This window comes from Siphateles boraxobius, unplaced genomic scaffold (genome assembly GCF_051911475.1).
Source record: "Siphateles boraxobius isolate OS27281-9 unplaced genomic scaffold, OSU_SipBor_1 19, whole genome shotgun sequence".
NCBI lineage: Eukaryota > Metazoa > Chordata > Actinopteri > Cypriniformes > Leuciscidae > Siphateles > Siphateles boraxobius.
The window spans coordinates 9,908,001-9,968,948 of record NW_027508799.1 but is presented as its reverse complement, the minus strand read 5'-3'; the positions used below and the strand labels follow the sequence as shown (position 1 = coordinate 9,968,948).

The window sequence follows — 60,948 nt, the reverse complement described above, 5'->3', positions numbered from 1 at the left end:
AATCATAAAATCTTTCGGGGATTCATCTTCTAACGGTGGACTAATTTTATTCCCCATTATCAACACACAAAAATGTATCCGTAATGCAACTTAAACAAATTACAGTATGGCCAAATAGAAAACAAAGAAAAACATGTAGTTTAAAATTAATTGTGTTAGTAAATTGGCCAATAAAGAGAGAAATAAGAGAGAAATAAGAGAGAAGAGAAAGACTAAAAAAAATAAAAAATAATGTTTTATTTATCCATAACCAAGACCAAAAGGTAAATCGAAATAGAGTTTGCAAGAGAAAAACCGAATGTCTCTGTGTCAAATCTATTTCCAAACGGAGGAAAGTGATCAATTTTCCTTCCGTTCTTCCCGCGTTCGATCACAAACACGAGGATATAACGTCCGTATTTTTTATACGACGGACAGACGTCACGCATATACGACGGACAGACGTCCCGCACATACGACGGACAAACGTCCCGCATATACGACGGACAAACAAACAAATTTCACCAAATATGGTAAAAATCACAGCACTATAGGTACAATTTTTCTCAGCAGACAGGAAGAATCAACCTTTTCTTTTGTAAAAAATTTTTTAATTCTTACCTGTCTGGAGAAATCCCGGATGAGCAACCCAAATTGTTAGAAATGGAAATGAAATGGTCCAAACGAAAAGTGACCCAAATCTTTTATTATGAATAGATAATACAATATACCGGCGCCGGCTGGAGTAGATGCTCGACCCAATATCCTTTGTCTGGGGTTTATGTAGTGAAAGTCTTAAAGAAAAGAATAAAAGTCTAACCAATAAAATCAAACATTACATCATAGATATCATATAGACGTTATATAACAGCTTCTTTATATGGGCAGTATCCTGTTAGATTTCCAACATATCCCGGGGACCCTAGAAGCTTTTCAAACACACAATGTGTAGAAAGAACGAACATCCAAAGGAGGGGGCTATTCCATCCTCCATATCTGAATACCAGATGTTTTAGCTTACACAATGGAAAATGTGCAGAGGTGGCAGTTGTGCTGGCTAGAATAAAGAAATGTACATAGACTGTTATATTGTATGCTGAAGGAGAAAGATATCCTAATACTGTCAATCTGAGAACAAGAACTGATTTTTACTGTCTTATCCTGTTGAAGTGTCCTACAGGTAATCGTGCTCATGAAGAGCAGGCACACAGTTGCCTGGTGCAGACACCGCTGCAGCTAGATTGTCCCGCACGTGCTCTCCTGGGCTGGCTTCTGTGTTGCGGGGTTCCAGTGGGTCATCGTCGCCATCCGCCGCCATCTATTGCACCTGCTACAACATTGAAAGCTGGAGACCCTGCCAGCTGGGCAAACCCTGCTCCCACTACCTCCAGGTCACCTGCGCTGGGGAAAGCAATAAGCTGCCTTAAAATCCCGATGACTGCCTTGCTCATTCTGTGCACAATGTCATGCACAGTAGATTTCGGGATGTCAAAGGCGAGTAACACTACCCGGTACGATGCTGCATGGGCCAGCCAGTAATGGAACACCAGCACCTCGACATCCTTTTCCCACCCATGGTCGCAATCTGCTTTCACTGCAACAATCAGGGACTGGATGGACTGCCGTGAAAGTCGGAGGTTGGGGCGGAGGTCAGCTCCATCTTCAAAGTACAGCCGGAGAATTGGCACAGCAGCATTCAGGTGGCAGTAGGTTGTAGGGCTCACAATCTGTAAATGTTTATATAGTTTTAATGTAGAATACAATTTGAATCAACTAGACACTTGTTTCCTGTGTTGGCTTATTTATAAATACAATATGTATGTATTTATATGTATATGATCCATTTCTTATGCATGATGTATTTGAATATATGTCTGTGTATGTCTATGTATATATATATATATATACATACATATACAGAGACAAATATTCAAATATCAATCATCCATATTTATTTCATATCAATCATAAATATACAAGCTTGATAATTTAAATTCTAGAACAAAATTTAAGATGGCACTTAAATGTATATATATATATATATATTTGACTTCAGATGTAAAAGTTTACATAAATTATAGTTTTTATCAAGCTTGTATATTTGTGTTCGGTTATTTCACTGTAATGGCAATGAAAATAACCTATTACCATAAAAGCTAACAACAACAACAAAAAAATATATATACATAGATACACACACACACAAGCAAACAGGCACACTACTTGTGCTATTACCATCAATGAATCAATAGAGGTAGTCTGGCTACACACAGACACACATGCATATAACTTAGGCTATATATGCATTTATAGATTAATTAATGTTTATTCATTGATGTAATTATATCACAAGCAAATAAATTGCCCTTTCCTTGCCAAAAATCAATATCTGTCATTTTTCTTAGGTTTGTGTGTGTGTTTTTATTAGGTAAATTTATTAGGTAAATAAATGCTTCTTACGTTATTTGAGAAACTCCGCAAAAGCTCTCAATGAAGGCGTGATCTGCGAACAGCTGACCGACGCCTCCTCTGGATTGTGAGCTCAAACGACGTAAAAACGCAGATGAAAGCAGAAAGCAGAACTAAAAACATAGCGTTAAGTTGGTGCAGTCAGTATAATGGGCTCTTTAAATTTTCGCGCTGTTATGACAGTGTATGTCACGTGACAATTACAACATGGCGCATGTAGTACGTCCGGACTCCATTCATACTACCCGTATTCATACTATATAGAACGTACTTTTTTAATGGTCGCGAAGTACATTCTTTTTTAAATGTAGTACCTACTTACATAGTACGCGATTTCGGACGCAGCTAAAGTGTCAGCTAGTGATGGAAAGTCCGGTTCTTTTCCGCGAACCGGTTCTTTCGGACAGTTCGTTTCAATGAACCGGTTCAAAAAACCGGTTCACCAGTTCTTTTACGTCATCACGTAATGACGTCAGTTCTATCATCCCGGCGGTTAAAATCAATCAAATAAAGGCATTTGTAATCATAACTTCAGTTAAATAATAGTACTCATCGTCATAATCATCTTGTATAAGTTTCTTACTTTAACGTTCTGCAAACGAACCCTGTAGCCTACAGGCGATGTGCAAATGCAGATGTTTTACATGTCTTAAAAATATTAAGTGCATAAATGGTCTTCATCATTTTATTCGTTATTAAATAAACTTACATTTCACCGAATTCGGCCCATCATTTAAGTCCTCGGTTTACTCGTGCTGGGTGCTCATGTATCAGCACATCATCAGTTGGCTGAAAGAAAGTTCTGTTTAGAGACGGTGTTATCACGCATGCAGTATCTCCAGCTCATCGGTTCTCCGTATCGAACGTGTCCAAAAAAACCGGAGCCTGTAGCGTTGAAATTTGACGTCTTGGGTAAGCTCACCGTAATGGTCTGCTGCGAATGGGTCGAGAGTCGAGACTGCAATAAATAAAAAGAAATAGGCTACAATAAATTATCTATGCCAGGGCTAGTATAATGGTGGTTCCCAGATCATCTTTATCTGGCCCTCCAACTGTTTTTTTGTGTTTAAAAACCCTCACAATCTGATATCAAAGTGCCCTCTCCGCAAAGGTTTAGCACGTTCATAGGCAACCGCATTCATCGGTGAGTTTAACAACGCTCAATATGGTGTACAACCCCATTCAGCGGTGAGTTTAACAACGCTCAACTGCAGGTAAAGCGGCATTCAGAGGTGAGTTTAACCAAAACAACGCTAAACTGCATGTAGAACGGCATTCAACGGTGAGTTTAACATCGCGCCACGGCGTGTGCAAGTAAGCAGTTTACGCGTTTTCTTGTCAAAGGTAACGTTACTGGCATACATGATGTACACTGCTTTAACTAGAGCATGCTGGATAACATATTTTTATCGGAGTTTTGTTTATGTTAATAAATATATATCATGTTTATATAATATATATAATATATAATGTTTTTTATTTAAATGTTTTAATTTTTTTAATCCTCTAAATTAGTAACGCTGACGTCACTGTATGGGGCGATCCCAAGGTCAATTGCGATTTTCCACTCGGTAAGTAGAAGAGTTAATTAATAGAGATGGATACTATTCTTAAATGTACACATCAAAAACTCTTGAATCAGGACAAGAAGTTGTGTTTAGAACCTTTAGATGTGTAAGGTGGCAATTTCTGACAGTAAATGATAGAAGACAATATAAAAATATAGCTTGCTGCACCAAATGTGCAGGCTAGCAAGGTTAGCTAATTGAATTCAAGTTTTTGTCAAATTTTGTCGCATATAACGTTAATCATGTAAGATAATAGGGGAGATTTTAAGGTTTTCAGTATTACATTAGCACAAAACTATTATCCAACATTATAAATGTTCAGATGAAGAACGGTGTTGCCAGATTGGTTTGTTTTACAGCATAATTGTTTAAAATCCACGCAAAATTATATAATAAACACCCAAATAAATCTATAATAAATAATACAAATACATTTTTGTGCCCTTTTTTATCACACATAGTGCGACCCAAAACCAACCAAATGGCTGGAAAACTATCCAATCTGGCAACATGAAGGTGTAAAATATGGTGTAAAATATAAGGTGTTCAATTCTGATTTGCTTTTTTCTCTCTCATCAGGTCCTTCAATTTTGCCTGTTCTTTATTCTAATCCCCCACGACACATACACACACAGAAACACACACAATAAAGGCACTTTTAAGAGCCACGTCTGTCTTGTTTATACCTGTCTGTGCTGTAGTGTAATAGTCAGTCTTTGTCTGTCTCTTTTTCTTTTTCTTTCTCCTCTCTCTCTCTCTCTCTCTCTCTCTCTCTCTCTCTCTCTCTCTCTCTCTCTCTCTCTCTCTCTCTCTCTCTGTGTGTCTCTCTGTGTTGTTTGTTTTTGTGTATATTTGTTGTCTAGTAATGACAAGGCCCAAATTCAGGCACTGCCCTTCTTGCCAGACTCCCAATCAGGCAAGCAGGAAAACTTGTAATGCTTGTTTTGCAAGCCTGTCCACCAAAAAGAAAATGAAAGAAAAAGTGGTGTCACTGGATAGCCAGTGGGGGGAATCTGTCCTTAAAAGCAGAAATGCTGGGCGTATAATTAATTCTGCCCGTATTGCAGTAAGTAAAAGTGTTAATATTTCATAAGTTAGTGTAACCTGAAGTGAAGCTGAAAGCCTGTGTTTTTCACATACTGAATATCAGACATATACCAATGTGACCTGGCCTTTACTAACATAGTCTTATTTCATACATGGAATAATCCATCTTTACCTATAAATTGTGCTAAAGAGTAACTATAAGTTGTGTTCTCTGTGAAGTATTAAGTAAGTCATGATTGCAATGGCAGAAACTGCAGAGTACATCTGGCCTTATCTGAAACTGGCCATTGATTGTATACAGTTCAAGAGTAATGTTTCTTGCATTGTACTCCAACTCCATTAAATGTCTCCATTAAAATAAAATTGCTTTATATAGTACTGAAGTTTCTAATAATTCAGTGGGTTTAACTAATGTGTGATAACTGCTTTTGTTCATTTCAGGTGAGTAAACTTGAAGCTGTGGGCTACAAGCCAATTTTATTTATTGGCAAGCCAGACAAAAGGGCTTCGAATAAATGGGTTGCAGATATAATTACCCATCTGCACCCCACTCCTGTCACTAAAACTCTTTTGGATAAGATGCGGAGGGCCTATGAATTTATCTTGACAAAATGTAAGTAATGTTTTGGTTTAGAAATTATGAATATTTAAGATACATGTATATTTCTTTGTTAATATGTACAGATTTTAAATTAAACTTGTATTATAGCAAACTCCACAGCACAGCAACCGGGTCAAGCGGCGGAGGAGGGTCAAGCAGCGGCGGAGGGTCAAGCGGCGGAGGAGGGTCAAGCGGCGGCAGAGGGTCAAGCGGCGGCCGAGAGTCAAGCGGCGGCGGAGAGTCAAGCGGCGGAGAGTCAAGCGGCGGCGGAGAGTCAAGCGGCAGCGGAGGGTCAAGCGGCGGCGGAGAGTCAAGCGGCGGCGGAGGGTCAAGCGGCGGCGGAGGGTCAAGCGGCGGCGGAGGGTCAAGCGGCAGCGGAGGGTCAAGCGGCGGAGAGTCAAGCGGCGGAGAGTCAAACGGCAGCGGAGGGTCAAGCGGCGGAGAGTCAAGCGGCGGCGGAGAGTCAAGCGGCGGCGGAGGGTCAAGCGGCGGCGGAGAGTCAAGCGGCGGCGGAGGGTCAAGCGGCGGCGGAGGGTCAAGCGGCGGCGGAGGGTCAAGCGGCAGCGGAGGGTCAAGCGGCGGAGAGTCAAGCGGCGGAGAGTCAAGCGGCGGCGGAGAGTCAAACGGCAGCGGAGGGTCAAGCGGCGGCGGAGGGTCAAGCGGCGGCGGAGGGTCAAGCGGCCTCGGAGATTCAAACCAAGGAGTCTGAGACTGTATTTGTTATTAACCTTGTTCCTCTGTCTTCCCCACTCTCTCCAACCTCTCTCTCTCCTACTTCCTCTTCTACTTGTACAACTATTCTTCCTTCACTTTCTTCCCCACTTTCACTGCCATGCTCTACGTCTTTGCGACAAATTAAACGGACAAACACCTCTACCTCTTCACACTATTCTCCCTCTGTCTCTCCTCCATCTCCGTCTGCCTCTTCCATCACCACGTCTTTGAGTCAGGAAGGGCCAGGTGTGAAGAACAGAAGAAAAGGTAACTTTTTGCATGGTACATCTTACTCCACACTGTAAATAATTTTGCTCCAGTCAGAGTTGACTTCATGTAAATTGGATTAATTCGGCTAACCGAGTTATTGGTAGCCAGTTTGCAGTATTTAGTTATTTAGCTGTGGCCTGACTTAAGGTCCCTTGCACACTGATTCCGTAATTTTGGTATGCGTTTTTATGTATTCGTCATTCTGTGGCTCTGAATTGTCAAAACACCATTCAAAATTCTTGCTACTGATCCAAAAACTCATTTTTTTAATAACCGATGAAAGTTTCGTAGGCAGTGTGTAAACGTGATTGACTAAACATTTATTTGTCGTATTTATTTTGTAATGTGCGAAAATTCCGGTCGTGAATTTCGGAGTTGGTGTACAAGAACCTTTAAGAGGACTTTGAGAAAACCAATCCTGGACATTTTGCTTGGTTGAAAAAAACAGGGACAAATTTACTTGGACCTGAATGGGAAGGACTGCATATCACCTCGCATGTGAAATTATAAATTTGGACTGATTCAGCTACAAATCATGGCATCATGGCTTAATAAACTTTCCTTGTCTTTTCATCATTTCAGGTTGCCGAAAATGTAGTAGGCAGAAGGTTTTCCAGTTGGATCGAATAACTGGGGAACGGATAAATGAGGTAAAATGTGTTCTGTTAGGCTGCTTACTTTTCTAAATTACTGATTCGGACCTTTCAAAGATAATAAAACAATATGTTATGCCCTATTCAGTGATTGCTTAAACAGTTAAAATAATTATTATTCGTGTTTGTGTGTAGGGGAAAGCTGAATTGAAAGTCCACTGGTTGCCATGCACTGTGTGGTAAGTCATGTTTCATTAATTATTCAATTCCATGTTGCAATGCAAATTAGTCTATTCCATGATTAATATGATGTAGGCAAAGTTCAACTGGTGTCTTGCAAGCAGCGTGGAAGTTCATGTCAGTGTTTTCTGTGGCAAGAGAAACCTCCCTGGTCCTGTAGTTGTTCCCGTCAGTAAATCATCCTCTGAGGTAGCCTTTAGAAAAACTGGAGTGAGGTCGATTATCAGTACTCAGAAGCAAATATCGATGAGGTGGAGGCATTTAGAAGTGCTAGATCCGGCAGGTAGTAACCTTTAGGACATGCATTCAGATGATGAAAAATTATGGAATAGTCTTCCGAGCATTCCAAATTCAGACACACTCTCTCGGTCCAGACAAATATCTGCATTGTCTTTAGTCTGGACTGAGAGACTGTGTCTGAATTTGGAATGCTCGGAAGACTATTCCATAATTTTAAAGACAAATGGGAGAATAATCTACCTCCTTGTTTTTATTTAGAATATTCTATTTTTTAGATCCTGGAATTGTGTGATTAACATAATGGATTGTAGGTAATGAGGAGCTGAACCATTCAGTACTTTCTGAGTAATTAATATAGTTCTAAAATTAGCTGACAGACAGCCAATGTATGGACAATAAAATGGTCCTGATGTGATCATGTAAGTGCTATATACATGTAACAAATTATTATTATCATGTTTTCTGTTTCTAGCAAGTACTCTAGTGGCTAGCTCTAGCTCTGAACTAGCTTATTTATTGAGCCTGCAGGACACACACTCGGTAATGCATTACAAAAGTAGCATCATAGAAACATAAATTAATCTTTCAGCATCTGAAACACTTATGTGTCATAATTTAGTATTTCTAAGATGGATAATCCTGATGTACATGTGCTGGAAATGTGATTTTCCTCATCCCACTAATGACAACTTAATCCCTCAGTTTATCGGAAACATATTGAAATCAGTACATTTTGAGATACATGGCTTTCAATATACAGAAACTGTATATGGAACATTGTGTAACAATTAAGTCCAAGTACCTAAAATTTGTTATTAAGTAAATTTAGTAAATGTATTGTTACATTCCACCACTGGGCTTAACCACGGTTAATGCTACTTTAACAAACATAAATAAATTTTGATGAACTATCTAAATTGAACCCAACAGTGATTTAGATTTGTTTTCTCTGTGTTCTAATGAATTTTTTTGCACTTATGATATTTTACAGTGGTAAAACTTGGGATGATACATGGGAGCCTGCCAGGGAATTCCCACATGTTATGCCTAATTCCCCACAGCCCAACCAGCTTTCAGCATGATAGCCTAGTCACCTGGACTCAAGCAGTTTTTTTCTTCTTTTCAGTCTTTTTATTTTCTTGCTTTTGTTCATTAAAGTTTTTTGCTCAATACCCAGTCTCTTTTTGTGTTTATTTTCTTAATTGTGTTTAAAAAAACAACCTTTTTCATGAACTGCACAGATAATAAAGGAGAAAATTAGTGCTGTTTGACATAATGGCATTCCCAAAGGCATTATTTTTTTTTTTTAATTTGTTTTAGTATAGGTAAGTCTACTTGAACTATTTGTTTGGTATGCCATGCCATGAATAAAAAAAAAGAATACTCCTTAATATATTGAAATGTCACTTAAATGTTGTAGTCCTGTTTGAAATGTTCAATTACAATATTAGATATTAATTCCTTTAACATTTATAATCATAATTGTTATAATTGTAATTACCTATTTATATTTGCCTTGCATTTATTCACAGCAAAATAATGTAAAATTAAACATGTAAATATATATATATATATATATATATATATATATATATATATTGTTTTTATTTTGGAGGCAATGTGTTCTTCAAAGGGAAGGGGGGGGTTAAAGAAAAGTCTTCATATATGTTGGCACATCACATGGAAAACTAAGGTGAACTACACGGTAGTGGGCATTCAAGGTGAACATGATGGCATCAATTTACTGATTAGATTATAGTTTCCATTGTAGGGGTTTTTGTTAGTCCCTTTTGAATTTGATTAAGAGATCTGTTCAAAACAAATACTGCAATGCTAGAATAACTATCAAGAGTTTGTATTTTTGTAAGATCCCACATATATATTATTATTACATTATACAATAATACATTATACATAGATGATCATGGAAATTAAGCGTTGTATTTCTTTCAATGAAAAATAAATAAATATCCTGGATTTGCGTACATCAAAAGTCGGTAGAGCCTGTAAATACCATATATGGACAAGTGTGACGTAGCTTTGACGTTTCCATGTCGCCAGCAGGACAAGCTGTGGATGGACTAACGTTTAGGTCAGAATAAAAAGCGCTCCATATCGCAAACTATGTTTTGCTGTCGTTATGACGTCAGTAATACTATCAGTTAACAATGAGGTACTGCTATATTGAAAGATATTACACGTTTAGCGAGATCCTAACCCTAACCCTGTAGTGTAACTACACACTTCAATAAACTACAATTTACAGCGCCCGTCCCATCGACACAATGATAGAGGCTTATGGGTAATGTAGTTTAAAAACGGTTTGTAATGGAATTAAATAAATACAATCTTTAATGTACAAAGGGACATCTAAATATGTTCATTATACAAATCTCTTTGACATATTTGAGAATCAGACTGAAATTTGGTATTTTACCGTGAGCACTTTTTAAAATGCTTTTATAACACCTTTCCATGTATGCCAGACATCTCTGTTCAACATTATGTATTAAACATAACAAAAAAAATTGTCCTACCAATTTTCACTTCAATACGCTTATCAGACTTTGCATTTGCAGACTTTGCAGAACGTGCATTTTTTTTGCTCTTCCAGGGGTGCTACCCCTGAGGGAGGAAGGGCAGTAAAACCTACACAGATGTAGTCTCTTCATCATGGACAACAAACTGTAATGAGTCACATTTATATCTGCACATTCTTTTTCTTTCCCACCTTTTCTATATTTACAACATGCTTGTGTTTGGTTTTGATCATATTGCAAGACTCTGAACTCGGAATACAAAAATACAGTCATATTTTACAAATGTTTTAAAATAGACTTTTCAGAATTGCTAAAACACTAACCCCCCCAAATTCTCAATAGCCTAATCTAATTTGTAGAATAAATCATTCTTTTGTTTTCGATTTTCCTTTTGCCTGAGATGCATTGTCTGTGATTTGGACAAGGTCCTCCGGCCGGACCAACATGAAGACAGGATGCTGAAGCAGAATCACTCTCTCACTGACCTTGATTTTGCAGTTGAACAACTCTTCTGAGTGTACAGTAACATGCTTTTGATTTAGGCTTTTTTTACTGTAACCTTTTTGTCTTTTGCAGTTGTTTCACTGTATTTTCACAGTATGCAAGTGCTGAAGACATTCAATACTATACAATATCCGGTAACAATATGCATTTACAGTCCTGTTACCCATGTACACACTATATACTAATTATAGTAAATACAATCACTGGGTAATAACTAGGTACTAACCCTGAACCTACCCCTAGCCTATGTACTTACCTTATATTAGCCAGTACTTTCTAGGTAAGTACACTGTAAGTACACGTAAGTACTGAACTGTAAAATATAGCGTTACCCTATATTCAGTACAATACTATACTTGCAGTGCTTACAGTATACAATTTATTCACCTTGCCATTACTATATGTAATTGCAATTTTTTTTTACTTAGTTGCGATACATTTCTTTTTGGTAACTGTTTTGGATTCTGTTCTTAATTTTTTTATGTAGTGTCTAACGAATGATCTGTAGTGATCATGATAATGATTATTCCTCCTCATTATGGTTTTCTTCCTCATAATCTGCTTCTTCCATGTCTCTAAACAGGTTTCAATTGTTATACAGCACCCTACAGTTCAACTAATGAAAGTTACTGTACCACACAGTACTTCAATTAATGCAATTACTTTCCACCACTGACTGGTTGTAGAGGCATGCATGTACACATTTCTATGTATGTGAAAGAAGAGGTTACACTTTGGTTTTATTTATATGGTGATAAAAAGCAGATTTTATTACATGCTTTATATTCATAGTTAAAGTAATTCCAGAAGTATGAAAGGTGTTAGTAGATTACAGTCCATCATCAGAAATTGTCACGGCACGAAAGAACAGTCGTGGATTCAATCGCGAGTGAATACAGGTGTTTATTAAACACAAGGTAGTGGCAAACAATGCAGTGGATGACAGACAGGCGACAGAACACAGGCTCGGTAACACAGGACTCCGTGGGCAGACGGCAAGGCAGGAAACAGAAGAATCCTCTCAGAAAAGGGGCAGATACCACAGATCAGGAACAGTCTCTGGAAGCGGCTGCTGCTTCCCAGAACGAGGCGGAAAACACCGGATCAGGAACAGACTGGAAACGGGTCCAAAATACAGGAGAACAGACACTGGGCAAGGAGAAAGGACGGTGAGTAATCCGTGAACCTCAACAACCATCTGACAGAGACCAGACAACATGACAAACAATATATAGGACATTCTCATTCAAAACAGCTGGCCCTGATCAGCTCATCAGCGGAGATAACGAGCCGTGCTGATGAGCCGCGCCCATTCACACAACACGCACACACCTAGCGAGGGCGAGTCAATGAATCCATGAACCGTGACAATTCCCCCCCTCCTAGGAATGCCGCCTGGCATTCCCAGACACCCTTACCTGTCGATTGTAATCATCGATAAGGGAGTGGTCCAGGATGTCCCTGGCAGGAACCCAACTTCTCTCCTCCGGACCGTAACCCTCCCAGTCCACCAAATACTGGAATCCACGTCCCCTCCGTCTCGAATCCAGTATACGATTAACCGAATACGTTGGTTCCCCATCTACGAGTCGCGGCGGGGGGGGAACCGGGGCAGGCGGATTAATGTGTGAATGAAACACAGGTTTAATTTTAGATACATGGAAAACGGGATGAATCCTTCTGTACGCTGGAGGAAGGTTGAGGCGGACTGCCACCGGACTAATGATCTTGGTGACAGTAAATGGGCCAATAAATTTGGGAGCAAGTTTATTAGAAACGGAGCGGAGCGGAATGTTCCTGGTTGAAAGCCACACTTTTTGACCAACGACGTATACGGGAGGTTTAGACCGGTGGCGATCGGCCTTAGCCTTGGTGCGTGCACCCACCTGGAGCAGAGTCTCACGGGCTCTGATCCACGTGCGTTGACACCTCTGGATAAAGGCGTGGGCGGAGGGAACCGCGACTTCGGATTCCAGACTGGGAAAAATTGGTGGCTGGTAACCTACACTACACTCAAACGGAGATAGGCCCGTTGACGACACCGGTAACGTATTGTGCGCGTACTCCACCATAGAGAGTTGCTGACTCCAGGAAGAAGGATTCTTGGAGACCAAACATCGTAACGCCCTTTCCAAATCTTGGTTGGCTCTCTCGGTTTGGCCATTGCTCTGGGGATGAAACCCTGAGGACAGACTGACAGTCGCTCCCAGCAATCTACAAAATTCTCGCCAAAATTTGGACACAAACTGGGGTCCCCTGTCAGAGACCACGTCCACCGGGAGGCCATGTAAACGGAAGACGTGGTCTACGACTGTCAACGCCGTCTCCTTGGCTGAAGGTAATTTGGGCAAGGGGATGAAATGAGCCGCCTTAGAGAAAACGACCGTGTTACCTTGGGAGGGTGGGAGGGCGGTAATAAAATCTAGCGCTATGTGGGACCAGGGTCTCGAAGGGACAGGCAGCGGTTGAAGTAACCCATCTGGAGGTCGATTGGAAGTCTTACCAATGGCACAAATCGAGCAAGCCAAAACAAAACTGTGGATGTCACGAGCCATAAGTGGCCACCAGAATCGTTGCTTGACTAAATAACTAGTACGATTAACTCCTGGATGACAAGCCACGTTGGAACAATGCCCCCACTGGATAACGTCGGACCGTAATCCCTCCGGCACAAACAAGCGATTCGGTGGGCAACCGGGCGGAGGCGTTACCCCTTCTAAGGCCGACTTGACCTTCGACTCGACCTCCCATGTGAGTGTGGAGACAAATAGGGTCTCGGGTAAAATGCACTCGGGAGTAGACGGGCGTTCGGAACGGTCAAAAATACGAGATAAAGAGTCGGGTTTGATGTTCTTGGAACCCGGGCGATACGAGAGAACAAAATCAAAACGACCGAAAAAAGTGCCCACCGAGCCTGCCTGGAGTTCAATCTTTTGGCAGTTCTGATATATTCCAAGTTCTTGTGATCGGTCCAGACGATAAAAGGTACCCCCGACCCCTCTAGCCAGTGACGCCATTCTTCCAACGCTAACTTGACTGCCAACAACTCTCTGTTACCGATGTCGTAGTTACGTTCGGCAGGCGATAAGCGGCGGGGAAAAAAACGCGCAGGGATGCATCTTGTCGTCTGTGGGAGAACGCTGGGACAGCACTGCTCCTACCCCCACCTCTGACGCATCGACCTCCACCACGAACTGACGTGATGAATCAGGGGCTATAAGGATGGGGGCTGAAACGAAGCGGCCCTTAAGTTTAGCAAACACAGCCTCAGCTGTGTCTGACCACCTGAACACCGTTCTGGGGGAGGTCAAGGCAGTCAGAGGCGCGGCTAGTTGGCTGAAGTTGCGAATAAAACGCCGGTAGAAGTTGGCGAACCCCAGAAACCTCTGTAGGGCCTTACGGGAATCTGGACTTGGCCACTCAACCACAGCCTTAACCTTCTCAGGATCCATTCGTATTCCCTCAGACGAGATGATGTACCCTAGAAAAGGAACAGACTGTGCATGAAACGCGCATTTCTCCGCCTTGACAAAAAGCCCATTCTCTAGCAACCTCTGAAGCACTCGTCTGACGTGTTGAACGTGTTCCTGGAGAGACGAAGAAAAAATCAATATGTCATCCAGGTAAACATATATGAACTGATCTACCATGTCTCTCAACACATCATTGACGAGTGCCTGGAAGACCGCTGGGGAGTTGGAAAGCCCAAACGGCATAACCAAATATTCAAAATGCCCCCTGGGGGTGTTGAACGCGGTCTTCCACTCATCCCCCTTCCTGATGCGAACCAAATGATATGCATTACGTAAATCCAGTTTTGTGAAAATTGATGCTCCCTGCAACCTCTCGAAAGCTGAAGACATCAACGGCAAAGGATAAGTATTCTTTACCGTGATGTTGTTCAACCCCCGGTAATCAATACAAGGTCGCAGAGAACCATCCCTCTTCCCTACAAAAAAGAATCCCGCCCCCGCTGGAGAAGAGGAGGGGCGAATGAACTTAGTTGCTAGAGAATCAGAAATATATTTCTCCATAGCCTCCCTTTCTGGAACAGAAAGCGAATATAACTTGCCCTTAGGCGGAGACGTACCTGGCAGTAAATCTATAGCACAGTCGTAAGGACGATGCGGAGGAAGAGAAGCAGCCCGGGACTTACTGAACACTTCCTTCAGGTCTAGATACTCCGGTGGCACGTTAGACAGGTTCACTGGCTCCTCCTGCAACACAGAACGAGAAACAGACGGAACAGCAGACAAAAGACATGAGGCATAACATTTCTCACTCCAACTGGACACAGAGTTCTGTCCCCACTCTATCCGGGGTCCGTGTCTCACCAGCCACGGATGACCCAGGACAAGGGGAGCGTGAGGTGACCGAGTGAGATAGAGTGAAATCCTCTCAGTGTGGTTACCCGAAGTGATGAGTGTGACGAGCCCAGTAATGTGAGTGATGCCCGGGAGTTCCTGTCCATTTAGTGCGTGGATGGTGATAGGGTGGTCCAAGGCAGTGATGGGGAGGTGAAGCTTGTGGGCCAACGACGAGTCCATCAGGTTTCCCTCCGCTCCTGAATCCACCAGCGCCTGGCCGTTGAAGGAATGATCTGCCCACTGGAGTCTCACCGGGAGGAGGGTGGCGTTCGAGGGTCTGGTCAAGGAAAGTCCGCCCGACAGTAGCCTCCGTCCTACCGCCGGGCTTGGCCTTTTAAAGGACAGGTGGAAACGAAGTGGCCGGCCTCCCCGCAGTAAAGACACAGACCCCTCGAGCGGCGGTGTTCTCTCTCCTCCCGGGAGAGTCGAGCTCGACCTACCTGCATGGGCTCCGGATCGTTCGAGGAACTGACCGTGTTCGTTACTCTGAAACCGGGAAACTCCGCGACCTCCACCCTCGGAGTCTGGAACTGTCGATTCCCTCTCTGTTGTAGGCGTGCATCGACTCGGATTGCCAGTTCAATCAGTCCATCAAGAGTCTTGGGTAATTCCAGTGTGTAAATTTCCTTCTGAACACGGTCAGCCAGCCCATGCAGGAAAAGGTCCCACTGCGCCTCCTCGTTCCATTTGCACTCGGCGGCCAATGTCCGAAACTGGATGGAATAGTCGGAAACAGAGCTGTTATTCTGACGGAGATCGACAAGATGGCGGGCCGCCTCTCGTCCGGCAACCGCGCGGTCGAACACGCGCCTAATCTCTTGCTCGAGTGCTTGGAACGAGGCAAGCGTGTCTATTCTGCCACACCGCTGTTCCCCACTGAGCCGCGCGTCCAGACAGCAGCGTCATAACGAGTGCCACCTTACTCTCCTCAGAGGAAAACGTCACAGGCTGGAGAGAGAAAAAAATAGAGCATTTTGTTAAAAACGCTCTGCAAAGGTCTGGTTCCCCAGAATACCTCTCCGGAGTGGGAATGCGCGGCTCTGGTCGGTTGAAATTCGGAGACTCCGGGGGAACAGGCGGGGGCGGGGCTGGCGCAGCGGGACCTCTCAGACGTTGTATCTGAGAGGTGAGCTCCGACACCTGTGTTACCAGAGCCTGTATCGCCCGACCCGAGGATCCGATCTGTTCATCTTGTCGATCCATGCGTGCGTGGTTCTCGGCGACCATCTTCCCGACCTCGGCTGCACTCGCTGAATCCATGTAGGTGGTCAGATGGTTCTGTCACGGCACGAAAGAACAGTCGTGGATTCAATCGCGAGTGAATACAGGTGTTTATTAAACACAAGGTAGTGGCAAACAATGCAGTGGATGACAGACAGGCGACAGAACACAGGCTCGGTAACACAGGACTCCGTGGGCAGACGGCAAGGCAGGAAACAGAAGAATCCTCTCAGAAAAGGGGCAGATACCACAGATCAGGAACAGTCTCTGGAAGCGGCTGCTGCTTCCCAGAACGAGGCGGAAAACACCGGATCAGGAACAGACTGGAAACGGGTCCAAAATACAGGAGAACAGACACTGGGCAAGGAGAAAGGACAGTGAGTAATCCGTGAACCTCAACAACCATCTGACAGAGACCAGACAACATGACAAACAATATATAGGACATTCTCATTCAAAACAGCTGGCGCTGATCAGCTCATCAGCGGAGATAACGAGCCGTGCTGATGAGCCGCGCCCATTCACACAACACGCACGAACCTAGCGAGGGCGAGTCAATGAATCCATGAACCGTGACAGAAATGTCATAGTCACTGTCGTACTCATCAGATGATGCATTGTACAAGAAGCTCATGTTCTCTGCTCCAGACAAAACTTGCAGGTAACAGTCTCTTGCTTGCACCTTCATTTCTCTGATTTGATGCCGCTTTCTGAGGATGATGCTGTGCAGACCTTTCAAACCCTCTTCACTTAGGCCACATTGCGAATCTTAAAAGAGGAACACAAGAATATAAGACCAGCCTTAGAAACTTTATAAACAGTCATCATTGTTGTGTGTATATTTATTAGGGCTGCCCCCTAATAGCAATCTTTTGTCGGTGCAACCCTATGTTTATGTAATTTATTACAAATATATAGTTTTCATTGTCTCACTTGAAAACAAGCAGGACAGCTCTCTGAGGGTATCGGAACGAGTTGAGAGAGATTTCCAATGGTGGTCCATCTCTGCAACAAGAATCTTCTGCTCCTCCCCAAGCCTCCTTACTGACATGATGATGTCAAAAGCTCTTCTCTTTGTCCTTAGATCGACAGAGTCTGGAATGCATTTATGATAAATAAATAAATCATTAGTATTAAACATCAACCTTCAAAGAACATCTAAAATAGTATGGGGTTGCAGAATGACATTTGAAGCATTGTGGGTTATGTGTCATTATGTATCAGATTTGTCAGAAGCAGTTAACAGACTAGTGTACATACCACTGTGTGGGAGCTGCCATGACCAAGATGTCTCACCGGACAGAATGGTTTCCAGGCAAAGAGTTTCTGTGATTGGAACCATTCTGTTGTATTTCTCCGCAACAGATGTCGGGATTCCCTTCTCCTCCCTGATCTTGCGGCGGATTCTGGCACGACCTTTGTTGCCATCGGAATCTTTATAGAGACGCTGGGAACGTCTCTTGATACTGGCTACCAGCACCTCAATTCTGCTGGCCAAGGCATCAGCATCATTTGTAGTTGTTGTTGCAGCTGACAAGAAATAGGTGTGGTTTGCACTTTACAATACCAGTAACAATTAGAATTATTTGTGACTTAATGTATTACAAGTAATCATTTCCTTACCGTCAGCCCAATCCTTTACATCATTCACCCAGTCTTCCAATTGGCTCGCTGTCACTGTCAATTGGGCTTTCATGGTCTCTAGGTTTAGTAACTGGCTTTGCAGAGCTTTTGTGGTCTACAATAACAAACAGTAGTAAGAAACAAGAACCAAATGTTCAATGCACAGCTTCATACACTGCTAACATGCAATACTGAACATGTAAAATTAATTTTACTGATGTCATTACCTTTTGATATCGGCGGGTCAGTGAGATAGCCAAATTGTTACACTTTTGTTGATTCCAGCGCATGACCATGAGAGTCAGCAGGTCTGTGCGTCCTGCAAACACAGAAAATATGATGTTACCATATTCCTCCAACTTATTATGTAAGGATGTACCTAGTGCAGTATGTCACCTTACCTCCTTTGACATATGTTTTGTGGTCACTGCAATCCTAGAGAGGAAGGCATTGCACTGTTCCACCTCCTCCCCCAGTGTTAAACCAGCCCCATCTTGATATGCCCCACTCCATTTCACCTGGTTAAGAATTAAAAAAACAATAAACAAAAAAAAAAACCCAGATGTTTGCAGATGTTCAGTTTAGATAATGCGATTCTATCACATAGCAACATTTCCTTACCTCGCATTTAAAATCATGGGCTTTGGCATGAAATACCGAAAGGAATGGCTTCATGTTGAGAAGGTGTTGGAGCTCTGGACAGCTTTTTGCAACTCTTTGGAGGTAGGGCCAATATTTGCAGGTCACATCCATACAAAAAAAAGTGATTTGCCTACTGGCCAGCTTTTCTTGCAGGTACAGGGGATTGTCATGAAGGTGGAAGGAGAACCCAGGCGCAGACAGCAGATGACACTCAAATGATTTATTTTGGACCAAAACAGAAAACAAAACCCACGAGGGGGTAAAACAGGACTGGAGCAGAGTATAACAAGACTAAGACACGATGACAAACAAAGACTCTGACTTGACAGGAAACAAACTCACAATACTGATTAAACAGGTCTTCAGACAATATACTCACAGGGATTAACACGCAAAGTTAGACAATGTACCGACACAGGACAGCAAACACAAGGGGATTAAATAGGGAGACACTAATGACAAAGACAGGTGAATCTGACTAGACAAGGACAGGTGAAACTGACTAGACAATAATGACGAGATGAGGATAACAAGGGGGCGGGGTGACGTGACGAGACAACACAAGCACATGGCTCAAAACACAAGACCATGTGCTTGCACACAAAACATGATTCTGTCATGATCCTGCCTCAAGACTAGAGATAATCAAGGACACGAGGGCAGAATCATGACAGAACCCCCACCTTAAGGAGCGGCTACCAGACGCTCCTCAAGGGGACATCAAACACGGGACATGACAGACTGAGACATCGACACAAACCAACAAAACATGACAAATAACAGTAATGGCAAACACGAAAACACAACAACCGGGTTAGGATGAAACATTAAAAATAAAAAACAAGGAAGAGGTGGTGGAGGAAACACAGAGTTCATGGGGGGTGGTCCAGGGTGAATGGGTGTGCTGGGGGTCTTAGGTCCACGGGATGAGGATGGGGAACGAGGAATCCGGGCTGGCTTGGAGGGGGACACACGAGGGGGGGACTTGGACAAAACAGTACTGGGTTTAGTGGCGACAGGGAAAACAGTCCGGGAACTAGTGGTGACAGGGACAAACGGGGAAACAGTCCGGGGACTAGTGGTAACAGGGACAAACGGGGAAACAGTCCCGGGGCTGGTGGAGACAGGGACGAACGGAGAAACAGTCCGGGGGCTGGTGGAGACAGGGACGAACGGAGAAACAGTCCGGGGGCTGGTGGAGACAGGGACGAACGGAGAAACAGTCCGGGAATTAGTGGAGACAGACTGGGATACTGCTTCAGTGGTAGCAGCAACAGATTCAGAGACAGAGGGTGAGGAAACGGGACTCCTGACGGCAGACATAGCAGGCGAAGGGGCAGGACTGGGTGCAGTGATCACAGCGGCAGGCTCGGGGGCTGGAGACAAGACAGGACAAACAGGGACTTCGAGGATTTTAGCTAGACAAGACAAATAATCAGAGAGGGTCTTGGCAGCAAGGAAGATGGGCATCTCCTGACGAGCAGAAACCGATTTCAGAACCTCTTTTGCGGCTAGATCGGCCGCAAGTCTCTCAGTAGATTCTGGGACGGCGCTAGCTGGAGCGGGCTCATGGACGGCGCTAGCTGGAGCGGGCTCATGGACGGCGCTAGCTGGAGCGGGCTCATGGACGGCGCTAGCTGGAGCGGGCTCATGGACGGCGCTAGCTGGAGCGGGCTCATGGACGGCGCTTGCTGGAGCGGGCTCATGGACGGCGCTTGCTGGAGCGGGCTCATGGACGGCGCTTGCTGGAGCGGGCTCATGGACGGCGCTTGCTGGAGCGGGCTCATGGACGGCGCTTGCTGGAGCGGGCTCATGGACGGCGCTTGCTGGAGCGGGCTCATGGACGGCGCTTGCTGGAGCGGGCTCATGGACGGCGCTTGCTGGAGCGGGCTCATGGACGGCGCTTGAAGTAGCGGGCTCATTGACGGCGCTTGAAGTAGCGGGCTCATTGACGGCGCTTGAAGTAGCGGGCTCATTGACGGCGCTTGAAGTAGCGGGCTCTGGGGCAGCGATCGCGGACTCAGGGGGAGACAGAGACGGAGGACAAGAGGCTCCCTTCCTCCTCTTCTTCCTTCTGGGTCGCGGAGCTGAGTCCGTAGCCAGGCTTGAGACCGGTAAGGGGGGCGAAGAGGGAGACGAAGCAGGTGCTGGCGACTCCACCGCAGGCAAGGGGGATTCCGTGGAGGACGACTCAGACGCTGACTCCCACGACAAACGTCTTCCACGCTTTCCACGGGGGCTGACGGACACGGGTGATGGATCGGGAGTCAGGGTGGAAGACGCTTGGTCCTCCTGTGTCACGACGGCTAACATGCGACCCTCAGGGATGACTGGAAGTGTGGCAGGAGGTGAAAAACCAGGGGGACCTGGCTGCTCCTTCCGAGACAAGTAGTCCACCATGTTGCGAAACGGACGGCGGACCAAACTCTCTCGTTCAGCAAGGGGAGGGAGGACTTTGAGACCCGCGACGAGGTAGCGGTTGACCAGGGTCTCCGGCAGGAAGAACCTCCTCTCCTCAACAACCTGGGCGTACCTCTTCAGGGTCAACTCACCCTGGGGAGGGAAAGGAAGCTTGCCATTGGAACTGTCAGAGATAGCCACGCGCCACCACAGTTCCGGGTCAGAAGGCTGAAGATCAGCGGAGAAGGACTGAACGTCTGCTGGGTTCTTTTCTGGTCGGTACATTCTGTCATGAAGGTGGAAGGAGAACCCAGGCACAGACAGCAGATGACACTCAAATGATTTATTTTGGACTAAAACAGAAAACAAAACCCACGAGGGGGTAAAACAGGACTGGAGCAGAGTATAACAAGACTAAGACACGATGACAAACAAAGACTCTGACTTGACAGGAAACAAACTCACAATACTGATTAAACAGGTCTTCAGACAATATACTCACAGGGATTAACACGCAAAGTTAGACAATGTACCGACACAGGACAGCAAACACAAGGGGATTAAATAAGGAGACACTAATGACAAAGACAGGTGAATCTGACTAGACTAGGACAGGTGAAACTGACTAGACAATAATGACGAGACGAGGATAACAAGGGGGCGGGGTGACGTGACGAGACAACACAAGCACATGGCTCAAAACACAAGACCATGTGCTTGCACACAAAACATGATTCTGTCATGATCCTGCCTCAAGACTAGAGATAATCAAGGACACGAGGGCAGAATCATGACAGGGATAGGCAAAAATTTCCCCCCTATACATATTTAAGGCACAGAGCAGGACTCCGTGCCGAAACACCGCAAGCTCCAATCCCTCCTCGTCTACCTTGCTGGCAGATCTGTGTGAGGTCTCTCTGGCTGCTGACCACTCCCCTCCACAAACACCTCTTCCACGGACCTACAATATGGAAAATGGTGGATGAAAATAAGACTCTCCTAAACAAACTCTTCGGAAAGAGGTTTTACAAAATTTTACATGTTTGGTTGTGTTGTGAATGTGGTCCACAAATCTTTTCACGTCTTCGTCCTTGGCTATGAAGACGCCTTCAAAGATGGCCTGTTCCTCAGATCTAAAAAAACAAAAAACAACAATTGGTGATGGACAACAATTTATGATAACTTATAATCTGAGATTTCTTGGTTCATACATTAAATAGTTATGTTTTCCTATTAATACAAACACTGTGATACACAGTTTGGAGTACCTAGCAGCATTCTTGAAACGGTAATGCTTGCGGTTTCCATCAACTGAAACTGCAAGCATTTCAGGGGTGCACGCATGACAGTTGAAGGGTTCTTCCTTGCATATTTTGTCCAACTCAAATCGCACAACCTCCCACTCAAAAAAACTTTTCAGAAAACTGTCTGCTGAGATCTTGCCAGTCTATTGAAAATAAGGAAACCAACAGCTAATAATGTACAACAAATACATTAGCATCAAACATCTTATCAAACCACAACTCAAAAATATCAACAACACTGCAGGATAGATAAATTAAATACTCACACGACCAAAGCGGACAGTTCGCTGATTCAGCATTCTTAAAAATGCTTGGCAGGACAGTCCTGGTGCCGCCATCTTCATTTCTTCAAATGAAAAAAAGACATCTGTGGCATAAACTGTGGCAAATTGAAGGGTTGCAGGCCAGTAGTCACTTCTGTTTAGGTCAGCGACTCCAGAAGTCCAAGTGGCTTGGCATGCCTCACAAATTAACTCGGGCATGCTTAGATCATGTCGTCCTGGAAATATCAAAAACACATCCACTGTAATGTAAACCAGGATTTGTGTTCTTTGTACAATTTATACATTACTTTAAAAGTTTTATATCTATGTCAAACTTGTAGGGAGTCGCGTATGGATATATATTTATTTTTAAAATGCTTCTCAAACAGGACAAAATAAAGTTCTTCACATTCTTACCATTCATTGTGACCACAGCAACAGTCTTTCCTGGACTAACCCTCAATGACTCTGGTGAACAACCACAGATTTTGTCAGGCATCTCCACAGGTACAAGCCGGACTGAAAAAGATCATATAGTACACTTGAATTATGATCAATTTGTATTGACTGAGAAATATAAGATATTAATAGATTGCTGAAAAAGTACTCAAGATATGCTCAAAAAGCTGACTGACACAGAGTATCCACATACATTCAAGATAAAACAATAAGGGATAAAAAGGCATACTTTAAATAATAAAGCTTATGAGCTTAACTATTCTGAAAATTATATATATGTTGTACACACAAACCAGAACTTACCACAATGGGACCACCACGAAAGTTGTTGGAGGCAATGGTTGGAAGAATCCAGCAGTCATGGCATCTCTGTTGTGAAGAACATGTCTGGTGTGCATGCTGACGTCACATTCAGCACAGAAGAAGGGACGTGGTCTACAGTCACAACACCGGACAGCCGCTGGATTACTCCCACACTGTTGGCAGATGTGTGTTGCCACATGTTCTTGTGCCGCAGCCGTGTTCAACAGGCGGGGTCTCTCTGCCCTCCACCTCTCTGAAAAGAGACTTTGTCGTTTGCTCCAGTTTGAGGAAGCCAGAAGAGAATCTCTTGGGGTTTCAAGAGGTGATGCTTCATCACCTGAGAATTCGCTTAGTGAGTGTTGGAGATCTTGTAGAAAACACTGTAAATGGTATGGAATATTCAAAAACAATAATTTCCTTCTATGTATATATATATATATATATATTAGTGCTGTGCGTTAAACGCGTTATTAACGGCGTTAACGCAAACACATTTTAACGGCGTCAATTTTTTAATCGCGAGATTAACGCTCTTTTTGGCCTAGCAAACTTTGTATTTTTTTCACATGCTGTTGCAACAACTAGTAACGTTAGAAAAACTACAACATCACACCGGATAGCTAGACCTAAAACAAAACAACAGGCACGCCGCACGTACTTGTTTGGGCTTGTGCGCCGGCCAAAGAGTAGTAGGCTAACGTTACGTTTTGAGTGGATGGCGCGAGCGCGAGGCGCTGATCTAGAGACGTGCACTCTCAACGCAATAGAGTGCGGCGCGGGACTAGATTTGATGGCCGAGTGCGAGGGCGGGCTCGAGCGGTAATGCACTCACTCTGTGTGCGGATACGGGAGAATAAAACGATTCGCGGGACTCCCGCAAACTAGAAATATCTATGAATAAAACATAAAAACTAATACATTTTTATTCATATGTTGCATAAAAGCAACAAGAACAACTAAAACAAAATAGAAACGATTTACAGTCCAGAGTTTATTTTTATAACATGTTTGCAGCGTTGAGGGATGTAGCCAATCACAGACATATGTGTTGATTTCTTGAACGCAATGGCCAATCAGAAGCATTTAAAATAGACTCCCCTCACCGCTCAAAACAGACTTTTTGTTCAGTGCTGAATTCTGTATGTTGGCAAATCCTCAAATTATAACAAACAAAGTGTATATATTATGAAAGATGCATTGTGCAGTCAGCTTCATTGATAATAACAGATGTGTGAGATTGCGATGAACTGATGTCAGCTTTTTAGGAATTATTAAGGGAGCGCACTTTGCGCGCATTCAGTCATGCCAAACCATGCACTCAGTAGCCTGCTTGCTTTTATGTTATAACAGTGGTTTGTGTGTTAATGCTTTAATAACAAATAATTTATCAGGAGCATTTATGCTGATGTGTATGGTGGCGACACGTAGGCGAAAGTATTTGGAGGTAGCCTACAAAAAAAGAGTCTATTTGCGGGTGGGAGCGGGACAAAAATGTTGCGGGCGGGAGAAAGTAACATAGAAAGTAGTTGACAACGTCAGTTATAACGACCCACGTATTAAAAAAAATGGACGGGTTTAAATCGGGCTCGGGCTCATAATTACAGTTTATGTGTCGGGCCGGGCTCGGACACAATGCGCACGGGCTCGGGTCGGGCTTGATTTTTTAGGCCGATCTAAGCTCTACAATGGATGACTTCAGACAGAAGCACATGGATACCACAGCTAAGAACAAACTTAGGCTACTGCTGATCCACTTTTCCATGTTGATAAGAGCATTAAAATTAGAAAAAATAATGAGACAAATAGAAATCAAGGGACATTTAGAATAGATAAAAATGTGCGATTAATCGCGAGTTAACTATGGCATTAATGCGATTAATCGCGATTAAATATTTTAATCGTTTGACAGCACTAATATATATATATATATATATTTCTTTTTTTACAATATTAAAGTGTACTCCATTTGGCTGTGAAAGGATCAGTATTCTACAAAAGTTTAAAGTAGAAACATTTATTTACATTCTAACCCACTGTCATATATATATATATATATATATATATATACAAGGGCTAATGGTGACACAATGAAGTACACACCAACAGTCTCTGGAGTAAAGGCCACCTCACAGTTAGTGTCAGGAGCAATGAAGGGAGGATCAGTCTTCCGAATGTGATCAGCTGTAGAGGATAAAAACAACACAAATCAACATTTATAACTTGTCCCAAGGCCTGGTTGCCAGCCTAAAATGGTGCAAGCTCGCTGTTTAACAGAGCTAGAGAGAAATATTAGTACACTTATTTCCCAAACCCTAATGGGGGAAGTCCAATTACTATTGGTTATCTGGATATAAGGTGTCATATAGATGATGACAGCAAATAGGAATGCTTATATAGAAGCAGATTAAAAAGAAACAAGTTGGTTGGCCATTGACAACACTCTGAAGAACAAACTGTTTCAAACACAGCCTTGCCAAAACCAATAACTTGAAAGAGATTTAGTATGATGGTAACCAGGTTAGCTCATATGACATTATAACGACTCGGTTACTAACGTAACCTCGGTTCCCTGAGAGGAGGGAACGAGTATTGCGTAATGCTTACGCTATGGGAAAACTCCTTTTCTCGAGAAATATTGAAGTCTTTATGTAAAACGCATTGCAGCTGCACAGCATACAGCAATGAGCGAGGCAGCTCGGTCATTGGCTGTGCTGCGGCAACTTGCACGAACCAATGACGGGGCGACTCTGAACCCGCTTCCAATGAGCGTGCTTCGCGTCCACGCGCGTCAGAGCCCGCCAGGATGGGCGTGGCCAAGGCTATATATTGGGCGCCCCGTCGTCTGAGTTCTTTAGGTTCAATCGACTGAAGCAAATTGACCAAGCACAAGCACGGCAGATTACGCAATACTCGTTCCCTCCTCTCAGGGAACCGAGGTTACGTTAGTAACCGAGTCGTTCCCTTTGGAGAGGTCTCTCCTATTCCGTAATGCTTACGCTATGGGAACGCCATGTAAAACGCCGTGCGTGCTGACTTCGCATCTATTAAGCCAGAGGCCGGTGCCTGAGCTTCTTTTTTTTTTTTTTTTTTTTTTAAGCGAAGTAATTATCCAACGAGCCAGCCGAAGGCGGGCTTTATAAAGGGACAACGTGGAACGGCCCAAAGGGCGTCCAAATACACACACAAGCACATTTCTATGTACTGTTATGTATGAAAAATCCTCCACATCAGATGCAAAGATGTGATTTTATGAGGGAGGAGATAATGCTCAGCATGTACACACCCCAGCCTATGCATAGTTAGACCGACAGTATGTTAGAGTGCAATGAGGGGACCTATAGGTTATAAAACCTGATAAATGTGGAATGTGAGGCCCAGCCTGCAGCCGCACAAATATCTTGAATGGGTATCCCACTCGACCACGCCCACGAGGAGGCCATGCCTCTCGTAGAGTGAGCTCTGATGCCCAAGGGGCACTGAAGGCCCTTGGCCTCATAAGCCAGCGCTATAGCATCAACTATCCAGCGCGATATTCTCTGCTTTGATACAGCCAGACCCTTAGTGCGGCCGCCAAAGCATACGAACAACTGCTCTGTCTGTCTGAACGGGGCAGAACGTCCCAAATATACTCTGAGTGCCCTGACCGGGCAGAGTAAATTGGCGTCACTTTCGTCTGCTGGGGACGATAGCGCGGCTAAAGATATCACCTGTGCTCTGAAAGGAGTAGAGAGCACTTTAGGAATATACCCGTGTCTTGGCCTGAGGACAACCCTGTTGTCGTTAGGTCCAAACTCCAGCAGGTAGCGCTTGATGACAGCGCGTGCAGGTCGCCCACTCTCTTGACCGAGGCGAGAGCCAGCAAGAGAGCAGTTTTGAGCGAGAGCTGTTTAAGGTGCACAGTTCGGAGGGGTTCGAACGGGACACGCTTAAGTGCGTCCAGGACCGTGGTCAGGTCCCAAATCGGCACCGAGGGGGGGCGTGGGGGATTTATCCTCCTGGCGCCCCTCAGGAAACTAACAACTAGGTAGTTTTTCCCTAGTGTGCGTCCTTCGACCGGCTCATGTGATGCCGCTATGGCAGCCACATATACTTTGAGCGTGGAGGGGGTGCGGCCTGCCTCCAACAGCTCTTGTAAGAAAACGAGCACACTCGGTACTTCGCATGTGTCAGGATTCAGGTTCCTGGACTTGCACCAGTCACTGAACACCTTCCATTTCTGGGCATATAAGCGCCTCGTAGAGGGCGCTCGTACCTCAGTGATGGTTCTCAACACTCCGCTGGGGAGGTTCCCGGGAATCCGTTGAGGGGCCACGCATGGAGGGCCCACAGATCGGGGCGGGGATGGAGGATCGTCCCGTTGGCCTGCCTGAGGAGATCTAGCCTCAGTGGGATCGGCCATGGGGCAGATTGTATCATCTGCATCAGTTCTGGAAACCACGTCTGGTTTTTCCAGAGTGGGGCTACCAGGAGCACTGCACATTTCTCCTCCCTGATCCGACTGATGACCTGGGGTAGCATCGCAACCGGAGGGAAGGCATACAGCGGGCGGCTCGGCCAGACTTGGGCGAGCGCGTCCGTGCTCTTTGAAAAGAAGAGGGGGCAGTGCGTATTCTCCTTGGAGGCAAAGAGGTCGACCTCTGCTCTGCCAAAGGTTTGCCATAACCACTGAACCGTCAGGGGGTGGAGAGACCATTCTCCTGGGAGAACTTTGTCTCTGGACAGCATGTCCGCTCCCTGGTTCAGAACGCCTGGCACATGCGCTGCTCTCAGCGAGCGCAGGTTGCGCTGGGACCATAGGAGGAGCTCCCTGGCCATCGAGTGCAGGGAGCTCGATCTGAGTCCACCCTGACGATTTATATGCGAGACTACCGTCATGTTGTCCGTTCGGACTAGGACGTGCTCGTCCTTCAAGTACGGGAGCAGGGCTCTTCAAGTACGGGAGCGACCGCTTTCAATTCCAGACAGTTTATATGTAGGCGCTTCTCCGGGTTTGACCACAAGGTACGTAAAGGGTACGTAAAGGGCCCCCCAACCTATTTTGGAGGCATCTGTCGTGATCATTTTTCTCCTTGTGTTTACACCCAAACTCACGCCGGACTGATACCAGTCGACAGCTTTCCAGGGCGTCAGGGCTTTTATGCAGCCGTGATTTGCCCTGATTAAAAAGTGGCCCGAGCGCCACGCGCGAGTGGGGACACGGCTTTTGAGCCAGCGTTGGAGAGGACGCATGTGCAACAATCCTAGCTGGAGTACAGCTGATGCTGAGGCCATGAGACCGAGCATCCTCTGAAACCGCTTGACGGGGGCGCGCGCGCCCACTCTGAACGATGTTGCAAGGCGCCGGATAGTGAGCGCGCGCTCTGATGAGAGGCGCGCCGTCATCTGCACTGAGTCTAGCACTATTCCCAGAAAAGAAATATTCTGGCTGGGGGATAGCATGCTCTTTGCAAAATTGATTTTTAGACCTAGGCACTCTAGATGACTGATAATCCAAGACCTGTGTGTCACTAACTGGCTCTCTGATTGTGCTAGTATTAGCCAATCGTCGAGATAATTCAGTATTCGCACTCCCCGCTGTCTCAGGGGGGAAAGTGCTGCATCCATACATTTCGTAAATGTACGGGGTGCCAGTGACAGGCCGAATGGTAGTACTGTGTACTGGTATGACTGACCCTCGAAAGCGAATCTCAGAAACGGCCTGTGATGAGGCGCTATTGGAATGTGAAAGTAAGCGTCTTTCAGATCCACTGACAGAAACCAATCCCTCGGGCGAACTTGCGCGAGGATATGCTTGGTAGTTATCATTCTGAACGAACGAATCATTAAAGCTTTGTTCAGATGTCTGAGATCTAGAATGGGGCGGAGACCGCCATCCTTTTTCGGGACGAGAAAATAGCGGCTGTAAAAACCTGCCTCGCTCATAGAGGGGGGGACTGTTTCTATAGCGCCTTTCTCTATCAGTTTGAGCATCTCGGTGCGTAGAACATGTGAAACATCTTTTCTCACTTTCGTCTCTACCACCGCTGTGAAGCGGGGCGGTCTGCGAGCGAATTGAAGCGAGTAACCGTGTTTTATTATGTTCAAAACCCACTTCGGCATGTCTGGGATATTTTCCCAAGCTTTCGCTCGCACAGATATGGGCTGACTGCTGGCTGGGGGCGTGTCGTAGTGACGTATGGCTCCCGTCAGCGAATCGTTCTGTGTTAACACCGAGCTTACAGCTCTCAGCGGCGCGGACGCGCGCTGAGCAGCTCTGCTGAATGCCGAGTGCAGGGGTGCGTGTGAGATTACAGGCACGCTCGCTGTAATGCTCACAGAGTGAGATGGGGCAATGTTTGACACTGTGTGTATAGTGCTTATGGGTGGGGGTGCATATACTGTGGTAGGCACGCGCGCCACTTTCATAAAACTTCCCGCTCGTGGCGGGGGGTTTTTGGCCATATAAACAGTGTTTGTGAGTTGGGGTGCGTGCATAACAGCGGGCACACGCGCTACTCTTATACAACTTCCCGCTTTTACTGGGGAAGTGTTTATAACTGTGGGAACAGTGCTTGTGTGTAGTGGTGCATACGTAACAGTTGGCACACAATCTACATTTATGGGGCGTCCAGCCAGAGCTGGGACAACATTTGGCACTGCGTTGACAGTTTTGATATGTGGGAATGCGCACTTTGGTGTGGACACGTGACCCTTTAATGACACAGGCAGAAAATAGCTCTTTATGTGATTTCTGTGTGTCGCCGTAAAAACGGCGTTTGTTTGCAGCTGGGCGAGCTGTGTGGCTGGCACATTGACTGCTGTATAGACATTTCCAGCCGCCTCTAAGGGGACTGGGTAATGCTTTAGGCGTTTTGGAGAGAACGGTCCGGCTTTTGCGAGACACGCGCTCTCCCTTTTCCTCCCTGTGGCTAGGAGGACTTACGAGGCTCTGGGTTCAGCACAATCCTGGGCCGAGGTCCCCGTCGCTCGGGCGGTTGCTTCCTGTTGGCCGAGCGCGAGCGGCGTCGAAAATCCGTTTCAGGTTTGGGCTGAGAAACGGGGGGCGCCGTCTTAGCTCGCTGCTGTTGAGGCGGCCGTTGGCGGCTCTGCGATGAGCTAGATCGCTTAGGCAGGAAGTGACGCATAGCCTGTGAGTCCTTACGGGCTTCGGTGAAGCGCTCGGCGAACTCCTTCACCGCTGGTCCAAACAGGCCGTCTTGGGAGATAGGCGCATCGAGGAAAGACGCCTTATCTGCATCCTTCATATCAGTTAGCGTCAGCCACAGATGGCGCTCAAGGACAGTCAGGTTAGCCATAGCACGGCCGATGGATTGGGCGGTGGCTTTTGTGGCTCGCAGCGCTATGTCAGTGGCGCTGCGCAGGTCCTTAAATGCCTCAGGCTCGGGTCCAGATTCGTCCATACTGCGGAGAAGTTTGGCTTGAAACACCTGTAGGACAGCCATAGAGTGAAGCGCTGATGCAGCTTGGCCGGCGGCGGCGTATGCGCGACCGGCGAGAGCTGACGTGGACCGGCAAGGCTTCAAGGGATGAGAAGCCTTAGCTTTCCATCCAGCGTTGGAGGGTGGAGACAGGTGATTGGCCACGGCCTCCTCGAGGGGTGGAGTCCCCTCATAGCCTCTTTCTTTTGCGCCGTCCACGGAGGAGAGCGACAAAGAAAAAGAAGGCTTCAGGCGAGCGGAGTGCGGGGCTTTCCACGACTTTGTGAGTTCGTCGTGAACTTCCGGGAAGAAGGGGGAGGGTCTTTGTCGAGGGGCCTGTCGGCGCCCCTGCAGGAACCACTCGTCCAGTCGGCTGCGGGCGGGTTCTTCCGGGGAAGACCAATCGAGCCCGAGGTCTTCCACGGCCTTGGAGAGAACGCGGACGATCTCTGAATCCATGCCGGAGCCCGCGCTCGTGCCCGCTAGTGTCGACGGCGCGGGGTCGAAAGACGAGCCCGGCCAGTCATCGGATGCAGCATCGCAGGAAAAGCTGTCATCCTTGTCATCGTCATCCCCTGACGCGCCAAACGAGACGAGCCCCATCGCTCCGCTGGAGGGGTGCTGGTCCGCCTGTGTGAACTGGACTTGCGGCGGGGAATCTTCGGGTGGCGGTGAAGCACGCGGGGATTGACCCGGCGTGACATCACTGCAAACCGCGTGCTCAGGCAGCCTCTGTGAGCGGCGTTTTTTCTTTCGCGGCTCGACCAGAGGAGATGGCAGCACGGAAGAGGTGGGCTCTTTCGCGGTGAACACGGCGAAGCGAGCGCGCAGCTCGGTGAGGCCCAGGGCGTCACACTCGGGGCATCCGCCTCGAGTAAGGGCAGCCTCTGCGTGGTCCGGTCCCAGGCAGCGGGCGCAGATGATGTGGCGATCCCCGTCTTGAAGAGGGCCTCGACACGAAGCGCAGGAAGGCATTTGACGCCTTGAAAATTGCTCTTTTAGAATAAAGTGTCGCGGGGGCGAACACTGAAGCTTTGCAAAAGGATATAGTGATGCGCGCCGGATGGCTTAGCAGAAGGCTGATCGAAGGCGGCTGAAGGCGCCGGCGTCCTCGAAGCAGTCCTGCTGTAGGCTTGTCGACGGCGGCGAAAGACTCCAACAATCCGGAGGATCAGCGAAGAGAAGGTTCTTTGCTGAAGGAGATTAAATCTAAACAACTCAGACGACGGGGCGCCCAATATATAGCCTTGGCCACGCCCATCCTGGCGGGCTCTGACGCGCGTGGACGCGAAGCAGCCCACAATTGAACTATTTTTTATGCTTTACACAAATATGTAATATTAGCCTTAATGTGTCTTTCACTTAATCCAAGACTAGTGATATCTTTCATAAATCTACTTTTTATGTAAAAAATCAAATGATTGGTTCTGGTTTGATTGTTTCCCTGCCATATCAAGCTATACATGTATTGTAACATATACTCTCATAAGTGGTTAAACAATGTAGATCTACAATATATCTTGAATGAAAAACAATACTGACCCTTATTTGAATGATTCCTGCTTGATCTTGGCCTCGCATAAACAATATTTCCAGTAATGTCTCTTTTTCTCCATTCCACCCTCGGCTCAGGTGTCTTCACTGGTGCTGCTGCCTCCTCATCTTGCAGCTCACCAAGAAGGTCATCAAGACCTTTGGAGCTCATCCTTCAGTTCTTGGATTTCTGAATCACTCTTGGACATTGTGATGGGCAGAAACACAAACAGACAGAAAGACTCACAATGAAGAGATGGACAGATAAAACAAATATAAATGTAAACAGAGAGAGAGAGAGAGAGAGAGAGAGAGAGAGAGAGAGAGAGAGAGAGAGCTACAGAGAGAGCTACAGAGAGACTGATGAGTACAGATTAACAAGACGGACGTGGCTCTTAAAACTGCCTTTGTTTGCGCGTGTGTGTGTGTATGTGTGTGTGTGTATGTCGTGGGGGGTAAGAATAAATGTATTTTTTGAAGCTGCCAAATTTGAGGGTCCTAAAGAAAAAACAGATTTGAACATTTTACAGCAGTATTCTCTTCATCTGTGTTGCCAGAATGGGCTATATTTTTTGTGATATTCATTTTAAACAGTTCAATAAACGAGAAGTAAATATTGTTAATGACATTTTAGAAAAAAATCAGACAAGGAATGTTGTCTAACATTCTATATAATTCATATATAAATCAGTCAATAAGTTATGATATCATTACTTATTACATTATTTATACATATTAATTGTTTTATTTCATATTGAGAAATTTTGATGAGCCAAAATGTAGTAGTTATGAATTAATTTGTATTGTTAATTATAGATTTATTTGGGTGTTTATTATATAATTTTGCGTGGATTTTAAACAATTATGCTGTAAAACAAACCAATCTGGCAACACCGTTCTTCATCTGAACATTTATAATGTTGGATAATAGTTGTGTGCTAATGTAATACTGAAAACCTTAAAATCTCCCCTATTATCTTACATGATTAACGTTGTATGCGACAAAATTTGACAAAAACTTGAATTCAATTAGCTAACTTTGCTAGCCTGCACATTTGGTGCAGCAAGCTATATTTTTATATTGTCTTCTATCATTTACTGTCAGAAATTGCCACCTTACACATCTAAAGGTTCTAAACACAACTTCTTGTCCTGATTCAAGAGTTTTTGATGTGTACATTTAAGAATAGTATCCATCTCTATTAATTAACTCTTCTACTTACCGAGTGGAAAATCGCAATGGACCTAATTTAGAGGATTAAAAAAATTAAAACATTTGAATAAAAAACATTATATATTATATATATTATATAAACATGATATATATTTATTAACATAAACAAAACTCCGATAAAAATATGTTATCCAGCATGCTCTAGTTAAAGCAGTGTACATCATGTATGCCAGTAACGTTACCTTTGACAAGAAAACGCGTAAACTGCTTACTTGCACACGCCGTGGCGCGATGTTAAACTCACCGTTGAATGCCGTTCTACATGCAGTTTAGCGTTGTTTTGGTTAAACTCACCTCTGAGTGCCGCTTTACCTGCAGTTGAGCGTTGTTAAACTCACCGCTGAATGGGGTTGTACACCATATTGAGCGTTGTTAAACTCACCGATGAATGCGGTTGCCTATGAACGCGCTAAACCTTTGCGGAGAGGGCACTTTGATATCAGATTGTGTTTTTAAACACAAAAAAACAGTTGGAGGGCCAGATAAAGATGATCTGGGGACCACCATTATACTAGCCCTGGCATAGATAATTTATTGTTGCCTATTCCTTTTTATTTATTGCAGTCTCTCGACCCATTCGCAGCAGACCATTACGGTGAGCTTACCCAAGACGTCAAATTTCAACGCTACAGGCTCCGGTTCAGAGATCTATAGAAGTCTATCGGACTACCCTGCACGTTGAAAAATGACGCCAAAGGTATACCCAGTGCGTCAATAAGTGACGCCAAGGGGTCCTGGCCAAGCGTCCATATGTGACGAGTTGGGGTGTGAGAATGTGTTGACATCCATAGACATCATATAGATAGACGCCCTATCGACCGCTACTGCCTATTGGCGCGGACGAGCCGTGGGGCCGCCATCTTAAACCGGTCACCCGCTCCGCTCAGTGTAATCTGTTTGGCAGGTGCAATGAGCTGTCAGCGCATTTAATTAATCATATCTCACTGAATACCGAACTGATTTTCACGCGGGTTTTTTTGCTGCAAAGGTCATACACGTAGCTACGATACAGGACACATTGAATATTTTGTTCACAAAATACAACTAATAGTACGGTAATGTTAAATGTTAAATCTTACTTGTGTAAAGTAATCCCCGAGTGATGGTCCGCCGATTTGAGCAGGAATATACTGCACAGTGCTCTGAAATCTACTGCTGCTATGCAACGCAAATAGGAGTATGACCTGCTTAATATGGCGGCCGCATTTCTTGCGCCACAGCGGCCAATAGGGCATCTAGTCTCTATATGATATCTATGTTGACATCGGCAGCTATATCGACAACTATGAGGGTAAGTAGCTACGTACTTACTATATTAACCCCTCAGGTTGTGTTCGGGTCATTTCGATCCGGAGAAAATTTCAATTATTTAATGTTATCGCATTGGACTGAAACTTAGTGAGTTCACAGAGGGTAACGTTATAAGTACTTCTCAAATGTTTTTGAGAAAAATTGAAATGAAATGAAAATTTGACAATTTTCGTAGGGGAGAGCGGGGCACAACGTAACGTGGGGCTAGTTGTAACACACTTGTTTTAAATACTTCCACACATGCCAGCATGACGAAACCTCTTTTACTGTTTATGGACGAAACTTAGTGTATTTACTAGTTGCCATATCAACACTATATAGAGAAAAAGAATGTGCCAAAATTCAGAAATCTTTGTAAGATATCACTGAACATTTATTTAACCATTGCAAAATTATTTTTCTTACTAATGTAAATTTTTCATCTCTATTTTTTGTTTATTTAAATTTAGACAAATCTGATACATTAAAAAATGCCATTATTTTATTTGAAAAAGTTAATAATTGTATTTTATTGAGAAAATATTTTGGTTTGACTTGTATATATTTTTTATTAGATCAGATAACATTTTAAGCTGTCATATGGTCATGTTACAATGTGCCCCACCTATGGGGCATGTTGTCACATTTCACTTCCATTCTTTCAGAGTATATCAAGAAAAAAGTAAACCCTATTAATAAAACAAAACCACATAATCGTACTAGACGTGGGAAATTAATGTGGGGAAAAATAAATACTTGAAAGTCAAAAAGCGTTACGTTGTGCCTCGCTCTCTCCTACTTTTTTGGGTGGGGGGGTTTATCACCTTGTTACACTTGTGGTGTTCCCGGTCAAAAATGACCGGCCTACAAAAAATTGCTTATAAATCACTTGTTATGCTATATTATCACCTAATATTGGATTCAATCTTTTTGTCAACTTGTTCTCTTTTAATTAGGACTGGTTTTATATTTGTTTTTGCCTCTAATTAATCATAGAGCTCATTTATCTGAGAGTAGGCATCTCATTTTTTGAGTAATATATATATATATATATATATATATATAATTTTTATTTTTTACAAATTTTGAAATTTTTTACTAAATAAAACAGTTTCAAAATGTATGTTCATCTTTCTCCCTAACAGTGTCAATGAAAGACAAGGTGACAGGAGAGGTCAGCGTGAGGGCAGTCTGCCATAGATCCATGAGGAAAAATGAAAAGCCACACGAATTGAGAGTAGGGTGACTAGGGTCAATGTTGGAGTAATGGGTAGGCCTGCTGATACGTTGCCCATATCAGCTGATAAGTAACATTATCTAAATGTATATGGCTTAGTCTCTGTCTACTGTTTATTGACGTGAATGGGTAGGCCTACATTTTAACATATGTGCCTCTCATCTAGAATACACTGTATGCTTTTATTAGTTATATTTTCCTCTTGTTAACAGTTTAGCTCTTGAGAGGTATTTGTCATCTAAGCTTCTATTTCTCCCTAGATGGTGTTAAAACATTCAAAACCGGTCATTTTGGCGAGCACCCACTGCTCCTGTGTGGCGGGGTGTGCCTTATGCAACCATTTGGTTGCACTACTGTATCAAACAGCGCACTTCTCACAATTAAGCATCCCTGCTGTACCCCCAGTGCTCAGTTGCACAGACACTGAGCAGATCTGGCATAAACCAAGGACCTTGGTAAGTCATCTGTCTGTCATGTGAATTGCACATGTAGCTATTGTGATGCCACGTCAAAATGTGTCTTTGCTGTCAGGGTGTTAGGCCAGGTCCGGTGGGAGACATGGAGGTCCGCAAACCCCAGAATTCAACCGCTGTTTGTGTGAGGTGAGATTACATTACCTTTAGTTTATGTGTTTAATATGTACGCTGCAGTTTTTTTTAAACGTTTTTTCACTTTAACTTTTTCAGAAGTTCTCGACTACAAAGCACTGGACGGGGAAATGCCAGATCTAGCCACATTGAGAGTGACAGAGGTATATAAGGACTTTCCCCCTTTGCTTGCACCTCTAGTGACCACCATGGGCATGTCAGCAGAAGTCCCATTAGTTCAGTCAGCTTTTGGGGCTGTCCAGGCAGGGAGTGTGGCTAAAACCACCAGAAATGCGGGAAATCATCAACATCCCAGACGCCCCTGCCCAACCTTCTATTCCCGTCCAAAGCTATAGGCTTGAGCCAACCACATGCTCTTATGTGTTATCAGAGGAGGAACATGTATATATGAAATCGCTACAGGTGTCATTCGACATGGCCCACAGGGTTGAAGCTGCAACACGGGAACAGAGCTCATGCCAGGAATGGCATCGAATGAGAAAGATGCGAGTCACATCTACACGCTTTCACGAGGCATGCCATGTTCGCTGTCATACATCTGCTGAAAATCTGGCACACAGAATTTTGAGGGGGACTGTCATGACAAAGGACATGAGAAGAGGAATCGATATGGAGCCAGGTGCCGTGACAGAGTACTGCAGTTTAAAAAATGTGAATTATTCACCCTGCGGGTTCATTATATACCCTGATGCTCCATGGCTGGGATGCTCTCCCGATGGAGTCGTTTTCGATCCTTCTGACAACCAACCATTTGGCCTGCTGGAAATAAAATGCCCCAACATCCAGAGTTATGTTGACTGTCCCTACCTCAAAATGTCAGATGGTTCTTTGCAGCTTAGGAGGCAGCACAAGTATTACTGGCAAGTGCAAGGTCAGATCCTCCTAACAGGTTTCGAGTGGTGTGATTTTGTAGTATGCGCGCAGCAGGAAATGCTTGTTGAGCATATATACAAAAATATTGATGTAATGCGCACCATTAGAGACTGAGCAGATCTGTTTTTTTACCACTACCTACAGAAGTGTTTGCCTGTTTAAGTCATTTTTAGATAACAGTGAAGTATTTCTCAATTTCTACAATTGTACAAATGTTGCTTTATTTAATGACTGTGTGTTAAGTGTTACAGTGTGGCCACGTACCACTGGTGGTCCATTCAATTATATTGAAATTATTATATACAGCATTATTTTTATTGTATTTATTTACACTATAAACAATATTTACATATATACACAATATACTCTATATATATATATATATATATACACACACACACACACATACTATATTTATGCAATATATATACCTATCTTATATTACATTACACGTACATATATACTAAATATTTAGATTTGTATAATTAATAAATAATATGTAATATGTTATGCATTATGAAATTATAATAAAAAATGTTTAAGGAAACACTTTCTTAGTTTTGTCTGTTGACAAACCGTAGCACATTAAAGGGATAGTTCACCCAAAAATGAAAATTCTGTCAGTATTTACTCACCCTCATGTTGTTCCAACCCTGTAAGACCCGTGTTCATCTTTGGAACACGAATTGAACGAAGGTCTTACGGGGTTGGAACAACATGAGGGTGAGTAAATACTGACAGAATTTTCATTTTTGGGTGAACTATCCCTTTAACAAGGATGAGGGTTTTTAGACTCAGTGGCTCCATGCCTTGACAAGTGGTCCACATTGGTAGTTCACAAGCAAACATGCCACTGTAAACAGTTGGTTTATTCTACCAGAAATGGACAAGGGGATGACTGCGTCAAACAACTTGTGCTCCTTCACTCGACGGATAAGACGTTCAACGTGTACCCTGAGCCTGGCCACAGACTGTGAAGTGTGTGTCACTTCATGAGGTAACATTTGTTCCCTTTCGTAGTCACTCCGAGTTACGTCGGATGACGACAAATGGGGGGTTTCGCCTAGAAAGCCAATCATCTTCGTGTATTATAAAACGAGCCAATGGCGATGAAATGCCATGGGTCTGCGGAATTTGCATAGCGTAACTCCGCCCCCACCTCGTGGGTATAAAAGGAGGACGCTCGGCAACATGCAGATATGTTTTCGCTTCGGAGCCAAGAGCTTCTCTTCACTCCACAAGCCAATCCTGACTTCATCTTCTGTGACGAGCGAACTCTCCGGTGTTGGTGTGACGGCGGTACCCAGCGAGTTCACATTGCCTGCGATCTGAGCAGTGATCTGCCAGTCTGTGTGTTTCTCCCTGGTCGCCTCAGCATCGCTGAGTTTTTTCTCTAAAAGAGCTGCACGTGGCATGTCTTTTTAAAGATGTCTCGCCCGTGTTCTTCTGGGTGCGGTCGTTTCCTGTCTTCCTTTGATGGGCACAATCGCTGCTTTGCGTGTTTGGGCTTAGAGCACGCTAAAGCAGCGCTTGTGGATGACTCATGTTCCTTCTGTGGGAACATGGCCATCGCAACACTGAGGTCTAGACTCAATGATCTCATTCGGGAGAGAGTCCCCTCATCCACACCCCGATCTACATCCTCCACGAGAGGCTGTACTTCGGCTGGTGGACAGGGTGATCTGAGGGTTACGGTGTGGGACAATCCGACGATGCGTCCTCGGACCACGCCCCCCTCTACAGTGTTGCAACCCGCGAGTGCCGCGGTGATTCTACCGGGTTCATCCTTCGATGCCCCGCGTGTTTCATTCGGCGCTCCAGAGGAAGACTCGATGTCGATCGCGGCATCACAAGGCGGGCAAGAGTCATCGGGAAGTGACGATGCGGCTGCGTTGCCTCCTTCTGGAGCTCCAGCGTTGCCCGTATCAGATCCCGAGATGACGGCCATGCTCTCCCGGGCCGCCGCGAGCATCGGGCTTGAGTGGAACCCTCCGCCCTGCCCTGAGCGCTCGCGGTTGGATGATTGGTTTTTGGGTGCGGCTGCCGCCTCACGGCCACAGCCAACCCCAATGCCATTCTTCCCGGAGGTGCATGAGGAGTTGACGAAATCATGGAAGGCTCCCTTGACCTCCCGTGTACGTTCGTCAGCTTTCTCCGCTTTTCCTCCCCTCGATGGGGCAGCCGCCCATGGGTACACTGGGATTCCCCCGGTTGAACGCTCTGTTGCCATGCAACTATGACCTCAGAGTGCTTCATCTCGTGGTAATCCTAAGCACCCGTCCAAGGCCTGTAGATTCTCGTCCACCTTAGTGGCGAGGTCTCACAGAGCTGCAGGACAGGCGGCTGCCGCTCTGCATGCGATGAGAGGGACGTTTGAGCCTCGGTATGGAGATCGACTCGGTCGCCATGTCCGCGCAGCTTACGAGCGAGCGCGCACACTCGCTGCTGACTTGCCTTCGACAGTTCGATGGCAAGAGTGCGGTCCCACTAAATCCTCCTCGTCCTCCTCTCGTTCCCTCTTGGGACCTCTCAGTGGTCTTAAATGCCCTGCAGAGGGCTCCCTTTGAGCCTCTGCAATCAGTGGAGCTTAAGTTCCTGTCTATGAAGACAGCGCTCCTGGTTGCATTGGCCTCCATCAAGAGGGTAGGGGACCTGCACGCATTCTCCGTTGACGAAGCGTGCCTGGAATTCGGGCCCGGTCACTCTCACGTGATCCTGAGACCCCGGCCTGGATATGTGCCCAAGGTTCCCACCACTCCCTTCCGGGACCAGGTGGTGAACCTGCAAGCGCTGCCCCGGGAGGAGGCAGACCCAGCCTTGGCACTGCTCTGTCCAGTACGCGATCTCCGCGCTTACGTAGACAGAACGCAGTGTTTCAGGACCTCAGACCAGCTCTTTGTCTGTTATGGTGGGAGACTGATGGGAAAGGCTCTCTCAAAGCAGAGGTTGTCTCACTGGATAGTGGACGCCATTGCTTTGGCTTACCAACAGCAAGGCCGACCGTGCCCCCTTGGTGTGACAGCCCACTCCACCCGGAGTGTGGCTTCCTCTTGGGCTCTAGCGCATGGCGACTCGCTGGCAGACATTTGTAGAGCTGCAGGCTGGGCGACACCCAACACATTCGCCAGATTCTATAATCTCCGAGTGGAGCCTGTGTCCTCTCGTGTACTCGCTTCAGTCAGCTAGTACTGGACCCGCTCAGGTGTCTTCGCTTGCTCGCCTTTCCACTCCACGGACTGGATACGTGCGATTATTCCTCAGGTGAGCCTTCCTCTCTGAAGCCCTGAGTTCCTCCAGCACTGTTGATGCTGGCGCCAGTGTCTATTGCCTGGGCGTCGGCTAGGTGCCTCCGTGTGCATGATTCCTCCCTGAGTAACCCCCACATGTGTATTTCCACTGTAAGCCTCCTTGAGCATGTGTCTTTCCCTTGGCAAGCCATCTTGCCCTCCTGGAGTTGAAAGTTGCCACCCCTCGGGCTGGTCACTCCAGTGTTCCTCCATATGTAGCCCTCCGGCCATATGTGTATCTTAAGTCCTCCCTACGGGTAGGCATGCTGCGGCATATCTCCTCTGAGATATGCTTCCCAGTGTACCTTGGTATTCCTGTGTTAAGTAGGACTCCTTCGTCTGTGCCAGTATCACGACAGGGGGATCAGACTTTCGCAGGGCACTGGAAGACAGCTGTGAAGGTGGCGTGATTTCACGGGGACCCCCATTCGTCGTCATCCGACGTAACTCGGAGTGACTACGAAAGGGAACGTCTCGGTTACATATGTAACCCTCGTTCCCTGAGTAGGGAACGGAGACGTTACGTCTCCCTGCCACTTCCGCTGTACCGCTGGGTAGACGCCTGAGTTCAGTCTCGGCTCCTCAGCGAAGACATATCTGCATGTTGCCGAGCGTCCTCCTTTTATACCCACGAGGTGGGGCGGAGTTACGCTATGCAAATTCCGCAGACCCATGGCATTTCATCGCCATTGGCTCGTTTTATAATACACGAAGATGATTGGCTTTCTAGGCGAAACCCCCCATTCGTCGTCATCCGACGTAACGTCTCCGTTCCCTACTCAGGGAACGAGGGTTACATATGTAACCGAGACGTTTTTCCTTGGTCAGGAAAACAGGCCGGTGAATTTTGCATGGCACAAGGCTGTCAATTAAGAAGCCCTTATCCACCATGATGGCCATGTCAGGGGTAAGAAGGTTAATGATCCCTGACTGTTTGAACAACTCCTTGTCACCAATAGACCCTGCATAGAGTCCAGACACAAATGTTATTGCACCATGAGGTGCCATTCCTATTAAAGCCTTGAATGTGCAGTGAGACTTATAGTTTGAAAAAACCTCACTTTGTAATAGCAAAGAGGAAGGTGTTTGGCAGCGGATCTCAGTACAATCCAGGATAACCTGTGTGTCTCGGAAAAGATGAAATTCCTCTGGCAGATTGGCTCGTACTCTCTCTTTCGGCATCCAAATGCACACTGACCCCAAGACAAAGTACAGGAAGTTGGCCCAGGTTGTTATGATGCGGCACACAGTGGCCTGATGTACATGGAAGCGATGACCAAGGTCCTTTTGCTTAAGGCCCAAAGCAAGATGCATCATGAACAGGAAGAACTCATCTATTGCAGGAAGTGCCCGAGTGTTTCCAGCCTCCTTGGTGACTTTAGAGTTGGTGACACGAATCATTCTGTGCGTTGCTGGTTCAATCAGTTCCCAGAAGGCCATCAGGTGGTTATAGGTTGCAAATCTGTCAAGAAAGAAAAGTGCATTGGTTCTCACATGGCATAAAATACTTACACTTAGGTTTATAGTATAGTATAGTAATTTCCAGTTTAGGAAATAAGAATCCTGAACTACAAGTAACGGATACAAAAATCTTGTATTACAACATGAGTCATGAAAATTATGGAATTCGGTATGTATGATTAAACTAACTCTGATTGCTGTTGAAGACAACAGCTGCTATCCATACTTATAATTATGTTAGCCAATGTTGTTGTTATTATTTTGGTCTGTGTAGCCTACTTTTACGTGCAGCTAGCTTATACAACTCCAATAATATTTAATAACAACGTGGACTAGTGTTTTCAGGACAATGGCAACGCTATTACAAATGCTTATAACAGGCAATATAATTTTACCTTGTATAAAAGCGTATGTCCTCATCGGACCCAGCAAATCTCTGGAGACCAAAGCGAAGTGTGATCTCGGTCTGGTCCAACTGCTTCCGTAGATCTTCTATCTCCCTTGTCAACTCCTCATTTTCATGCAATACCATGTCCACAGCTGCAGCTTCGGGAACTGAACAATAATCGTGTCCAGTCCTTTCCACGTCAAAGTTCATATCTTGCTCTACGTCCGAGTCAGGATCAGGGGGCAGGGGTCTCTCTCGCCGTTCCCAAACACTCAACCTCGGCGGCTGCACTTGGTAACGATTCCACTCAAACAATGTAAGGAAAGCACCTTTTTTCAGACGTCTCAGTCTAGTCCCTTCCATAAAGTCATCGGGTTTGAAATGAACTCTACACACCTTTGTGTTTTTGTTGACTTTGAAGTCATCCCTCCTGATCTTAACGATCCATTTTTTTCTGAGATCCTCATCCACGGGAAATGAATGAAAACTCACAGTCGAGTTGTATCTTGCCGACACAACGCACGACGGCACACAACAATGTTCCGAAGTAGGTCCCATTAGCTTTTGAAATCGGAAAACATTTTTCTCCATAGTAAAGCAGCCAAGATAAGAATAACTAGAAATGTTTATCGTTGTTAAGTTTCGCGCGTCAGATCTAATACGGAACCGGAAACTGTTAGCCCAGTAGAGAGTGTAGTCGGAAACACGTCACAATCCCCGCTGCATAGAGCCTATACAGCGATGAACAGTTGTGAACAGTTGTGGGAACAAGAGGCGGCCGGAGCAGCTGCTGCAGCAGGGGAGCAAGACCTGACTCGAGCCAGGCCAGACTCGAGCTGCGGCGGACTGGTGGTGTTGTAACCCACCCATTAATTGAGGCTGCATTTCATTTACATCTATAATATTTTTTTGTTTGTTTTGATTTTATATTTTTCCTTGCCTATGCATGAAATGTTCGGACATGATTTATTTTTATTTTATTTATTATTTTGTTTCGCTGAGGGATAAAAATAAAGAATTGCGTCGATGGGTGCTGACGTCACATGCGCGCCAGCTCATTGAAGAGAGAAATATGAGCCACATGTGTGAACTATCCTTAATCAAATCCATCGTCATCAATATTGTTCTAAATAGATGTCTTAACTGTTTCATTGTATTAGGTAAGTCACAATTGTCTCATATTTTCATAAATAAGGTTTAAGTTGTGTTTGTTCATATAAGAAAATGTGGATGATTAATGCTGTTCGCAAGTGAGTATACAGTGTGCAATAGAACATATGTAAAGTGTTTATGCTGTAGTAGTATTCTTGTTAAAACCTGTTTGCACATTTATATAATGGGAATAATGTAAGTTTAAATGTTATTGAATGTTAAATGCATTTCGTGATGGATGCTGACGTCACATGCGCGCCAGCTCATTGATGAGAGAAATATGAGCGACATGTGTGAGCTATCCTTAATCAAATCCATCGTCATCAATATTGTTCTAAATAGAACAACTGAACTGTTTCATTGTATTAGTTGAGATTGTTTCAACGATCGGAGAGCGTGTTGGATTCGCACATTGAGGGAGAACTGCGCTGGATTCCAACTGCGCCGGAGGAGTTTCGTCATCTGGGACTCTGCCTTTGCGAGAAAAAAAAGAATAAAAGATTTGTATCGTTCATCGTTCATTCCTGCAAGGATTGTGCTGGGCATTCGCATTCCACATGAACTGAGTAAACTGCATTTCCACACGAACTGAACTGAGTCATTTATATTTCCACACGAACTAAACTGAGTCATTTACATTTCCACACGAACTGAACTGAGTCACGTTCAAACGAATTGAAACGAGTCCATTACATTCAAACGAACTGAACTTGCATTGCACTCAGATTTCAGTTTACACATACAGGTTGATTTTTTTTCCCTTTATTGACATGGATGAATGATATATATATATATATATATTTTATTTTTTTACAAGTGGAGATTTGTAAACGAAAAAGATAGTCTCATGTGATGTGTGTATGCAAAGTGATATGTGCAAGTTGAATAGAAGGGAAAGAGTAACTTAAGTGAATACAGTTACAGTTACTGTTCAGTTAATTGGTTTTCATTCATTAATTTTATTATTCATTAATTCTTGTTATTTCACTCATTGGTTTAATTTTTTATTTATTTAATCTAGTTTAGGACTATAGACAACCATTTAACCGAGTGCAGACACACATTAAATATTAATAATATTTTTTTTTCCCGTTTGATTTAATGAAAGGTGTGAGACCCCGAACCTGGGACTCCAGGTACTCTTATGATTTGATGTATTTGGTGAGCTCAGACCCGAGAAGATATTTTTCCTCCTTTTCTTTTTCTGGTGTTAAATCCTATTAATGGGTTACAGTGTCAGTGCTCTCGCTGTACGCCTAAGGAAACAGATAGAGATCCTATTTCTGTCGCGAATTTCAGCGATGCCATTTTCTTCTGGACGAGATAAATTGGAAACGCCAGCCAAAGTACGGAGGGAAAATGGACGGCTTAGTGTAAAGTGAGTATTTGGTTTGTTTTCTTTTTTTTTACTAAGACGTAATGAACAGAGTTTGGACACTCGGCATTATCACAATGTTCTTCACGCATAGTCAGCTGAGCTATTGTTGTTATATTTACATCTATGCTAGCATCCCAGCAAACATGCCAGTGCGGGCCCACTGTGGGTAAGTGTGGGTTTTCTGTGGGACAGTGTGGGCTTTCTGTGGGCAAACCCTTTGGGGCCCCATGTGGGCTTTCTGTGGGCAAGCCCACAGTGGGCTTACCCAAATAAAACCCACACGGGCCCCCAGTGGGTTAGCCCATGCGGGGCCCATAGCAGTTTTGCCCATTTGGGCCCCCATTAGGATTTACCTATTTTTAGTTTTTCACTGTGGGGCCACCATGAGGGTTTTACTGTGGGCAAACTCCATAACAGTACAGTTACATCATTGTTTTAAGATTAGAAGCTCAGGGTTAATCAACCTATTTTAACGATCCTGTTAAATGTCATAAATGCTATTTCATTCAACAGTCATCCCATACTTGCACACAGACAGTCAACAAGATAGCAATACAAGTACTATCTTTACCTGTTTGCTTGTAGTAGCTGTTCCCAGACAGATTAATAAATCAGACAGACCAGTAGGCTATAGTATAGTTTAAACACCATTAGACTATTAGACCTCAATAAATCACAGCACTTATATATTAATACATTCATAAATAACATAATAACATTATAGCAATGCAGGTTGCATCTTTATAAATACATTCATAGAACCATAAAACTGACTAATTAATACTTATGAATCAGTGTATAATGGATTATGAGCATGCGCATTGAAAGAGCAAATGAGTGACTTATAAGGAATTATAAAAATTAATATAAATTTAACTAGGTATATCTTATAATGCAGGTCTCAATGAGTCTTTAAATACTTATAGAATAGTAATATTGCTCCTAAAAAAGTATAAAGGGAGATAATTCATAATAATAATAATAATAATAATAATAATAATACATCAGTCTTATATAGCGCTTTCCAAGGAACTCAAAGACGCTTTACAAATGAAACAAACAAACAATGATGAGAGTGCTATTATAGATTGTAGGCAAGCTGAAACAGGTGGGTTTTGAGCAGTTTTTTGTAATCATAAGCATGGTCTGCATAGAAAGTGTTACCATATTTATTAAATAAAATTAACTTATTTGTCACAATAAAACAATGCAAATGGTTGACTGATTTGTTTTGGTATTCATCAGTGATGTATTTATTATTATACAATTATATATTTTTATACTAATAAATACATCACTGATTAATATATATATATATAATATAATATTTCTGAAACTGCAAAAGAAAAAAGAAAAATTATAAAGTAATACAGCAGATGGCGTCATCACGTGATTAATTCTAACCAATGAGACTGCTGGAAGTTTCCATCGCTAATGAAAGGAGCTGTGATTGGATTCGACTGGTACAGCCCAGGTTTGCACCAAACAGGTAAGCTTTTTAAATTTCCATAGTAATTTAAGTTTTCTATTAAAATTAGTGAAACGGGTCAAAATGGTAATGAATTAATTAATTGGTATTAAATTACACTCATTTTATTGTTATCTGATCTGATTCAAGTTTGTGTAATGTAAGTGTTTTACATACCTTTTGGTGCTATTATAATTTGTTTCATTATTGTTTTACCGTTTACGCGATGAACTAGGTCCGAGCTAAACACAACGGCCCGGCTGAATCAGTGATGTCTTTGTTTTAAAGTTTTAAATAGCGATGTAACGTTAAACGAGTATTTATGTAGTGTAAATAGAATACATAAGCTACACACTCTAACTACATCTCGTTAAATATGATTATGACCGTTCATAATTGATAGACACCTTTAAACACTGCGCGCTGACAGACAGCAAATCATATAGGCTATTTACATAACGTCATAACTATCATGTTAACGTGAGCTAAAAATAACAGATTTTACAATTCTAACTTTAATTGATAACTGAAATGAAATCAACCATCTGTAATATTTAATTAACTTAATTATGAAAAAAATATAATGGAAGTAAAACATTTAGGCCATGAAATAATATTCATTCATTTAATAACATTAAATATGAATGTAATAATTTCTTTTGAATGTATACATTTCATCAACCTTTATCCATACAGATACTGTAAATATTTCACTGAAATATTAATATTTGTTTATTTTTCTCCCTTTTCTTTGTGTGTAATCAGATAATTGGTACTGCTCTGTGTAAGTATTCTGTTGGAATCACTGTCTGACACATTGTCAGTTTTTGCATTGTAGATGTCATAGACATTTACAAAAACTTTCTTTACACCATATATATAACCGTATTTTCATAAACATTTTGCTTATGTTATCTGTTAATATTTTGGGTATCAAATTTTTTAAATGAGATGTTCCTCACCCACTGAACAAATACTGTATTTGTCAGTACAGTGGTGTCATGTAGCATACATTCTTAGATGTTATTGTACATATTCATAAATAAAAGTTTAAACTGGGTTTATAACATTAAAATGTTGTTTGTCCTCTCTCTTTTCAGTATTCATTGCCATCTAATCCTGATTGCAGAACTGAGCTCCAACCCCAGTTAAGCAGATTACCAGTTGACCGAGATCTTCAGCAGAAACTACAGAAAGCTAAACTCCTCCATGACCAGGACTGGACACCAGTGCTGTAAGTGATCCATCTAGTCATGTTTAGGACATATTACAGGGGATCTCAGCTCTGGCGCTTGAGGACCCCTGTCCTGCAGACTTTAGCACCAAACCCTGGTCCAAGTCCAACACACCTCAACAAGCTAGCCTAATCGAGCTCTTTTGGTTAAAAGAGCAAGTGACATTGATCATGTCTGGACATAAACTGCAAGACAGTGCACTTCGAGGACCAGAGTTGAGAACTCCTGACATATTAATTAGTCAGTAATCACTGATGAAAAAAAAAAATTTTTTATTTGTATAGATTTATGTAATATGCAATATTACTAATATTCAGTTGTCTTCTCTTTTTTTTCCTTAATTGTGTTGTGTGTCAAACAGCGAAATAAACCCAACAGAGAGCCACTCTGGCACAGGTCACTCTTTTTCTGTGTAAGTACATTTTTGACTGTCAGACACATTCTCTGTATTTTCTTTTATAAAAATGACATATTCATGCTGCAAGTTAAAGCCATCAATGATTTATTGATAAAGACATTAAATGGATTGTTCTTCATGTTGTTCCAAACATGTATTATTTACTTTTTTCTGTGGAAGGCAAAAGAAGAATTTTGAATAATGTTTAATCTGTTTTGTCCATACAATGAAAATCCCATTGAGTTTTTATTGAGTAATTTTTCGAAATATCAGAAGAATCTTCCACAGAAGAAGTAATGCAGGTTTGGAATGACATGAGTGTGAGTACAAGTTGACAGAATTATATATTGTGTTGATAATTTTTGTAAATCTTTCTCATGCTCTCATTTCATCATGCCCTCAATGGTTCACTCTCTGTATGTTTCTCTCTCAACAACACCACCTACATTTGTTTTTAATATTAATAAAAAACCTGTAACTATTTTTCTGGAACTCAAATTATCCTCCAGTCAAAGTGCAGAAGATTTTTTGTTCTCTGAGGTGGAGATGGCCTTACCCTTGTGAAAACACAAGTGTATAAATTACACTTGGAACAACCCCCGTTTTTTTTAATACTTTTTTTATGTTAACATTTCAATTGTTGTTGTTGTTGTTTTTTCTCACTTTAGATGCTGACACAGCTGAAGCAGCATCCAAAGGGGTTGATGCTGATCCTAATGCAAGAGACTGGGTTGGTGGAAGGAGCAAGTTACTCCGGTATCCGAGGGGATTGATTTATGTGGTTTTATATGATTTTTTTGTTTTGACTTATTTATTTTTTTTACTCAAAATCTTTTTCAAATAAATGCTGCTCTTTTGACAGTTCTGTTCAAACATTCCTGAATTTTTTCACGATTTACACGCTGACAACTGGATTACTTTGTTCAAAAGTAGGGCTATTTAAAAAATCGTACGGACCCCAAAGTTTTGAACGGTAATGTATTGTATATATTTTTTACATGAATAAATTAAATGATTTGAAAGATATGACTTGTAATGTACTACTTCGACTTTCAACAAGTGCAATTATTTTGCATGTTTTGTGGCAAATGCAAAGTCGAACCAAACTAATCTTGTTTGTTAAGGCCACAGGTATTTTACAACACATCTTTGTATTGTCCGCAGTATGCCCACACTTTTCCCAGTGCACCCACAGTATGCCCACACTTAACCCAATGTACCCACAGTATGCCCACACTTAACACAATGTACCCTCAGTATGCCCACACTTAACACAATGTACCCACAGTATACCCACACTTAACACAATGTATCCACAGTATACCCACACTTAACCCAATGTACCCACAGTATGCCCACACTTAACCCACTGTACCCACAGTATACCCACACTTTGCCCACCGCATGGGGACCCACTCGGTCCCATAGTGTGGGGCCCACATGTGCCCCGCATTTCATGCCGGTATCTGGGCCCACAGTGGGCTGCCCGCAATGGCCCCACATGGGCCCCTAAAAGGGTTTGCTGTGGGCCCACAACTGGCCCCAATGGGGGCCCACTCTACTTACTGTGGGCCTGCCCACAGTCAGCCCACACTTTGGGCTGTCCCACTGGGGCCCCACCTGGGGCCCAAAGTGTGGGGCCCACACGTGCCCCGCATTTCACGCCGGTATCTGGGCCCACAGTGGGCTGCCCACAAGGGCCCCATTCTGGCCCCAAAGAAGCATGTTTGCTGGGATACTGTGCAATTAGTTTGGAATGCTAACGTTGTGCTGAACGTTACTGTTTTGTAGACAATATCGCCGAACAGCCTACCGTCACTTTTTGGAATGGGTCCTGCTAGGCGAGAGACATAGTAAAGGCTATCGTCTCGTTTTGCCCACCTGTGTTGTCCAGGATATCAGACGGAGATATCCAGCTCCTGACGTACAATACTGTGAATGAATATAAGGAAACAGCTGAAGCTCTGGAAGAGCTTTGAGTGTAAAAGTGTTAATATTAATTATTTTTTAATTAAAAGTTATAACTCACATTTGTTGTGGTTCTTTACTTTAACCTTTACTGTTACTAGAGTATGTATTAGCCTAGAATGTGTGGAATTTTTTTTGGATACTGCCGCCTGTAACCGGTAGGCGTGGTTTGGGAGTGGCCTGGCTTCGTAAGGGCAGCAAAGCAAGTGCATTCTGGGAGTTGTTGTCTTTCAGCCACATGAGTAAAAAATACATTTTCTGCCTTTTCTCAGTCTAAAATGCTTCAATTTCAAAAATAATTTCACATTTCTACTATATAAATGACCACTATTAAATACACATTCATCTTCCCAGAGCTGAAGTATCCCTTTAACTGCAACAATCTCCTTAGCATGATGTCTCCCGCGTCCTGAGAAAAAAAAATCAAATAATCCATGTCCCGCCTCCTGCTGTCGCTGATTGGACGACTGAGAGAACCAATAAGATGCAATGCTGCCCTGAGAACATATTTCAATAACTAAAAGTCCAACTTGCTTTGGGAAAACATATAAGTTTTTAATAACATTAATCTATAAGGAGATTAAAACAAAAACACTGGATGGATTTTTATTATTATATGATGGTTGTGTACAGGCACTGCCAACACACATTTCAGTACAGTCAACTTGTAAAAATGCATGTACCATTATATGACCCCTTTAACCTAACGTCTTTCCAGAGACCTTAATGTACATTACCAGTATATGACTGTCTAATTCACAATAGAGGCAACATAGCGGATTATATTTTTTAAACAAATAATTTTTCATATATTTGTTTGATGTACAATAAGTTTCTTTACCTGATTAGTTTAGAGAAACAAGTTTATCTTTCCATAAGATTACTTAACTCTTCCGTAGCCACACTCAACTTAATCAAGTGTGTTTAAGCGGTGTATGCACTTTATTCATTTATCATTCATGGTATTCATTTAGTATTTGTGTTAGTTATTCCTGTTTATCTTTTCTTAATTAAATTTATTAATGTGCTGATAATATAAAAGAGGTTCTATAAGTTAACAATCTCAGTTAACAAACTCTTTCAGATAAATCAGCTGACTCCCTCCAGTTTACATTATGTCTAAATGATTGAACTGCCCCCTGTTGGGAGGGTTCTCATACTGCCAAGGTAAAATACCTTGACTGGTGCCCCAAACTAGAGAGGAGGGAAGTGGGCATCTGATGTATTCATAGGGTGCTTCTCATTTCTTATTTGTGCATTCTTGTTTCCTTCCCTCGCTTCCTTTCCTAGCGTCTCAACTCCACCCCCTGTAGGTTGTGAGGGAAGGACGCAAGAAAAGAAAATGAGGATGGAGGAATCGAATGAAAGCTTTTTTTATACATTGGAATACTTGATCACTCAGACGTCACTTCATAGCGTCATCAGCAGCGCTCAAAGGATCTGCCCTTATGTTGTTGAAGTTTGTTTATTTAAGAAATTCATAATGAATAATAATAAAGCAAGATACCCTGTTGAAATATGTGAGATGTGTGGTTTATATAAACTGCAAGGGTAAAGAATAAATTCAAATTATTGTGAACGATGTGAAGGGGGAGGAGAATGTATACGTGTGTCACATTTAGTCAATAAAACACTTCCGCATAGGACACACCTGTGTATCCTCGCTCATAACTCCTCTGAAAGCCTCCTCACTCCTCGATCCTCGACTCCTCACGGTGCAATTAGAGAATGGAGATGTCCTTCAAGATGGCTGTGCTTGATTGGTTTCCGGGTCATAGGATGGAGGAAAGAGGAGTGAGGAGACGAGGAGGGATATTGAGAAGCACCCATAACCACACCATATGAGTATATACTTGTGTGTGTGTGTGCGCTGTGCCCAGTGGGAATGTCTACTTTATCACCTCCCACTTCTCTTGGCCGCATACTGTCCGGGTACCACACATTCCATATTTTCTCTATTTTTTTCTGCTAAACTCTACACAAAATGCACTCATTTTGCACAGATTTAACCATGTTATCATTCAGAAAACACAAACATAATATAATTACCTCAAGTGTCTCACTGTGAACTCAAATAGCACACATTAAGTATAAACATTAAGTTGCAAAACTGATGACACAGCAATCAGCCTCTGGAGCGAACTCATGGCCTGGAGCCATCACTGGACTCTGGTCTGGGGCTGGAGCCGACACTGGACTCTGGTCAGGGGCTGGAGCCGACACTGGACTCTGGTCTGGGGCTGGAGCCATCACTGGACTCTGGTCTGGGGCTGGAGCCGACACTGGACTCTGGTCTGGGGCTGGAGCCATCACTGGACTCTGGTCTGGGGCTGGAGCCATCACTGGACTCTGGTCTGGGGCTGGAGCCGACACTGGACTCTGGTCTGGGGCTGGAGCCATCACTGGACTCTGGTCTGGGGCTGGAGCCATCACTGGACTCTGGTCAGGGGCTGGAGCCGACAATGGACTCTGGTCAGGGGCTGGAGCCATCACTGGACTCTGGTCAGGGGCTGGAGCCGACAATGGACTCTGGTCAGGGGCTGGAGCCATCACTGGACTCTGGTCAGGGGCAGGAGCCATCACTGGACTCTGGTCAGGGGCTGGAGCCGACAATGGACTTTGGTCAGGGGCTGGAGCCGACAATGGACTCTGGTCTGGGGCTGGAGCCATCACTGGACTCTGGTCAGGGGCTGGAGCCATCACTGGACTCTGGTCAGGGGCTGGAGCCGACAATGGACTCTGGTCAGGGGCTGGAGCCGACACTGGACTCTGGTCTGGGGCTGGAGCCATCACTGGACTCTGGTCAGGGGCTGGAGCCGACACTGGACTCAGTGATACATCGATCATAATGAATTAATTATGTCACAATTGCACATTAGTCACACAGAAATAAAGTGGTTTACCATTAGGTCTATTTCACAAAAGAAAGAGGACACACTTACTTATTCAGTCGAGGCTGTTTCTGTTTATTTGGTAGTGCAGGACATTACATAACTTAGAAAGAATGATGATTTCTACAAATATGCCACCAAAAATACGACCTGATGAGCTTCGTACTCTCTCCCAGTAGGCTAGTTATATTTTCAGTCAGAGAAACAGACGAAGCTCCCGAAAAAAAAGTTGCTTTATTTTATTATAGTCGATTTATAAAGAGCCGAGACGTAGGCTACTGACAGATAAAATAAAAACATGAACCTGAAGAGGACGCAAGTTTTTCTTCCATATCAAATGTTTCATTAGACACCAGTTATGAAGGTATTGCCTCTTAAAATAGTGGAATAATAAATAGTAATAGGCTAGACCTGTTTACACAGTGTACGGAGTAGCCAACACAAATTTAGGAAGCAAGTTATATTTTATTTTTTATAACTATTATTATATAAACTATTTTATAATTTATAACTATATTATATAACGCATTCAACTTTTGCAGATCATCCTGACCCTTCTTTAGTACAGAGGACACCTCCAAAAAACACGACAACAGTACCTGTTCGAAGGACAAGACATCAGGATCCCCAGTCTGTGTTACTGGACAAAGAAATTATGAGAGTGAGAGATGGAGACAGAGTTAATGGTAGAAAAGGAGAAGCTTGAGCTAGAGAAACGGAAACTTGCCTCCAAAGGGGCCCATAATCGAGAATGACAGTGTGTTTAAAACACATCTAAAAAATCCCATACAGGATCCAAATAAGTGTTCAGTATATACTTTTAATCCCTAATTAAATCCTAAATGCATCTAAATATTTTTTAGAAAAACATCCACATCAGCAATCTTGTTTTATTTGACCATACACAATTTAATCAGTACATTTATTTTACATGCTGGCTACATAAACAATATCATATTATGCCAGCAATCATTTTGCACAGTTTTACTTTATGCACTTTGCATATGTTTAATGATAATACAAACGATAGTTTCAAAAAAACTTCTTTCACGTTGTCAATATGGAGTATTGTTTGTAGAATTTTGAGGAAAATAATTAATTGAATCCATTTTTAAATGAGGGCTTGAGACGAAGAACCATGTTAAGTCCATATTTTCAAATTTTGAATAATAACATTTTTTTAATTTGGACGCTGAATATTATATTATTATAATTTTTTTAACTTGAAGATAGACAACAAAAGCTTCACAATTCTAGTGAGATAAGATTTTTTAGTATCAATCATAAAAATAAAAAGTTGGATGAATAAAATAAAATAAAAAATGTGGAAGAACAGTATATGTCCAGTTAATGTGGAATATCAGTATAAGTCCAATTCATCATATCACTTTAAACCACTGGAGATTTGATTCCTTTATCTTAGTTTTAATACAGTAACAGAACCTTAAAGAAACTATTAAGGATTTCTCTTTCAATTTCTTTTATTTTTTGCCAACGTAAATCACAGAACAAAAACACGGACGATACAGTACGAACAATACCTAGGCCTACTTATAGTACAGAAAATAAACGTCAGTACAAACAATAAACCGTACATACAATCAACAATACATACAGTAAACAATAAACAACAGTAATAACGGTAAACAATACATATTTACAATACAGACATACATCATCATCATTCCATGCTATGGTACAGTATATGCTAGTTTACCATATACATCTTCCTTTTTTTTGTTCCTTTTAACTATTATAATACAGTTCATAAATAATCACCCCATTCATTAATTTACTAAATAAATAAATACCTATATATTCCTATTATACAACATAAGATAAGGCATACAAGATAAGCTACAACTACTATTATGATTAATTTTACACAATATACCCCACTGTGGCGAGCAGGACGAGGCCGAGGGACGTGAGAGAACGGCGCGAGGCCGGTTGTGCGAGTGTTAATGAGTGACATCTGTGAGACGCACCAGTCTCGCATCTCTCACGGAGGAGCGGAAGCATAAAGGAGGAGCGACGACGTTAAGAGATGCGAGACGGTGCGTCTCACAGGTGGCGTTCATTAACACTCGCACCACCGGCCTCGTGTCGTTCTCTCACGTCCCTCGGCCTCGTCCTGTTCGCCACACCCACCTTACCCTGCACATGACCAACACATACCAGGCTACACTTCGCATTCTAATGTCCCATAAAATGCTTGGGCCTCCGCTGGCATGTAGGCTAGCATTTTCATAAGATCCCGGTGCTTCTCCTTCTGGATGGGCAGAGGGTCCTCATAAGCACGAGCATACGTGGTGGAGAACAAGGGAGCTGGAGGTGGTTGATTCTTCCTTTGTTTGGTGATCAGGCAGGTCTTCCATCCCTCGTAGCGGCTGTGCCTCCCTTTTGTGTGGACACACCATGGATCAGCAGCTAAAATCATGATTCAACAAGAAATTCAATAAAGATTATTCTTTCACGCACATATCCCCAACACTGTTAATCTCAGAAAAACTCTTTAGTTTTTTACCTGTCACTTTCAACCACATCGTGGATATGATTAGGAAGCCAGGTGGACGCTTTAATGTTGCATTAGGGAGCTGCCTGAAGTCCGCACATTTCGTCTAAATTACTTTAAATGGATGCTGCTGCCTGGCTCCACGGATCATCTCGGCAACATCACTGGGGGTGTAGAGTGTGGACACCTTACGCCTCTTGTCCAATATGGCAAAGGAACGGTCACAGGGCTGCCGTTGATAGTACACGTTGGAGTGTGTCAGGTCGATGTGAACACTACCCCCTGCATGTCGATACAAATGACATTGGCAATCATCATTGGCTTTGGCCCACTCTGTGTCAGCTTGCAACTGGGTGTACGCTTTTTCAGCTTTCCGGTGGTGAAGCTCACTCTCGGCTGCGATCTTCAACCTTTCTCCATCTGTTGAAGCAGCTGTTAATTTTGAGAACAGGGCGTCACATTTCGCACAAGTGTCACTTCTTGGCTGCCCAAAACTGAGGTTCTGCTGCTTGAAGAGGTCCCTATAGAGCCATAACTTTGCAGTGGATGTTGGATTGTTTTCCTTGTACAGGCGGAACAGGTTTAATTCAGGGCTCAGGTACTCCCTCTCCACATCTCCCTTCATCCGTGAGTAGTGATTCGGTTGGCGTGGGAAGCTCAAGATATGCTCTCTTATCCCCTCTCTCACAGCAGGATGAATGCTATGAAGCCTAAAAAATAAACACACCTCATGAACAAGGGAAATATAATAAACTATGCTGGTCTGTTTTGCACAATTGCATTGTTTCTGTGAGAATAAATGGATAATTTTTAACTTTCTTCTAAACTATAGGATTTTGTTTTTCACATACAGTCATTAAAGGGATACTTCAGAATTTAGAATTAAGCTTTGTATCATTAGAAAACCGAATTCTTTTTAGTATTTTTGAATTACCATGCTTTCCTCCCTCATATCCCCCTGAGATGAATGTATTTATGTATTTTCAGTCTGGGAAAAATCCTCCGATGATGCAAAAATCTCATTGTTTACATGCACACCTTTTGTTTCAATCTAACTGAATTTATTCCGAATTGTGAATCTGAATGTAGTGTTTACATGAATGCTAAACATGTGATCAATTGATGTGTGCGTTTTAGCATTGCAATCTGGGAGTTGTTGTCTTTCATCCCCATAAATCAAAAATACATTTTCTGGCTTTTCTCAGTGTAGAAAGCTCCAAATTCAAACATATTTTCACATTTCTACTAAATAAATGACCCATTTTAAATACACATCAATCTTTCCAGAGCTAAAGTATCCCTAAAAGATCCACATGTTGTAATGGTACAAAGAATAATCATACATTACATTTACATAGCACTTTACCTCTGATATCGATCTCAAAGTGCAAAAATATGTTTCCTGACTGGGCAACAACAGTGAGCTGAATCCTAACCATTACGGTACGTGCACGCTGGCGTTATAAGGTGACAAGGCACCCAACGCCCTATAATGCCAGCGTCCAGTGCACCATTAGACCAGGGAATGTTGTAGGGCAATGGATGCTGACAATGGTGCAGCTTTAAAAAACTATCAGGATGAGAGCATGAGGTCCTTCAAGATTTACTTACCTGTTCTTATGTTTTCCTCTGAAGTTCTCTAATGGAGACCTGACTTTAGCTACCTGCTCTGTTCCCTCAGACTGACTGCCTAACTTTTCTTGAATAACCTTTTCAAAGATAAGTAACTTTAAATAAATATGTTATGGACAATTAAATCATGCATGTAATAAAAAGTTAACAAACGGAAAACACTAAGCTATGTAAAACTTGCCTGTAGGCGACTGTTGGTCATTTGAAAGACTGACATAAATGTGAGCTTACAAACAGCAAGTCTTTGGCCTCCTTGTTGCACATGGTACTTGAATGTCTGTAATGCACTTGGTGGCCTACTTGATGCCGATCATCCTTCATCCATCTTCACAAAATTTAACATTTACAGTGATCAGGCACATGTGCAGTCTTAGTGATTTTAAGGCATACAGTAATATTCAATTCACTGGTTATTTCATGGGCCTACATTGTAATGCATTGCATACTGTTGACATGATATGGTCATGAATTGCTTAAGTTAGCCTACCTGCTCCAAATCAGAGAGAATGATAGCCTGCTGCCTCTCATAAGAGACAGCATAAAACTCTGTGAAGAGCTGGAGTTTTCTTTGTTCTGTTAGGCTTGAACACTGCCTGGGACACGTCTCCTTGCACACCTTGCCCTTAACAGAAACAAAATAACATTAGTGTTTTTTTTTTTTAGCTATAGAACACTACAGCTATTAGCAGCTGTTAAGGTTACTAGCTCGAATATATAACAGCTTACACAATCAATGCATTTTTTTATTATTACCTTTTTTATTTATTAAATAACAAGTAACAAACATACCATAGCATACAATATTACAAAACAAAGTGTTGCATTAAATGGTAACAGGGGTTCCAAAAATGATATCAAAATATTTTAAACACATCAATTACTTTTTTTTATTCTTTTTTTTGTACCAATTTCAGTGAAGACATAAAGCAATCAAATTCAAATTTTCTCAGCTTTCATTTCGATTTAATTTCATTTCAAGTCACCCATTCATGACTTGATTCGCTAAACAGTCTGAGCTGTATGAACATTAGTAACGTTAGACGCCCAGTAATATGCCCCCTGACTGTGACCAGCTAACGTTACGTTACAAAGTAACTGGCTAGCCAGCTAACATTATCCCGCTATCTAACATTAGGGACATCAAACGCAGCTAAAATGTTTCGATTAATTTACCCGTGGTTATAAGGAGTAGCCTACAGCATTCATTTCGACCCATTCATGACTTGATCCGTTAAACAGAGTGAGCTATATGAACTGTAGACGACGCCCAGTAGCCTACACGCCCCTCTGACTGTAACCGCTAAAGTTAGGTAGATACTTTGTATACGATTCTTTCACTCACCTCTTTCGGTGGACCTTTTCCTCGTTTTTGCTCTCCTCTCAGGTTCACATATGGTTTCCCAGCATCCCTCAAAGACTTCCTTGCTCTGTCCTTCCATTCATTCATGTTCGTTCTCCTTTTTTTGCCGAGGTTTTGCATTTTAATGTCCGCAGCGGACATGAAAGCAACCGGCGTCTCCATTTTTCGTTAGTGGACAAAAGTTTTTTCCGCGTGAGACTATTTTAAAGTTTAAAATACAGAGTTTTGGTCGCACGAACCCCCCCCCCCCCCCCCAAAGTGATTCTGTATACAGAGTGACACACATACATTCAAGTCGCATGGTTCTCAATTTTTGTTTTTTTGGACTTATACGGTTGTTTGTCGCATGAACACAAATAAGGCTGTAACATAACAAAATGTGGAAAAAGTGAAGTGCTGTGCATACTTTCCGGATGCACTGTACATACATACAAATACATACATAGTTTGCTACCTCTAACTTTAGCCTAATTGTCTACATAACCTACCTATGTGGAAAAATGGAATGGGACAATAAAAGCCCCTGCCTCAGCTTGGAGGAGGGCTATTACACCTCCCGTGTGTCCAAGATTGATTGCAGCACCATCAGCTTCCATGGCAACTGTCTTCTCTAACCACCCTGTTTATGTCCCTAGTTGATTAAAGGCCTCTTTGGTGGCATTATTGACTCCTTATTTAATACAGGTCCTTCTCAAAAAATTAGCATATTGTGATAAAGTTAATTTTTGTCCATAATGTAATGATAAAAATTAAACTTTCATATATTTTAGATTAATTGCACACCGACTGAAATATTTCAGGTCTTTTATTGTTTTAATACTGATGATTTTGGCATACAGCTCATGAAAACCCAAAAAATCTCAAAAAATTTGCATATCATGAAAAGGGTCACTAAACAAGCTATTAACCTAATCATCTGAATCATGTAATTAACTCTAAACACCTGCAAAAGATTCCTGAAGCTTTTAAAAACTCCCAGCCTGTTTCATTACTCAAAACCGCAATCATGGGTAAGACTGCCGACCTGACTGCTGTCCAGAAGGCCATCATTGACACCCTCAAGCAAGAGGGTAAGACACAGAAAGAAATTTCTGAACAAATAGGCTGTTTCCAGAGTGCTGTATCAAGGCACCTCAGTGGGAAGTCTGTGGGAAGGAAAAAGTGTGGCAAAAAACGCTGTACAACGAGAAGAGGTGACAGGACCCTGAGGAAGATCGTGGAGAAGGACCGATTCCAGACCTTGGGGGACCTGCGGAAGCAGTGGACTGAGTCTGGAGTAGAAACATCCAGAGCCACCGTGCACAGGCGTGTGCAGGAAATGGGCTACAGGTGCCGCATTCCCCAGGTCAAGCCACTTTTGAACCGCCTGACCTGGGCTACAGAGAAGCAGCACTGGACTGTTGCTCAGTGGTCCAAAGTACTTTTTTCGGATGAAAGCAAATTTTGCATGTCATTCGGAAATCAAGGAGCCTTCTGGAGGAAGACTGGGGTTTACTGACCATGGTATTACTGTGCTCAATTGGCCTGCCGACTCTCCTGACCTAAACCCCATAGAGAATCTGTGGGATATTGTGAAGAGAAAGTTGAGAGACGCAAGACCCAACACTCTGGATGAGCTTAAGACCGCTATCGAAGCATCCTGGGCCTCCATAACACCTCAGCAGTGCCACGGGCTGATCGCCTCCATGCCACGCCGCATTGAAGCAGTCATTTCTGCAAAAGGATTCCCGACCAAGTATTGAGTGCATAACTGAACATAATTATTTGAAGGTTGACTTTTTTTGTATTAAAAACACTTATTTTATTGGTCGGATGAAATATTAGAAAAATGAAAATGAAATATTAGAGTTATTTAGAACTCCCAAAGAGGGGACTGAAGGATTACAAATTTATTAAAAGGTTTAATCTAACTTCTAATACTATCATATATAAACTGAGAAAGTTCTGTTTGTTGAAGTTAGCATTTCAGGTTAGGATGGTAAATGATATCAGCTGTGAAACAGTTTCCAGCAAGAGAATCTGGCAAATCCTGTTTTCTCCATTGTAAGTTAAATGAGTCAAATCACTGAGATTTTCTTTAATGGCTCTGGGATGGCTCTTGGAACCAGAGTTCCTGGCCACTATCAGCATTTGAATAGTTATGCTGATTCCATTGGATTGGTAATGCCCTCAGAGTAGGGTGTGTTTGTACTACATTTGCATGCTTTGTTTGATTTGTCTCCACCTCCAGAAGTCCCTCCTCTTAAAATGCCTATAATATACCATGTAAAGTTACT

The 60,948-nt window shown here is 43.3% G+C and overlaps 1 protein-coding gene and 1 long non-coding RNA gene across 2 annotated transcripts; one reads left to right on the top strand and one right to left on the bottom strand.

Annotated features, from left to right (window-relative positions):
• Positions 1-3,613: 3,613 nt before the first annotated feature.
• On the top strand, positions 3,614-8,891 carry LOC143741415 (uncharacterized). Its single transcript, XM_077233773.1, has 7 exons — positions 3,614-3,636; positions 4,880-4,932; positions 5,773-5,868; positions 5,911-6,645; positions 7,231-7,298; positions 7,437-7,480; positions 8,713-8,891. The coding sequence occupies exons 1-7, from the start codon at positions 3,614-3,616 to the stop codon at positions 8,801-8,803; spliced, it is 1,110 nt and encodes a 369-aa protein (XP_077089888.1). The 3' UTR covers positions 8,804-8,891.
• A 12,939-nt stretch (positions 8,892-21,830) lies between these two features.
• On the bottom strand, positions 21,831-23,104 carry LOC143741491 (uncharacterized). Its single transcript, XR_013205080.1, has 4 exons — positions 23,003-23,104; positions 22,589-22,821; positions 22,058-22,151; positions 21,831-21,979 (listed from the first exon to the last, which is right to left on the bottom strand). It is a non-coding gene; the product is annotated as an uncharacterized LOC143741491 (long non-coding RNA).
• Positions 23,105-60,948: the final 37,844 nt, after the last annotated feature.

Excerpts from the sequence above, each read along its gene's own strand:
- LOC143741415 (XM_077233773.1), top strand. The coding sequence starts at position 3,614 with ATGGTGTACAACCCCATTCAGCG. Across the intron at positions 5,869-5,910 it reads GGGTCAAGCGGCGGCAGAGG|CGGCGGAGAGTCAAGCGGCG; the intron begins GTCAAGCGGCGG and ends CGGAGAGTCAAG. Across the intron at positions 7,481-8,712 it reads TGGTTGCCATGCACTGTGTG|TGGTAAAACTTGGGATGATA; the intron begins GTAAGTCATGTT and ends GATATTTTACAG.